Source organism: Gorilla gorilla, chromosome 20, assembly GCF_029281585.2.
Source record: "Gorilla gorilla gorilla isolate KB3781 chromosome 20, NHGRI_mGorGor1-v2.1_pri, whole genome shotgun sequence".
Taxonomy (NCBI): domain Eukaryota; kingdom Metazoa; phylum Chordata; class Mammalia; order Primates; family Hominidae; genus Gorilla; species Gorilla gorilla.
The window spans coordinates 55,697,171-55,753,701 of NC_073244.2; the positions used below are offsets into that span (position 1 = coordinate 55,697,171).

Here is a 56,531-nt window from a genome sequence, read left to right on the forward strand (position 1 = left end):
ATAACCATAACCAGTCTTTACATATTACCCAGGAGTGCTTTTATGCTAAAATGACGGTGTTGAGTAGTTAGGCCACAGAGATCATGTGATCTGCAATGCCTAAAGTATTTACTGCCCGGCTCTTTACAGAAATAACTTTCTGACCCCTGCTCTAGTCTGTAGATACAATGCTGATTGTACTTTCTAAGCAGAAAGAAGCAATTACAATAGACATTTTGGTTAGAAGATGGATAATACAAAAATTCAGGAGCTGGCCATGTTCATTAGATTCCTAGAGGACTGGCCAGGTGAGGTTGCTCATGCCTGTAATCCCAGCACTTTGGGAGGCCGAGGCAGGTGGATCACGAGGTCAGGGGTTCAAGACCAGCCTGGCCAGGATGGTGAAACCCTGTCTCTACTAAAAATACAAAAATTAGCCGGGTGTGGTGGCGGGCGCCTATAATCCCAGCTGTTCGGGAGGCTGAGACAGAGAACTGCTTGAATCCGGGAGGCGGTGGAGGTTGCAGTCAGCCGAGATTGCGCCACTGCACTCCAGCTTGGGTGACAGAGCGAGACTCCGTTTAAAAAAAAAAAGATTTCTAAAGGACCAGTGGTATCGGATATACCAAGATACCTATTCCAAAGTGAAGAGCAAATAGCTGCATATGACCCTTCTAAAACCACCAGGGAAGAGACACAATGACTAGTAGGATTCTTAGTGAGTTTTGTATGTGTGTTCTTCACTTTAAATATTTATTATGGTACAAAAACACATAACACTAAATTTACCATCTTAACCATATTTTATCTTAACATTTTTAAGTGTACAATTCATTAGTGTAAATTGTATTCATATTATGCAACAGATCTATAGAACTTTTCATCTTACAGCACTGAAAATCTATACCAATTAGATACTATTTCCTCCCCCCTCCTCCCAGCCCCTGGTAACTACCTTTCTAAATTTTGTTCCTATAATTTTGACTATTTCAGATACTTCATATGAGTAGACTCTTACAGTATTTGCCCTTTTGTGATTTGCTTATTTCACTTAGCATAATGTTCTCGAGGTTGATTAATGTGCCATGTGGCAGGATTTCTTTCTTTTTAAAGGCTGCATAATATTGCATTGTCTGTGTATAGCACATTTTCTTTATTCATTCTTCTGTCAATGGACAGTTGGATTGCTTCTACATCTTGGCTATAATGCTGTGATGAATATCTATTCCTTTGAGATCCTGCTTTGAGTTCTTTTGGATATATACCCAGAAGTGGGATTGCTGGATTATGCAGTAATTCTATTTTTAATTTTTTGAGGAGCCTCCATATTATTTTCCATAATGGCTATACCATTTTACATTTCCACCAACAGTGCACAGGTCTTCCAACGTTACATCCTTGACAACACTTGTTATTTTTCTCTTCCTTTACCAGTGACCACAATAGTGGGTGTGAGGTGATATCTCATTACAGTTTTGATTTGTATTTTCTAAAAGATTCATGATATTGAACATCTTTTCATGTACTTATTGACAATTTATATATCTTCTCTGGACATGTTTATTTAAGAACTTTGCCCATTTTTTTCATTGGATTATTTGGGGTTTTTTTTTTTTTGTTATAGAGTTGTAGAAGTTTCTTATGTAATCTGGATATTAACTCTTTATCAGATATATAACTTGCAATTTTCCTCCATTCTGCTGGCTACCTTTTCACTCTGTTGATTGTTTCTTTTGATGCACAGAAGTTTTTGAGTTTGATATAATCCCATTTGTCTATTTTTCTTTCTATTATCTGTGCTTTTGTTGTGATAGCCAAGAAATCATTGCCAAATCTAATGTTCTGAAGGTTTTCCTTTATATTTTCTTGTAGGATTTTAACAGTTTTAGGTCTTACATTTAGGCCTTTAATCCATTTTTATTTAATTTTTGTATACAATGTAAGGTAAGGGTCTAACTTTATTCTTTTGCATATGGATATCCAGTTTTCCCATTACCATTTTTTGAAGAAACTGTCCTTTCCTCATTGTGTAATCTTAGCACTCTTGTCAAAATCATTTGGTTATATATGCAGGGGTTTATTTCTGGGTTCTGTGTTATATTGGTTATATGTCTATATGCCAGTACCACGTCATGTTAATTACTGCTGCTTTGAAGTATGTTTTGAAATTAGGGAGTGTGAGGCATCTGAGATTGCATACAAATTTTAGGATTTTTTTTTCCTATTTCTGAAAAAAAGTCATTGGGATTTTGATAGTGATTGCATTGAATCTGTAAATCACTTTGTGTAGCATGGAAATTTTAACATTATTAAGTCTTCAAACTCCTGAGTACAGGATGAGTTCCCATTTATTTGTATCTTCTTAGATTTCTTCTTTTATTAATAACGTTTTGTAGTTTTCAGTGTAAAAATGTTTCAGTTATTTGATTAAGTTCTTTCCTCAGTATTTTACCCTTTTTGATGCTATAGTAAATGAAATTTTCTTTTCACGTTGGTGATTGCTAGTATATAGAGATGCAACTGATTTTTTAGTGCTAATTTTGTATCTTGCAACTTTGCTGAGTTATTAGTTGTAGCTTTTTGTGTACGTGGGATCTTTCTACATATAAGACCAAGTCATCTGCAAACAGAGAAAATTTTAATTCTTCTTTTCCAATTTGGATGTCTTTTTAAAAACTTTCTGATTGACCTGGCTAGAATATCCAGTACTATGTTAAATAGTAGTGGTAAGTTGGGCATCCTTGCCTTGTTCCTGATCTTAGAGTAAAAGCTTTCAGTATTTCTCCATTGAATATGATATTAACTGTGGGCTTTTCATATATGGCTTTCATTATATTTAGGTACTTTACTTTCATTTCTAGTTAAGTGGTTTTTTTTTAAAATCATGAAAGGCCCTTTATTTTGTTATGTGGTGTATTACATTGATTGATTTTTATATGTTGAATTATACCAGGTATAAATCTTGCCTGATCATGACCTGTAATTCTTTTAGTGTGCTGTTAAATTTAGTTTGCTAGTGTTTTGTTTAGGATTTTTGCATCAATATTTATCAGAGATATTGGTCTACAGTTTATTTTCTTGTGTGTCTTTGCTTTTGGTATCAGGTTAATGATGACTTGTAGAATGAGTTTGAGAGTGTTCCTTCCTCTTCAATTCTTTGGAAGAATTTAAGAAGAATTTGTATGTTAATTCTTCTTTAAATATTTGGTAGAATTCTGCAGTGAATCCATCAGGTCCTAGAGTTTTCTTTCTTGGGAGGCTTTTGATGACTACGTCCAACGCCTCACTAGTTATACACCTTTTCAGTTGTTTTCTTAAAATTTCTTCATGATTAAGTCTTGATAGGTTGCATATTCCTAGTTTATCCATTTCTTCTAGGTTATCCAATCTGTTGGTGTATTCTTCTTCATAGTAATCTCTTATAATTTTTTTATTTCTGTGACATCAATCATAATGTCTCCTCTTTCATTTCTAATTTTAAATATTTGAGTCTTCTCTTTTTCTTAATCTAGCTAAGAAATTAATTTTAATTATTTTTACTAATTAATTTGTCAATTGTGTTAATCTTTTCAAAACAGACTCTTAATTTTCTTTTTAAAAGTTATTTTCTTCTCTCTATTTTCTACTCTAATCTTTACTATTTTATTCCTTCCGCTGACTTTTGGTTTGCTTGTTCTTCTTTTCCTATTTCCTTAAAGTGTAAGCTTAGGTTGTTGATTTGAGATATTTCTTGTTTTTAAAGGTAAGTGTTTACCAATATAAACGTCCCTATTTGGATTGCTTTCACTTCATCTCATAAGTTTTGAAATGTTGTATCTCTGTTTTTATTTGTCTCCTGATGTTTTCTAAATTCCTTTATGATTTATTCTTTGGCCTATTGGTTGTTTAAGCATGCATTGTTTAATCTCCACATATTTGTGGAATTTCTTGTTTTCCTTCTACTATTAATTTGTAGTTTTATTCCAGTATGGTTAGAGAAGATACTTTGTATAATTTCAGTCTTCCTAAATTTATTAAGAGTTGTAATGTAGCCTAACATGGTCTATCTTGGAGAATGTTTCATGCGCACTTGAGAAGAATGTGCATTTTACTGTCGTTAGGTGAAGTGTTCTGTATATATCTGTTAGATCCAATTGGTCTTTAGTGTTGTTCAAGTCCTCCGTTTCCTCATTGATCTTCTGTCTGGTTCTATCCATAATTGAAAGTGGGATATTAAAATATACTACTATTATTGTGTTGCTGTTTATTCCCGATTCAGTTCTGTCAATGTTTTTTTAATATATTTGGGCACTCTAATGTTAGGTGCATATATATTTATGTAGCCCTCTGTATCCGCAGGTTCTGCATCCACAGATTCAACTAATCTTGGATCAAAAATATTTGAAAAGAATGAACCGTTGCATTTGTACTGAATATGTACCAACTTTTTTGGGTGATTATTCCCTAAACAATACAATATAATGACTATTTGCATGGTATTGACATAATATTAGGAATTATAAATAGCCCAGAGATGATTTAAAGTATATGAGAGGATGTGCATAGGTTATATGCAAATATTGTGCCATTTTATGTAAGGGACTTGAGTATCCATGGATTTTGGTATCCACAGAGTGTCCTGGAATTAATCCCCTGTGAATACTGAGGAACAACTGTCATTGTTGTATCTTCCTAGTGAGTTGAACTTTTAATCATTATATGATATCCTTCTTTGTCTCTTGTGACAGTTTTTGTCTTAAGTCTATTTTGTCTGATATAAATGTCAATCTAAGTAGAAGAGACAGAGTCTCTCTAAAATAAAATTACATTTATTCAGGAATGAGCATTTCAATGGGAATACAGTGGGTATATTCAGGGAGGTAAATGAAGACAAGAGTTTTATAAGGAAAAATGAAAAGGGCCACATAAGTTGTTTTGAAACAATTTTTCTTGACCACAGGGTTCAATAACAACGGTGGTATCAGTCCAAGGTTGGACAGCCAGTTGCTGGGTAGATGGAAGTAGTTTTGTTTGTGTAAGGTCATGACATTTGAGCAACAATGGAGGTTTGGAGGGAGTGGCTCTTAGGCTAGGTCTACCTGGAGTCCGTTGTTAAGTTCAATTTTGTTTGTTCTGTAGGTGTGGGCTATTATTTCAAAGCTGTAGGCCAGCATTGTTGTGTTAGGAGTTGTACTTCCACAGAAATTTGACAGGCAACAGGTACAAAGTTTAAAAAGAAAGATACGAAGTAAAATTTATACTAATATGATCATCCCAGTTTGCATAATGGTTTTGAGCCATGAACCTGGGCTTAAAGGCAAGCAACTGAATCAATCAAATGATCATTGGGAATTAGGTGAGACCTAATGTAACTGTGTGCCTGTTTTCTTATTTTGTGTATTTGGGTCTCAACTTCCCCAGAGGAATTTATCCAGGTACACATGTAGTCCTAGCAATAGCATAGACACTACCTTATTTAACCAGTAGATAATATAGAAAAATTTTGTCATCTGGTATCTCATGACTGGGTTGAATTAAAAGCATAGAGTGAGTGACAGTTGTATTAGGAATATTTTTAAAGTTGGACTAAAGGATTCTTTGGTCATGTAAAGATCTACGGTTGGCATAACAGATCTAACATTTTGTCAAGTTGTCCACATAAGCTACTAATTGTAAAATTTTAACTACACCATTATCCTGCCCAGTGAAAAAGTTAAGCGTAGGCAAGGACAAACTAAGAGGGGCAACAGTCTCATTATGATAAAGTTTGTTCTGGCAGCTTGAGAAAGCTGTCCACAGCATAAAGACATCAACTTCTCATCCTGGTTTGTAGTTTGAATGTCTCTCGTTATAGCATTGGGTGGTTTGGTGAACTTTCTGCATGACCCATAAATCAGGCATGAGGCTCTTAAAATTTACATCAAGTTTTCTAGCTTCAGCTTACAGGGCTTTAGGAAAGAGTAGTTCCCATTCTTAGTAATAACATGGGAGAAAATTAGATTAGGGAACCTAGAATAACTTAGGATCCAGTCTGGTCTACAGTAGATAATAAAAACTCAAAGACAATGCACAGAACTACAATCTAATAACAGATGTATTATAGTCCTTTTCTAGAAACATAATTTTGTCTCTATATAGTTATCCTAATTTCTACCAAAGATAATTACAGTAAGACTGATTTGTTTGTAAATAAGTTTAGTTTTATTATTATTTTAGGTTCTTGTATTATTTTATTAGTTTTATTATTTTAGTTTTTTAAAGTTTATTTATTACTTAACCTAATAATTTACATAAGAGCAGCAAGAGTAGTAAATTGAGCACAAAAGAATCTCAGATTTTATTTATTTATTTTTTTTTTGAGACGGAGTCTCGCTGTGTCGCCCAGGCTGGAGTACAGTGGCGCGATCTCGGCTCGCTGCAAGCTCCGCCTCCTGGGTTCCTGCCATTCTCCTACGTCAGCCTCCCGAGTAGCTGGGACTACAGGCACCCGCCACCACGCCTGGCTAATTTTCTTTGTATTTTTGGTAGAGACGGGGTTTCACCATGTTGGCCAGGATGGTCTTGATCTCCTGACCTCGTGATCTGCCTGCCTCGGTCTCCCAAAGTGCTGGGATTACAGGTGTGAGCCACCGTGCCTGGCCAAGAATCTCAGATTTTAAACCTCCTTGAGTCTAGAAAGCCAAGCAAAGGCAGACTTCAGACTTTGTTTGCAGTACCAATAAAAATTTAAATATGGCATTCCAGTTTTAATTGGTAATACAACCAATGTTTTTAACTGTATCATGTTACAAGGAGGTACAGATTCATACTGAATGTATGCAAATAATTATATTGTCATTTAAGAAACACTAGCAAATCATTTCCAAATTTTGAAGGGACCAAATAGAAAAAAATAAATATTTCCACCTTTGTTCACAAAAGTATATTTTACCAAATTGTTGTAAACTATAGATAGCTTAAGAGAAAATGTTTCCTTAAACTTGGAAGACAAAACATTTCAATAAAAAACCAACAATGTTTAAATTAAAAGTTATAAAAACATTATCAGTTATTCAATTTCATGTAATTAGTTTTTGTTATGCTTGATCTTGATTAGCAGTTTCACAAATTCATCAATTTCTTCATTGCAGTTGTGAAAAGTTTTATTTAGTTCTTTAATCTTGAAGTTATTAGAAACTTGTATTTAAGAGTACTTATTAGAGTCTTTTCCATGAATCTGATTGCAGATACCTTTAGAGAAAAATCAAAACTGTGGATGTCAAAGACTTAGAATAACCATCATTAAAAATCTGATGGGAGTTCAGCAATTGAGAAGGAAATTCAATTATTTCTATTGTATTTAGCATTTTAAGGTAACAACCAGAATCGTGGTTGACAGCATTACATCAGGACCATCAGACCTTCTTAAATTTCACATAATATTTAATATACATCAATAACATATCCATGTAACTTAAAGAAAATATAGCATCACTTTATTATTTGACATTGATTCCCATACAATTAATAAAATAAGCCAAATTAGTTTAACATCTCTACAAGATGATACCTCCTTTAAGGTTCTCCAGGGGCTCAACTGGAAAATCTCTCAGTTAGTTATAGGTCAAAAAGACTTAATTTAGAACTTTGATCCTGGAGAGACCTGCCAAAAATGTCAAAATGGTTGAAACATTTAATTAAAACAGAATCACAGATTATTGTGGAATAATAGTCATTCACTTAATCAGAGTGAAAAGAGATTCCAAAAGCAAATACAGAACATTACATGGATTAAAAAAAAAACCTTAATTCTTTCAAAGCTCCTAAGTAATAAAAAACCTAATAAAGACAACATGAAGCATGAGAAATTATTTTGATAAAACAAAAAATCTTTGTTTCCTAGGCCAGCTATCAAAAGATAAAAACCTTCTACATATCTAAAAACCCCTTGTGATTTCTTCTCCCTGTGGGAAACCCATTTCAATAACCTGGAAGTTGAGCCTGATGAAAAGGTACTTGAATTCAACTAAACACTGGAAGAGTGTGTATCCAAGGTTATGAGTGTACCATATTATAGAAAAGATAAACAAGAAAACAAGTACCTTGAGCAGGGGGATATGTGGCTCTTAGAAAAAGTAAAAGAATGTGGAATTTATTGGTTAAACAGAGCAATTCAGACACATCAAGAAAAGACAAAATTACAGAATCAAGTTATACTGGAAGAAAATATTATTCCCCTAGATTCTTCTAGGCCTTAAAGACAAACATTTTTAGTGTTAGGCCACAATAGCAGAGTCAGAACTGGAGAGAGAGCCAGAGAGAGAGCGAGTGAGAGAGCGAGTGAGAGAGCGAGAGAAGCAAGAGGAGTGAGAGGAGAGAGAGGAAGAGAGAGAGAGAGAGAAAGAGAGAGAGTTACAGGAGCTGACTCCAAAGTTGAGGGAGAGGGTTATCATCCCTAAGGAGACAAGGAAGAGCTGAAGGCAATGATGCATGATTTTAGTCGTTCACTTAATCAGAGTGAAAAAAGCTTCCAAAAACAAATGCAGAACTTTATGTAGATGTAAAAAAAACAAACCTTAATTCTTTCAAAGCACCTAAGTAATCAAAAACCTAATAAAGACAACATGAAGCATGTTTCTCATCAAATCATGTGCAATGAGATACAGCAAAGTCAAACTGAGATATGAATTTGAAAAGCTTCAAAAGGAAAGTTCTTTTGAGAAACTAAATTACTATTTTTAAATGAAGTAGATAGTATTTTAAAGCTGGAATAAGGGAAATTAAGTGGAAAGTGTAAAACAGGAAAAAGCTGCAGTTCAGAAGACGGTTGAAAATTTAAACGGATTTCAGAATATCAAAACCTCTTGCAGATTTTTTTTAACTAAAATCACATAAATACTTCAAGAAAACCTTGTTGCTTTAAATATAGGTGAATGGATTCTGGTTTTGTATCACTGTATTAATACTCAATTTTTGATAAAACCTGTGAATAATTCCCTTTTAACTATAGGCAACTTGATTAAACACAAATTTTTTTCCATAAGATTCATCTTATATAAAAAGAAAATTGTCTGACAAATATATCCAGGCAAAATGTATGCTTGCAATTCTGAAGACCTCACTATTTTACCAACAATTTTAAAATCAGTTTATTTACCAAAGATTTACCTAAGTCACACAAATTTTTAAAAGTTGGGTTTATTACTATTTTTAGTAAATAGTTATTTACTATTTTTTCTGATAAATTGCTTAATTTTTTTTCTTTACATCAATTTCATAGTTGTTTTATATATTTCTGTAGAAAAATATTATGTATGTATAACACAGACCCAGAAACATACAGAAACACAAAAAGATCTTATAGCTTATCACTGTAAAATTGTAGTCAAGAAACTGTAAAATATACTAATATAAAATCACTAGTGTATAAAAAAAGACAGTTGGATCCAAATTATATTTCTGAAAAAATGGGACAAGTTAAGATCAGTTTTTCATATTGCTAATCTTTTTTTTTTTCTTTTGCCTTTGATAGGTAATCTTATGAGAGAAGTGGACCAAATTTAGGGTAAAGCTGTTTTTATAGCGTTTTAGTTTTTGAAAAATCTTTTACCCTTTTTTCCTCTTCAATTTTAAGTGAGTTGTTTTAATTAACTTCTGGATATTTACATTTCAGTTAGGATTGGCTAGAAAAATAAACTTCCAAGAATCCTTGAACTTATTAACAAATTTAATACAAGCAAACAAGTCAGCAGATTCAGAGCAAGCAGAGAAAAAAAGAGAGCTAGCTTAGAAGCCCCTACATGTTAATCCTACAGTTCCAGTCTCTTAATTCAGCTCTAAGGAAACAAGCTTAGAGAGTTTAAATAATTCCCATAATGGCCGTACATTATCCTTAGTGTAATTTGCCAATTATTTTTTAAATGTGCATGAGAAAGGACCATAAATTTCAAATGTATAGCTGCCTCAAGTGCCAGAGGGCTTGGCATTCTTTAGAAGTTGAAGATCCCATTGCATTTCTTATCAATCTCTCAAGAGCAAAGAAAAGCCCATAAATTTTGTCAAAAGCGTTGACCAAGCTGTTTTGTTTTAACTAGTGTACCTGACACAGAATTCATCTTTTTATACTTGGCAGATGGCCTTTGTCCTAGTTGTCTAACCTATGACCAAGTTTACCCTGGTTGTGTAGAAATTTTCTTGAGACTGGCAGGTGCCTCAGTGGTAATATTCTTTGTCTGTGACTATTTTATCCTTACATGGGAGACGTTTTCTTTGGAGACTGGAGTCCCTCATAGATGGCAGTGACGTTCCTAGTGGCATTTATTATTATTTTGTTGTTATTGTTGTTGTTTAGATACAAGGTCTCACTCTGTTGCCCAGGCTGGAGTGCAGTGGTGCAATCACAGCTCACTACAGCGTTGAACTCCTGGGCAAAGTGATCCTGTTATCGCAGCCTCCTGAGTAGCTGGGGAGACAACGTGTGCATCACCACACCTGGCTAATTTCTAAAGAAATATTTTTAGAGACAGGGTCTTGTTAAGTTGCCCAGGCTGGTATGGAAGTCCTGGTTTCATGTATTTCTCTCATCTCAGCCTCCCAGCTGGCTGGGATTACAGGCAGAAGCCACCATGCCTGGTCCTAGTGGCTTTAATTGTCCACTAAAATCAGTTTATTTACCAAAGATTTACCTAAGTCATGTGAACCTTAAAAAATGTGAGTTAACTACTATTTTTCTGATAAATTACTTAAGTGCTTAATTTTTTTCTTTAAGTCAATTAAATAGAGCTCTTTCATATATTTTGGTAGAAAATATTACATATATAGACACAAGAACATACAGACAACACAAAAAGATATTTTCCCTTTTCCCTTTAAAATTTTAGTCATGATACATTAAAACAGTAATATACTGTGCCATTTAGAATGTTTATTTTTGCTCTTCGAAGGTGTTCATAAACAAGCAGGGAAAACAAAAGAGCCAAATTATTTACAGTTGCATGTAACCAAATTGACATGAAACCAAATGAAGCGTGCTCACAAAAATTTTAAGCCAGGCTTGCAGAGCAAACAAAGTATAAAACCGTGTTTGCAGAAAAACCAAAGCAAATTCACTAGAAAATACATGCCTCACAGAACATAATTTCTGTGGGAACCAGAGTACTCTCCAAAAGAACACTTGGCCTTATACCAGAAGAGGCTTTCCAGAAAAGACAAAAAGTCTTTTGTAGTCCCACAAGGGTTGCAAGGTCCTTAATTTAAGGTGGTCTTATAGCCAAATCCAGATCCTGAATAAAGTCAAAAGAACTTACCAAATGAAGGACATCTGAGAATCTAAGCGAAGATTCACCACAGCAGAGAAGGAAGGCCATAGAAGCAGAGGCCACAAAAGGGGTCAGTGTTGGTATCTCACTAGATTCCAGGGGATGCTGGCCTGTTTGAGGTCAGCTGACTTCAGTCTCACTTCTTGACACAAACTTTATGTCAACCTAAATGCAGACACAGAGAGAAGATGTCTAAAAGAAAATTATATTTATTCAGGAATGAGCATTGCAATGGGAATATAGTGGGTGTATTCAGGGAGGTAAAGAAAGACAAGGGCTTTTAAAGGAGAAGTGAGGAGGGTTACATGAGTTTTTTGAAACAATTATCTTTGGCTACAAGGATCACTAACAAAGGTGGTAGTAGTTCAAGGTTGGACAGCCAGTTGCTGGGCAGCTGTCTTAACCAAAGTATTTTTGTATGTGTAAGGTTGTGGTGGCCTTTGTGCAAGGTTGTTGTGATTTTTGCAGTCTTTTGTGATCGTTCCTCTTATCAGGTATATGTGCATGAGAACCTTCTTTTCATCACCTTCCCTGGCTCCATTTGTCCTGCTACGGTGACACCAGTCTTTTAGTCCATACATTTGACTTCATGAGGAGTTTGCTATAATCAGTTGAATGAAGAAGAAACATGTGGACCTGCTTTATAGGTAATTCTGCATAATGTTCTAGCATCACCTAAAACTGGATAGCTGGCACACTACAGCCTCAGGCTGTGGTGGCCCCAAAGGAGAGTGGTAAAAGAAAATATTCCCATTTGTTAGAATTTTGAGTAGTGTACTTCATAGTTTTTTTTTTTCCCAGAAGGAATGATGCCAGGGGGATGAATAGTTTTGCTGGATGGTCATGGACTTCAAAGAAGCATGATTGATAATTGGTTGACAAGGCAAATTGACAATGAGGTATGTGAGTGGACTACTTTTAATGAGCAGAATATAAAATTACTTGTGGCCTATTTAATTGTCAATAATCAGCAACCTCACCAGAAGATGAGCTTAATAATCAGGTGATCAAGATGGTACATTCTGTGAATATTCTTCAAGATTTTTCTCTAGCCAACCATGTCCATTCCCAGTGGGTGCATGAACAGTGTAGTCATGTTGGAAGAAATGGAGCTTATTAGTTCAGTACTATGAAATTCCATTTACTAAATCCGATCTGGCTACAACCACATTTATATGGCCAAGCTATCAAAAGTATGGACTAACACTGGACCTCAGATAGGCACTCTTCTTCAAAGGGGACTACCAACCTCCTGCTGGAATTTGATTACACCGGACCACTTTGATCATGGAGGAGACAGCACTTTGTTTTCAATGGAAAAGACAATTACTCTAGATATGAATTTGCCTTTCCTATTCCAATGTTTCTGATAAAAGCATCACATGTGGACTTTACAAAATGTTTTATTTTCTGCCATGGAATTCCACCCAGCATTTCTTGTGACCAGGGCAGTCATTTTTCAAATAATGAATTGGGTCCATTGGGCTCATGTTCATAGAATTCACTAAACTTACCATGATTCCTGTTAACAGTTCCATTTCAGTAGTGGGACATGCCTCAATTCTCAGAAGTCCTACCATCTCTGATTTGTCTTCCCATGTTTGTTTACCTAATTCCTACTTTAAAATGTCCTTGTCGCTAAAATCCTAGTGATTCTGCTTTTCTGATTGAACCCTGACTGATATTGAACCATTTCTGCTCCTTTTCAGACACTACCCCTCTCTCTCGACTATAATCACTTTCCTAACTTCTATCACCATTGACTACTTTTCCTTTTGTATATCTTTACATATATGAAATCATATTGTATATATTCTTTTGTGTCTCTGTTTTGCTCAACATTATGTTTGTGAGATTGAACTATGCTGCTGTTTTATAGCAATTGTTTACTTATTTTGTTACTGTAGAGCAAGTGTAGGCACACTACATCCCATGGGTGAAATCTTGTATATATTTCGGGGTGCGCATGTGTGTGTGTTTCTGCTCGCTAGAAGTGGAATTTCTGTGTCATGGAGAATACATAAATTTAACTCTAGCAGATACTGTGAAACATTTTCCAAAGTGATTGTACCAATTTACACTCTTACAAGGACCGTGGTAGAGTTCCATCTGCTCCATGTGCTTGCCAATGCTTGGTGTTGTCAGACTTAAATTATTTTAAATTATTTTTTAAATTCACCATTCTAATTTTTTAAAAGAAGTAGAGTATAATGCTGGTTACCAGGGGTTGGAGTGGAGGGGTTGGGACATATTGGTCGAAAGATATGACATGTCAGTTATACACGAGTAATTTTTTAAAAATCAGTCATTCTGGTATGGTGATAGAGTTGTCTCATTGAGGGTTTAATTTATACTGCTGTAATGACTAATGAAGTTGAGCAAACAGAGCATGTATCTGAAGCCTTGTACATTTGTATATTCTTCTTCATATAGTGCTTACTCAAGTGATTTGTTGATTTGTCTATTTGGTTGTCAGTCTTATTCTTGTATTTATAGGATTTCTTTATATTCTGCTTACAAGCCTTTTGACATATGTGTGTATTGTGATTATCTTTTCAACTGTGGCCAGCATTTTCACTTTCCTTGTGGTACATTCGATAAACAACCATTCTCATTTTAAGTTTTTTAATTTTACTTTTCAGTTGGTACTTTAAAAAATCGTTGCCAACATTAGAGAAGGTCACAAAGATATTTTAGTAGCTATTTAAAAAAATCTTTTAATTTTAAGATCTATATTCCATATCATATTGATATTTACATATGGGATGTGCTAAAGGTCAAGATTAATTATTTTTCTATATGAAGAATATACAGTATCCTCACTTCTTAAGATATTTCTCCATTTTAGTTATCTTTGTGAAATATCAAATGACTAGATATATGTAAATCTGTTTCTGAACTTTCTATTATCTTCCATTAGTCTATTCATATTTGCATATATAGCACACTTTTAATTACTGCAAATACATAAAATGTCTTGATGTCTTATCGCATAAACCCACCTCTTTCTATTTTCTTTTGATGTTTTGGTTATTCTTGACTGTTGCTTTTCTTTACAGATTTTAGACTCAGCTTGCTAGTTTTCACCAAAAAACTGCTGAGAATTTTATTAAATATATAGATTATTCAAAGGAGCACTGATAGCTTTACAACATTGAATTGTCCAGTATCTGAATAGCACCACATATTTTAAATTTTCATTGAAGTATAAATATATGTAGAAAAATGTATATGTCATATGTGTCATGATTGTTTAATTTTCAACACACTCAAAATACCAGCATCTGTATCAAGAAACTGCACATAACCAGCATGTGGTAGCCATGAAAATGTATTTCACAAATATTTTAATGAAGTAACCAAAGACCCCTATTGTTGTGTTTTAAGGTCAATCCTGTGTTTGCATCAAGGCCAGATTTTCTGAAGGCTGCTGCTCCCAGTCAATATCTGAGAGCAGTAAGGATTCTAAGGTAGACCTGTTCAGGGAGACATAGATCTTCTCTGTTGGATAGATAAGATTGTGAATACCTGACTTTAATGGCTTTTTCTTTAATATAACTTTTCTTTCTTTCTTTTTTTTGAGATTTAGTCTCACTCTGTCATACAGGCTGGAGTGCAGTGGCGCGATCTCGGCTCACTGCAACCTCCACCTCCAGGGTTCAAAGGATTCTCCTGCCTCAGTCTCCCAAATAGCTGGGATTACAGACATGCCACCACACCTAGCTAATCTTTGTATTTTTAGTAGAGATGGGGTTTCACCATGTTGGCCAGGTGGGTCTTGAACTCCTGACCTCAGGTGATCCTCCCGCCTTGGCTTCCCAAAGTGCTGGGGTTACAGGTGTAAGCCACTGCACCTGGCCTAATGTAACTTTTCTTAAGCTGTATGGAAGTCCAGAATGATTTTATCAAATCTTCCTTTGTTGTTGTTGTTGTTGTTGTTGTTGTTGAGACAGGGTCTCACTCTGTCACCCAGGCTGAAGTGCAGTGGCACAATCTTGGCTCACTGCAACCTCTGCCTCCCCGGCTCAAGTGATCCTCCAGCCTCTGCCTCCCAAGTAGCAGGGACTACAGGCACGTGCCACCACACCCAGTTAGTTTTTGTATTTTTTTGTAGAGACAGAGTCTCACTTTGTTCCCTGGGCTGCCTTTTGTTCTTTACTCAGTGTTAGATTTACATCATGGTGCAGCTTCTCTCCTGTTTTCTCTCACAATCATTTCCCCTAATAAAATTCTTACACAACTAATTCTGCCTTTGCATTTTTTTTCTTTCTTTCCTTTTTATTTTTCTTATTTATTTATTTTTTTGAGACAGAGATTTCAAGGCTTTCTATGTTTCCTTCTAATCATGTATTAAAAGCTCTCTTGTTTATCAGTGTTTTTCTCCTTATGAGTCTGTCAATCAATTTTTCTTTATAAAGTTTGCTTTACATTATGTAAGGCTGTTATAGTTGATAGAAAATTTTCATTACTATGAAGTGTTTCTTTATATATCTTAAAATGTTCTTTTCTTCAAGGACTATTGTACTTTGTCCAATATTAATATATTTTAAAATCAGAGAAAGAATATGAGGCCTAGGACAACAGTCTCTTTCTCTATTAGAATATTTTTATTTGTTTATGTCAGGTACCTGCAAACACTAACAGAAAAGGTTTACTTTAATCTATTTTCAGGTACGAATGTGATTTCAAGTTTTGCTTCAGTCCCCTAGTGAAGATGATCTATTTGCCCTTTATCTTTACTCCTGTAGTGCAGCTCTTTGGGTTTTACTAGGTACCCTTCTCCCGATCCCCAACTTCTTCCCCAAGGCCCTTGAACAACAGAATCGGTAGGTACCACCAAGACAGACACTTCCACTCTAAAATTGCAAATCTTGGCTAAGATTTGCTCTGGCTTTCTAGGATACCCGGAAGCTCAGGTTACTCGGAAGTATTTCCGCTCCAAGGAGCGGAACTATGGCCGTTTTCCCCTTGGGGCATTCTGGGAAGTGTAGTCAGGGGTCCGCGTAGTCTGGGGGCACTTCCGCTTTTGGATGGCGGAGCTAGGGAATTGTGGGAAGTGATCCGGGGTTTCTCTTTAGTTGCTGGGAAGGCTCTTTCGCTCTAGGAGGGCTCAAGGAGGCAAGTGTTTGGATCCGCTGTGACCCTCCAAGTTTTCTCAGCCTCGTCAGGGAGCAAGCGGGGCCCTGGCCCTCGTCTGGAGGAGGGCTAGAGAAGCTGTGGCCAGCTGGGAGGCTGGAGTTGGGAGCAGTTTGTGTTCTTCCCTCTCGGCTGAGCCTCACGTTTGGAGCAGTTCTTGCATCCCCGGGTTGGGAGCGTCCTGGATCGGTTGTCGCTTGGTTAGAGGGTCTCCTGGCGTTCCGCAGCCAGCCTCTCCCACCTACTTGCCAGCTCTGCCACTTACTAGTGTTATAACGTTTTGTGAGTTAATCTTAATCTTTCTCTATCCCATTCTCCTCATTCCTGATGTAGAGTCATTAGTAGGAGGTCCTTGTACTTTTATACGAATTATTCATTAAATGTCCAAAATACCGTTATGTGGTAGGTACCACTATGTTCTAACAGAGAGACGAAGATAATAGACCTCTCCACACAATGTGGAAAAGAAAGCTGTCTTATTACTGAATAAGGACAACCACTGTATAGTATTGTAGGCAATCTAAAGAAAAATATTATTAAAAAATTCCGCCCTATGTGTACAGTCAAGCAGTTTTAAACTTTTTATACAATTCTACTTTTGACCACTATGTACATCAGTTCTCAAGATTAATGATTTTTCAATAAGAGGACTTGGTCTCATCATTTACTGCAAATTCTTTTATAAATTTATTCTAAATTTACTTGAGAATCCAGTGTTAGTTAACTAACTTTATCGAAAGTAATAAAACTTCTCTTACCTCATCTGCTAGCCGATTTACAGTTTAAAGAGAGGCACCTTGGTTAAACTCTTGCAGTGATAGGGACAGTGGGTTGTTATTTTCTCAGATGTTTATATTCAAAAGGGACAAATCTCAGAACTTTCACAAATACTTCTAGGTTGTAAACCTGGCTAGAGGCTTACATAGCCTCTAATGAAATTTACATGCGTATCAAAAGGTTAGAGAAAGGATTCAGAAGCACTAGGTTTCTTATGGAAATGCTCTAAGAAAAAGAAGAGGGAAGACGAACCCTAAAACGTACAGTTAGTAAGAGGCAGAACGTCCATATGAACCCAAGAAGTTGGAGCCTCAAGTCTGTGTTCATATTCTCCACGCTGTACATTTTTCTTAGAACCATATGAAATAATCGTGTATATGGTTTGTGGAAGTCTTTTTCTATCAGGTTTGGAAGGTGATCTGGGGCTTTAGAGTCTATATTCTCCTTGTAGAAATAATGCATGACCATTATAGAGAGATTAGAAAATACAGAAATGTATAAAAGGAAATGAAAGTTACCCATATTCACTGCTGTATATTTAAACAATTAGCTGGGTGTGGTGGCACATACCGATAGTCCCAGCTACTTGGGAGGCTGAGGTGGGAGGATCGCTTGAGCTCAGGAGTTTGAAGCTGCAGTGAGCTATGACCACGGCACTGCACTCCAGCTTGGATGACAGCGAGACCCCGTTCCTTTAACCCATAATCTCAGGATTTAGCGATAACCACTGCTAACATTTTAAATGCATTTATGCATTGGTGCCATACCACCCACATGGTATTTCTCTAATTTTTCTTGTAGAAATTCCCAAACATGCACATACAGAAAATAGTGTTAATGACCTCCATCCCGCCATCATTTGTCTTTAACTCTTGTAAACATTTTGTCTATCTTATTACATCTATTACTCTTCTCCCACATGTTTTTGGTGGGAAGAGGAGGAATTTGACTATTTAAAATCAAAACCAAATCCTAGTCAGGCGGTAGAAATTAAAAGTAATTAACATAAAGTAATTATGAATGAAGAGCAAAGGAAAGCAAATAACTTCAGGGTTTTCTTTCCTGGCAACTAGGAGGAAGGTAGTTATGTGAAAAACCTAAAGGAGAGGGAATCATTGAGATTTGGAAAGGAATAGTTATGAATTTGGCTTATTTGGAATGTTTTACTCAGGGTCTTTTATTTATTTATTTATTTATTTATTTTTATTTATTTTGGAGACGGAGTCTCGCTCTGTTGCCCAGGCTGGAGTGCAGTTGCGCGATCTCGGCTCACTGCAAGCTCCACCTCCCGGGTTCACGCCGTTCTCCTGCCTCAGCCTCCTGAGTAGCTGGGACTACAGGTGCCCACCACCACGCCCGGCTAATTTTTTGTATTTTTAGTAGAGACGGGGTTTCACCGTGTTAGCCAGGATGGTTTCGATCTCCTGACCTCGTGATCTGCCCACCTCAGCCTCCCAAAGTGCTGGGATTACAGGCGTGAGCCGCAGAGTCCGGCCTACTCGGGGTCTTTTAGATCTGATCTGTTTTTCCCTTAGGCTGCATGTTACTTTGTTGCAGGGACTATGTCCCATTCTTTACCATGTGCTTAGCACCCAGCACAAGACTGGTAAGGAGGGGTTTAGTGTTTGTGGTTTGTGGAGCTGCCCAGTATCTTGAAATGGAAACCTGCAGATCATTTAGATTGTATTCAGAATTCCCAAAATGGATTTAGGAAAAAATAAAAGGAAATAATGTCAATATTAGTGACTCTTTATCTCACTTTTGGTGGGATGCATTTGCATATTCTTCTAGTTTTTTTTCCCAGTAATCAAAAGTTGATGCGTGGTTATTGATAATATTTTAGTGATCAAAGCAAATTTTTGTAGAAACCTTCCATCCATAATTTATGTGTCCTGTGTTTATCCCCTGAGGTTAACATTTGCTAACTTTTTATAGAGTAGTCATGAATCAGGCAGAATTTCCAGTGTTTTACGTGTATTTATTCATTTGTACTTGATATCAACCCTATTATAGTCTCCATTTTACAAATGAAGAAAAAGGGGACAGAAGAAATGGAAGCACTAGTATTTTAATCTAGGTAGCTTTATACTAAGGCTGTAATATTAGCTACTACACACTACTTTTATTAGTCTACAAGGCAAGAACCCACAGTAAGTCTTATTAGAGCAGGGAATATTTAAGCTATGGATGAAGACTGTCACCCAGGAGGGAAAAGAGTAGCAGGTTATGACAGAAGGAACACCAAATACAAAGAATTAGAGGCTTTTTGTAGGAGTACAAGTAATCCACTATGGCTGGACATGTAGAGTGGAAAGTGGATTCCAAGAGAGAAACAGCATCTGGAAAATTCCTGTTTGTGCGACTTGTTAAAGCATTTGAACCTTCTCTTAAGGGCACGGGATAGACATGCAGGTGAAAATAATCAAATTTCCATCTTAGGAGATATACTTAACCTCTCTCTGCCTCTGGATCCCAAAGAGTAAACTAGAGGACATTACATTATTTGTTTTGAAAAAGTTGTGAAAATGGGCTAAGTGCGGTGGCTCATGCCTGTAATCCTAGCACTTTGGGAGGCCAGGGCGGGTGGATCACCTGAGGTCAGGAATTCGAGACTAGCCTGGCCAAGATGGCAAAACCCCGTCTCTACTAAAAATACAAAAATTAGCTGGGCGTGGTGGGGAGGGGGGGTGCCTATAACCCCAGCGACTTGGGAGGCTGAGGCAGGAGACTTGCTTGAACGCTGTGTGAGGGCGGAGGTTGCAGTGAGCCGAGATCATGCCACTTCACTCCAGCCTGGGCAAAAGAGCCAAACTCCGTCTAACAACAACAAAACAAAACAAAACAAAAAAAGAAAAAAGTTGTGAAAATGTAGTGAGGGTCCCATAGTCTGAATAGTTTGAACTAGTTCCTGGCACATACTTGGTTCTTTATAAGAGATAGTTGTATATAACAGAATAAAGAGTATATATTTAGTAAATGAGAACTGCAAACATGTACTGTAGTGGATATGTGGATATTTTTAGGTATTGCTCTCTTCTTTCAACCCTTAATTCTTGGAAACATCAATTCCATTATACATTTAAGCAAATAAAGATCAAGGTTTAAACACTGAAGTAATAAATTTGTTCATCTTTCAAATTCAGAAACTCCTTGAGGAATGATTACAGAGGCCCTAGTTGCTTTGTGGAGTTGATCTACCATATGCCAAAGCTTGTGTTTTCTATGTCTAGCTATCCTCAGTAAGCAAGTTGTTCTGAATTATATGACTGTGCTATTAAGAAAAGTGGAAATCCATAATATATTCTGCCTTCGTTGCATTTTTTGATTGCTCTTTCATTCTTTTAGTATCTAAAAAGTAGTTTTTCTATTAGTCGATCCTGTTAAATGTAAAAACTTAAAGGGTTTCCTCTGCCTTTTTTTTTTTTTTTTTTTGGGAAGTGGTGGGTATAATTCTATTAGTACAGGATCACAAGATCTGTTTCTTATAATCGTTTTTTTTTTTCTTTTTTGAGACAGAGTCTCACTCTGTCGCCCAGGGTGGAGTGCAGTGGCACGATCTTGGCTCACTGCACCCTCCGGGGTTCAAGCGATTCTTCTGCCTCAGCCTCCCAAGTAGCTGGGACTACAGGCGCGCGCCACCACGCCTGGCTAATTTTTATATTTTTAGTAGAGACGGGGCTTCATCATATTGGCCAAGCTGGTCTGGAACTCCTGACCTCGTGATCCGCCCGCCTCGGCCTCCCAAAGTGCTGGGAGTCTTTTTTTATTTTAGGGCTCCAATTCTTCACATATTTGCTGTTACTTTTTGTTAATAAGAAAAACCTAAATTCCACTGACATCAGAGAACTGCTTCAGCCTGGCTAAACAGCAATAAGCCGTGAAGGGGATTCTGGATGTTGTAGTCCGGGAGCTCCGAGAATTTTGTCACACTCTCCGTAACCCTCTCTCACTCGCTCGCTCCGTTTTTTTTTTTTTTTTTTTTTTTTTTCAAGCCCGAAGAGGGCGGCACCTGGATGGTTTTTCCTTCTGGAAGTTCTGGGAAACGTATTCCAGAACTCTGTCCGGAAACAATTGGGCCGCAGGAGCGCGGGCCTTCTGGGAAGGGTAGTTCTGGAGCTCTGGGCAGGCAGAGCCACTTCCGCCCCGGAAAGCGAGGCCGCCACCATCTTTTGGGTCCGGGAGGTGAGTCAACCCTGCACCCCCACGACCCCTCTTGAACCTTTTCAGCCTGTGCTTGGGAATAAGCGCTCCCCAGCCATCAGTCTTGGGATGGAGAGGTCGCGGCCGCGGCGGAGGCCGAGAGGCCGAGGGCGGGAAGTTTGCTCTCCTCCCGCACTTGGCAAGCCGCGCCGCTACTTCTGTGGGTATAATAAACAGCGAGTTACCTATGATCCGCGCTCCTGTTTCCTCATCTTTAAAATAGCAGTAAAGATAGTCGTTACTGTGTAGGGTTGTAATTAGAATTAAACAAGATAATACGGGTCAAACCTTAGAACAGTGGTGGCACCTGATACTGGGTTGGCTCCTGCTATTGATACAGTGATTCCCTCACAAGCGCCCTTTTTACTGGAAGCTCCAGTGAAGAGAGAAGAAAGGTCAGGGCTTTATGCCATGGCCTTTCTGTCGTATCCTTCAGGAGACCGAGCTCTTCCCGAACTTTTACAGGTCTTTTTTTTTTAGGAAGGATTGAGTCATCGGGCTCCAGTGCGTGGGGATGTTTACCGCCGTTTATCCGGGATAGAGACTCCATCGTGCTAACTGACAGCATCCTTTTATTCACCGCCTCCGAATTTGCAAAGAGGAGGAAGGAGGGACTTCTTGGCTTCTCCCAGCATAGCCCCAGGTACCTGCTGTTGAACGCACTTTGTTGTTCCATTTTCTGTCCTTTCAGTTAGTCAAGTTTCCATCACTCAGTAAGTTACTACTGAAAAATGATGAAATATTTGTTGAATAAATGTGAGAGTGGGTAGGAAAACTACTTGGAAATGAGTATTACCAATAACATCTTACCACTTTGATTTTAAGGCATTCGTCTGTGGACCATAGCTATTGATGAAGTAGGTCTTGTTATTATGTTATGAGGAAATTAGGCAGAGCTTATGTTATTAAATACTTTCCCGAAGTTATTCAACTGATAGTAAGAGGTGGATTTGGGATTGAACCCAAGCATTCCTTTTCAGACTGTGTGATCTTTTTTGTTTGTTTTTGTTTCTTTGGTTTTTGTTGTTGTTTATTTTCTATTCCTTTTTCTGAGTCTGTGGTCTTAATCTCAATGATACAGTCGTCTTCAGTTATCTTAATTAGTAATCCATATGGCTACCGGTGAGTCGTTGGAAATCAGCCTTGGGAATGTAGGTATGGATTTTACTGTGGAAGACCTCAAAAACTGCGCTGATGAATTTTGAATTTTTTAGAAAAATCCTACAACATCTCACTTACTTAATTTCATTCCATGTCAAAATATGTCATATTCTGGTTATAGAAATAATGAATGCTCATTATAGAGATGCACTATCCAATCCAGTAGCTGTAAGCCATGTGTGCCCTAGGAGCACTTGAAATGTGTCTAGTCCAAATTGAGATGTGCTTTAAGTGTTAAATACACACTGGATTTCAAAAACTTTGTACAAAAAATGTAAGATGGCTCATTGTTAATTTTTTGTATTATATGTCAAAATGGTAATATTTTGGATACATTGGCTTAAATTATGTTGTTGAAATTAACTTCACCTATTTTTGTCTTTGTTTTTTTGCCTTTTTTATATGTCACTGCTAGAAAATTTAAAATTACTTATGTGTCTCAGTATATTTCTATTGGACAGTGATGTTATATTCAGAAAACTTGAATTACTTATAATAAAACTGCTAACACTTTAATGTGTTTCCCTTTAGTATATGCTATGGATGTTTCTCAAAATAGGTTTGGTATTCTGTGTAGTAGTTTTTTTCTTAATATATTATGAAAATTTTCTTTTTTTTTTTTCTTTTTTTTGTGAGACGGAGATTCACTCTTGTTGCCCAGGCTGGAGTGCAATGGCGTGATCTCAGGTCACTGCAACCGCCACCTCCCAGGTTCAAGTGATTCTCCTGCATCAACCTCCCGAGTAACTGGGATTACAGGTGTGCGCCATCACTCCCAGCTAATTTTTGTATTTTTAGTAGAGACGGGGTTTCACCATGTTACCCAGGCTAATCTTGAACTCTTGACCTCAGGTGATCCGCCCACCTCGGCCTCCCAAAGTGCTGGGATTACCGGCGTGAGGCACTGTGCCCGGCCGAAAAATTTCAAGCATATTCAACTGTCAAAAGAGTGGTGCAGTGAATTCCACGTAACCAACACTCAGGTTCAACATTTGCTGCAGACCATCTCCTCCTCCTTCCACCCCACTTTTTTTTTTTTTTTTTTAAATTAGAGTGTCTTAAAGCAGGAGTCCCAACTCCTGGGCAGCGGACCTGGTACTAGTCTGTGGCCTGTTAGGAACCTGACGGCACAGAAGGAGGTGATTGGAGGGGTACCGCCTGAGCTCTGCCTCCTGCCAGATCAGCAGGGGCATTAGATTCTCATAGGAGGGACTGCACATGCGAAGGATCTAGGTTGTGCGCTCCTTATGAGAATGTAACTAATGCCTCATGATTTGAGGTGGAACCTATCATCCCCACACCATCTCCCCCGCCCCCATCCGTGGAAAAATTATCTTCCGTGAAACTGGTCCCTGGTGCCAAAAAGGCTGCAGATGGTTGTCTTAAAGCATATGCCAGACATCAGGTCAGTTTTTTTTTTTTTTTTTTTTTGAAACGGAGTCTCGCCCTGTCGCCCAGACTGGAGTGCAGTGGCGCCATCTCGGTTCACTGCAGCCTCTGCCTCCCGGGTTCAAGCGATTCTCCTGCCTCAGCCTCCCGAGTAGCTGAGGTCAGTTTTTTTTTTATTTTCTACCATGACCTCTGAAACTGAAGCTGTAATTTGCCATTTGCTCAGTACAGTATATCTTTTTTCTTTTTCTTTCAAACTTTTTTGTCATTATGTTTTCGTAGTGTCTTTTAGAATATATATGTATAATTTTTTTTAGTGCAGTCTGGGATAATTTGCTTTTACTATCTGTGTGTATATTTTGTTCTCCTTTCTTGTCTTTTTTTGTTCAGTTTATTCCCTTTTATTTGTGCTCAACTGGTCTGGAGTTTATATGGTTTTGTGTCATTCTTCTAACTTTAAAAATATTCTCTTTCTTAGCAAATACTAAACTTAATCAGCATGTGTTCTTATTCTGAAGAATATTGAGACTAAAAAAAATCTGAAAGAAGATGGGGCCAGGCGCGGTGGCTCATGCCTGTAATCCCAGCACTTTGGGAGGCCTAGGCGGGTGGATCACCTGAAGTCAGGAGTTTGAGACCAGCCTGGCCAGCATGATGAAACCCCGTCTGTACTAAAAACACAAAAATTAGCCGGACGTGGTGGCGCGTACCTGTAATCCCAGCTACTCGGGAGGCTGAGGTGGGAGAATCGCTTGAACCTGGGAGGAAGAGGTTGCAGTGAGCTGAGATTGTGCCATTGCACTCCAGCCTGGGTGACAAGAGCGAAACTCTCTCTCTCTAAAAAAAAAAAAAAAAAAAAAAAAAAAGAAGGCTATGTTTTTATAGGTCTACTTTTTATTATAACCACACTCAAAATTTGTCATTATAGTTCTTTGGCTTTTTTTAAACAAAGATTATTATATTACCAATATAGTCACAAATGTTTTCTTACCATTGCTTTTTGCAGTCCATCTTTTAGGGTTCACATGGTTATAAATTCTCTTTTTTTTTTTTTAGCAAAAATATTATTTCTTTCTCATGTAAATAATCATCTAGTTGAACATAGAATTCAGGTTGACAGTTTCTTTATTTTGGAGGTAATATTCATTTCTTTTAAATCTACATTCTGTTACCCTATTTCTGTCAATCTAATTGTTACTTCTTTTAGGTCAACTATATTTTCTTTCTAGGAGCTTTAAGGTTATTGTTGTTTCCAGTTCTTTACGTTCGTTTAGTCTTTTGCATTTCTGAGTTTTACTGTGATTTGTTTAGGGTATGTTTATTTTTATTTATACTGTTTAGAATTTCTATATGCGAACTTGTATCTTTTATCAATTGTGTGAAATTCTCAGCAATTGCATCTTGAAATTAAAACCTCTCAGTCATTCCCTCCATCCTGCCTTCTCTTCTCCCATTCCTGTTAGACAAATACGGAAGCCTCTCAATTTATCTTTCATGTTTCTTGATTTTTCGTTTGTGTCTTTATCTTTCTCTTTGCTGTGTGTTTTTCTCTGTGCACATAAAATAAAAGAGATGTACCAATGATCGTTTCCAGGCTTCATGAAGTAAATTGACCCAGAATGGTACGTTTTAGAAAACTGATAACAGTGTCAGTAAAATATTACTAGCTGGGCAACAAATTACTAAAAAGAAACCTTAAGTCAGATTTCGGCTTTTCAGAAATTAAAGGTGACTTTCATAGGAGAGCAATATTTGCAAGGCAAGTGTATGATGCAAAGTATCATCTGCTTTTTTTTTTTTTTTTTTTGAGACAGAGTCTCACTGTGTCATCCAGGTTGGAGTTCATTGGCGTGATCTTGGCTCACTATAACCTCCACCTTCCAGGTTCTAGCAATTCTCATGCCTCAGCCTCCCAAGTAGCTGGGATTACAGACCCGCACCACCACGCCTGGCTAATTTTTTTATTTTTGGTAGAGATGAGGTTTTGCCGTGTTGGCCAGGCTGGTCTCAAACTTCTGACCTTATGTGATCCTCCCTCCTTGGCCTCCTAAAGTGCTGGGATTACAAGCATGAGCCACTGTGCCAGGCCTGGCTAAACAGCAAGAAGCCATGAAGAAGCTTTTTTGTAACTATAAGAGAAAGGGACTCTTGGCTCTTAGAACTCGCCATCTACTTATTTAATCCTTGGAAAAACCCTATGAGGGAGGTACGATTTATGATTCTTACCATATCCTCATTGTACACATAACAGAAGTGAGGCACAGAGAGGGTTTTTAATATCCCCAAGGTTACACAGCTGGTAAGTATCATTTCTAGGAATTAAACCCAGATACTTGAGAGCCCTCATATGTTGTTACATTGCCTCTTGTTTCCTGCTGTCTCTGCCATCAGAAATCCTTGTAGCAAGGATGCTGCACTTGTGCAGACTGTTCACTGCCCAATGGCACTGAACTATCATGCCATTTAGTAGCTGGAATAGTCCATGTTCTGCTTACCAAGCTGTATGTGGCTATACCTGTCTGAATGTAGGGCTATTTCTCTAATTTCCTCATATGTACACATGGGCTAACAGCAGGCTTGTGTCTCATGGCGTCTTTGGTCTCCCCCAGTTATGCCATCTCAGAACTATGACCTTCCCCAGAAGAAGCAGGAGAAAATGACCAAGTTTCAGGTAAGTAAAGGATTCCTTGCTGTCTTTTAAAATGTGATTTATTTCTCAAAGATTACAGATTTATTTTTTCTCTTTCTTGGAAAGGTTAGTGGAAAACAGATATTCAGGACATGTGGTATGCTAACATGTATGTGTTTTTTTGTTTTAGTTTATCACCTTTACTATTTTACAAAACAGTGTTTGAAAAAATAATAGAAGCTTTAATCAAAAATAATCTATGCTACTATCCTGCTTACGAACTAGCTTTTTTCATTTTCCCATGTTCCTTTTTCATACACATTTTGCAATACTTGAGTAGATGAAATTTTCAATTGTGCATTCTCCACTTAATTGCATCACCTGCATTGTAAGTGAGTACATCATATGCCATTGAATTGCAGTGCCCTTAAAAAACAACAAAAACTATTTCTTATTTAGCCTTACAGAAATTCAGAAATTTTAAGAATTTTACTACTTTAAAGTAAATCCAGTGACTTTTTTCCCTACATATAAAAACAATTCCTTCAAAAGAAATTCTGGTGGAATTCAATATTATTTGTCCTTAAAGTTTTAGGAACTCTGCATTGAAGAGGTTTATGTCTCAGTTTCATGTCACTTCCCTCAGGTGTTTTGTAAACAGAACATCTAAAGAATGACATGGTGTAATTTTATTAGATGCTCTCAGAGAAGAAGAGCTATATATTTTTCCTGTTTATGTTTTTATCACTCATTTATTTCTTGTATGAATTTATTTCATCAAAGTAACTACATGTACATAAGGTCTAGTAGTACTTAGATATCTTGCCAGCCCTTTCCATCTGTCATTGCATTTTTCAGATGTGAGGATGGAGATGATTTATTTGCATTTTAAATATGAAGAAACAGGTTATGGGAACATTTTATAGCTGCCCCAAATTTCCCAGGTAGCTGACTCATGACTCATTGGACACTGAAGCTTCCAACTATTAGGAATATCTGGCATTCTATTTTCATGTAAAGGCAGACAGAACAAAAGAGTTTTCCATTCACAGAGATGAGCACATATGATAGAAGTACCTGATGTTACCTTTTTATTCTTTTGAGACAGAGTTTCATTCTTGTCACCCAGGCCGGAGTGCAACAGCATGTTCTTAGCTCACTGCAACCTCTGCCTCCCAGGTTCAAGCGATTCTCCTGCCTCAGCCTCCCAAATAGCTGGGATTACAGGCATGTACCAGCACACCTGGCTAATTTTGTATTTTTATTAGAGATGGGGTTTCACCACATTGGCCAGGCTGGTCTTCAACTCCTGACCTCAGATGATCCACCCACTTCGGCCTCCCAAAGTGCTGGGATTATAGGCGTGAACCAGTGCACCTGGCCCTGATATTACCTTTTGGAGGATAGACCCCAACAATGCCCCTCATCCAGTTGCCGTCTCAATTACTGTCTCTTCTCTAGTTTTGTCTCTTAGTCATTCCATGAACGTAGATGCTCAAGCACAGTTTTTATGTAAGTGTTTTAAATTTCCCTACAGCAAAAGCTATCAGGTATGATGGTAAGAGACAACAGCAAACCGGTGGCATATACTTAAACATTAGGTAAAGGTCTAATAGCTTAAATTCCTGTTAAGATTAGTAATATAGAGAAAATTCCAACTGGAATATGAGCAAAAGAAATGAATAGGAGTGTCATAAAGAAAAGAAATTTATGAAAAAAATCTTCACTAATAATTTAAATATGTGAAAATGTTAATAAAATAGCTTTCCATTTATATATTGGTTTTACTTATATTGTCAATGACTTTTTTAGAAAAAGGAACTGAGTCCTATTTAGCCAGGGTCTAGAGATTCAGGAATGCTTGTACTGTTGCATGAAGAGTGAACTGGGAAAACCTTTGGAGAGGAAAATCTGCCATTACGCTTTCAAAACTTTTTTTTTTTGGATGTTGATTTTCTTTTATTTATTTATTTATTTATTTTATTATTATTATACTTTAAGTTTTAGGGTACATGTGCACAATGTGCAGGTTTGTTACATATGTATACATGTGCCATGTTGGTGTGCTGCACCCATTAACTCGTCATTTAGCATTAGGTATATCTCCTAATGCTATCCCTCCCCACTCCCCCCACCCCACAACAGTCCCCGGAGTGTGAGGTTCCCCTTCCTGTGTCCATGTGTTCTCATTGTTCAGTTCCCACCTATGAGTGAGAACATGCAGCGTTTGGTTTTTTGTCCTTGCGATAGTTTGCTGAGAATGATGGTTTCCAGTTTCATCCATGTCCCTACAAAGGATATGAACTCGTCCTTTTTTATGGCTGCATAGTATTCCATGGTGTATATGTGCCACATTTTCTTAATCCAGTCTATCGTTGTTGGACATTTGGGTTGGTTCCAAGTCTTTGCTATTGTGAATAGTGCCACAATTAACATACGTGTGCATGTGTCTTTATAGCAGCATGATTTATAATCCTTTGGGTATATACCCAGTAATGGGATGGCTGGGTCAAATGGTATTTCTAGTTCTAGATCCCTGAGGAATCGCCACACTGACTTCCACAATGGTTGAACTAGTTTACAGTCCCACCAACAGTGTAAAAGTGTTCCTATTTCTCCACATCCTCTCCAGCACCTGTTGTTTCCTTTTTTTTTTTAACTTTGAAAAAATTTTAATAGAAAAAAAATGCCCAGATAAAGATACCGATCACAGTATCCACATCTATACAATGATTGATCCAGCTGTGGCCCTCCCCTCTCACCCAGCCCCATGTGGCTTCCTTTGAAACTGCAGACTGGAGATGACAGTGGTGAATTCTAGTCCTATTCACTGGATATCAGCATTTCTTTTTTTTTTAAATTTTATTATTATTACACTTTAAGTTTTAGGGTACATGTGCACAATGTGCAGGTTGGTTACATATGTATACATGTGCCATGCTGGTGTGCTGCACCCATTAACTCGTCATTTAACATTAGGTATATCTCCTAATGCTATCCCTCCCCCCTCCCCCCACCCCACAACAGTCTCCAGAGTGTGATGTTCCCCTTCCTGTGTCCATGTGTTCTCATTGTTCAATTCCCACCTATGAGTGAGAACATGTGGTGTTTGGTTTTTTGTCCTTGCGATAGTACTGAGAATGATGATTTCCAATTTCATCCATGTCCCTACAAAGGACATGAACTCATCCTTTTTTATGGCTGCATAGTATTCCATGGTGTATATGTGCCACATTTTCTTAATCCAGTCTATCGTTGTTGGACATTTGGGTTGGTTCCAAGTCTTTGCTATTGTGAATAGTGCCACAATAAACATACCTGTGCATGTGTCTTTATGGCAGCATGATTTATAATCCATTGGGTATATACCCAGTAGCCATAAAAAATGATGAGTTCATGTCCTTTGTAGGTACATGAACATACATGTGCATGTGTCTTCATAGCAGCATGATTTATAGTCCTTTGGGTATATACCCAGTAATGGGATGGCTGGGTCAAATGGTATTTCTAGTTCTAGATCCCTGAGGAATTGCCACACTGACTTCCACAATGGTTGAACTAGTTTACAGTCCCAACAGCAGTGTAAAAGTGTTCCTATTTCTCCACATCCTCTCCAGCACCTGTTGTTTCCTGACTTTTTAATGGTTGCCATTCTAACTGGTGTGAGATGGTATCTCATTGTGGTTTTGATTTGCATTTCCCTGATGGCCAGTGAGGTGAGCATTTTTTCATGTGTTTTTTGGCTGCATAAATGTCTTCTTTTGAGAAGTGTCTATTTGTGTCCTTTGCCCACTTTTTGATGGGGTTGTTTGTTTTTTTCTTGTAAATTTGTTTGAGTTCATTGTAGATTCTGGATATTAGCCCTTTGTCAGATGAGTAGGTTGCAAAAATTTTCTCCCATTTTGCAGGTTGCCTGTTCACTCTGATGGTAGTTTCTTTTGCTGTGCAGAAGCTCTTTAGTTTAATTAGATCCCATTTGTCAATTTTGGCTTTTGTTGCCATTGCTTTTGGTGTTTTAGACATGAAGTCCTTGCCCATGCCTATGTCCTGAATGGTAATGCCTAGGTTTTCTTCTAGGGTTTTTATGGTTTTAGGTCTAACATGTAAGTCTTTCATCCATCTTGAATTAATTTTTGTATAAAGTGTAAGGAAGGGATCCAGTTTCAGCTTTCTACATATGGTTAGCCAGTTTTCCCAGCACCATTTATTAAATAGGGAATCCTTTCCCCATTGCTTGTTTTTCTCAGGTTTGTCAAAGATCAGATAGTTGTAGATATGTGGCGTTATTTCTGAGGGCTCTGTTCTGTTCCATTGATCTATATCTCTGTTTTGGTACCAGTACCATGCTGTTTTGGTTACTGTAGCCTTGTAGTATAGTTTGAAGTCAGGTAGCGTGATGCCTCCAGCTTTGTTCTTTTGGCCTAGGATTGACTTGGAGATGCGGGCTCTTTTTTGGTTCCATATGAACTTTAAAGTAGTTTTTTCCAATTCTGTGAAGAAAGTCTTTGGTAGCTTGATGGGGATGGCATTGAATCTATAAATTACCTTGGGCAGTATGGCCATTTTCATGATATTGATTCTTCCTACCTATGAGCATGGAATGTTCTTCCATTTGTTTGTATCCTCTTTTATTTAATCAAGCAGTGGTTTGTAGTTCTCCTTGAAGAGGTCCTTCACATCCCTTGTAAGTTGGATTCCTAGGTATTTTATTCTCTTTGAAGCAATTGTGAATGGGAGTTCACTCATGATTAGGCTCTCTGTTTATCTGTTATTGGTGTATAAGAATGCTTGTGATTTTTGTACATTGATTTTGTATCCTGAAACTTTGCTGAAGTTGCTTATCAGCTTAAGGAGATTTTGGGCTGAGACAGTGGGGTTTTCTAGATATACAATCATGTCATCTGCAAACAGGGACAATTTGACTTCCTCTTTTCCTAATTGAATACCCTTTATTTCTTTCTCCTGCCTAATTGCCCTGGCCAGAACTTCCAATACTATGTTGAATAGGAGTGGTGAGAGAGGGCATCCCTGTCTTGTGCCAGTTTTCAAAGGGAATGCTTCCAGTTTTTGCCCATTCAGTATGATATTGGCTGTGGGTTTGTCATAGATATCTCTTATTGTTTTGAGATATGTCCCATCAATACCTAATTTATTGAGAGTTTTTAGCATGAAGAGTTGTTGAATTTTGTCAAAGGCCTTTTCTGCATCTATTGAGATAATCATGTGGTTTTTGTCTTTGGGTCTGTTTATATGCTGGATTACATTTATTGATTTGCGTATGTTGAACCAGCCTTGCATCCCAGGGATGAAGCCCACTTGATCATGGTGGATAAGCTTTTTGATGTGCTGCTGGATTCGGTTTGCCAGTATTTTATTGAGGATTTTTACATCGATGTTCATCAAGGATATTGGTCTAAAATTCTTTTTTTTGGTTGTGTCTCTGCCTGGCTTTGGTATCAGGATGATGCTAGCCTCATAAAATGAGTTAGGGAGGATTCCCTCTTTTTCTATTGATTGGAATAGTTTCAGAAGGAATGGTACCAGCTCCTCCTTGTACCTCTGGTAGAATTCGGCTGTACCTCTGGTAGAATCCATCTGGTCCTGGACTCTTTTTGGTTGGTAAGCTATTGATTATTGCCACAATTTCAGAGCCTGTTATTGGTCTATTCAGAGATTCAACTTCTTCCTGGTTTAGTCTTGGGAGGGTGTTATGTGTCGAGGAATTTATCCATTTCTTCTAGATTTTCTAATTTATTTGCGTAGAGGTGTTTGTAGTATTCTCTGATGGTAGTTTATATTTCTGTGGGATCGGTGGTGATATCCCAGTCATCATTTTTTATTGCGTCTATTTGATTCTTCTCTCTTTTCTTCTTTATTAGTCTTGCTAGCGGTCTATCAATTTTGTTGATCCTTTCAAGAAACCAGCTCCTGGATTCATTAATTTTTTGAAGGGTTTTTTGTGTCTCTATTTCCTTCAGTTCTGCTCTGATTTTAGTTATTTCTTGCCTTCTGCTAGCTTTTGAATGTGTTTGCTCTTGCTTTTCTAGTTCTTTTAATTGTGATGTTAGGGTGTCAATTTTGGATCTTTCCTGCTTTCTATTGTGGGCATTTAGTGCTATAAATTTCCCTCTACACACTGCTTTGAATGCGTCCCAGAGATTCTGGTATGTTGTGTCTTTTTTCTCGTTGGTTTCAAAGAACATCTTTATTTCTGCCTTCATTTCGTTATGTACCCAGTAGTCATTCAGGAGCAGGTTGTTCAGTTTCCATGTAGTTGAGCAGTTTTGAGTGAGTTTCTTAATCCTGAGTTCTAGTTTGATTGCACTGTGGTCTGAGAGACAGTTTATTATAATTTCTGTTCTTTTACATTTGCTGAGGAGAGCTTTACTTCCAACTATGTGGTCAATTTTGGAATAGGTGTTGTGTGGTGCTGAAAAAAATGTATATTCTGTTGATTTGGGGTGGAGAGTTCTGTAGATGTCTATTAGGTCCACTTGGTGCAGAGCTGAGTTCAATTCCTGGGTATCCTTGTTAACTTTCTGTCTCGTTGATCTGCCTGATGTTGACAGTGGGGTGTTAAAGTCTCCCATTATTATTGTGTGGGAGTCTAAGTCTCTTTGTAGGTCACTCAGGACTTGCTTTATGAATCTGGGTGCTCCTGTATTAGGTGCATATATATTTAGGATAGTTAGCTCTTCTTGTTGAATTGATCCCTTTACCATTATGTAATGGCCTTTGTCTCTTTTGATCTTTGTTGGTTTAAAGTCTGTTTTATCAGAGACTAGGATTGCAACCCCTGCCTTTTTTTGTTTTCCATTTGCTTGGTAGATCTTCCTCCATCCTTTTATTTTGAGCTATGTGTGTCTCTGCACGTGAGATGGGTTTCCTGAATACAGCACACTGATGGGTCTTGACTCTTTATCCAGTTTGCCAGTCTGTGCCTTTTAATTGGAACATTTAGTCCATTTGCATTTAAAGTTAATATTGTTATATGTGAATTTGATCCTGTCATTATGATGTTAGCTGGCTATTTTGCTCGTTAGTTGATGCAGTTTCTTCCTACCCTTGATGGTCTTTACAGTTTGGCATGATTTTGCAGTGGCTGGTACTGGTTGTTCCTTTCCATGTTTAGTGCTTCCTTCAAGAGGTCTTTTAGGGCAGGCCTGGTGGTGACAAAATCTCTCAGCATTTGCTTGTCTGTAAAGTATTTTATTTCTCCTTCACTTATGAAGCTTAGTTTGGCTGGATATGAAATTCTGGGTTGAAAATTCTTTTCTTTAAGAATATTGAATATTGGCCCCCACTCTCTTCTGGCTTGTAGAGTTTCTGCCGAGAGATCATCTGTTAGTCTGATGAAGGCTTCCCTTTGTGGGTAACCTGACCTTTCTTCCTGGCTGCCCTTAACATTTTTTCCTTCATTTCAACTTTGGTGAATCTGACAATTATGTGTCTTGGAGTTGCTCTTCTCGAGGAGTATCTTTGCGGCGTTCTCTGTATTTCCTGAATCTGAATGTTGGCCTGCCTTGCTAGATTGGGGAAGTTCTCCTGGATAATATCCTGTAGAGTGTTTTCCAACTTGGTTCCATTCTCCCCGTCACTTTCAGGTATACCAATCAGATGTAGATTTGGCCTTTTCACATAGTCCCATATTTCTTGGAGGCTTTGTTCATTTCTTTTTATTCTTTTTTCTCTAAACTTCCCTTCTCACTTCATTTCATTCATTTCATCTTCCATCACCGATACCCTTTCTTCCAGTTGATTGCATCGGCTCCTGAGGCTTCTGCATTCTTCACGTAGTTCTCGAGCCTTGGCTTTCAGCTCCATCAGCTCCTTTAAGCACTTCTCTGTATTGGTTATTCTAGTTATACATTGGTCTGAATTTTTTTCAAAGTTTTTAACTTCTTTGCCATTGGTTTGAATTTCCTCCTGTAGCTCGGAGTAGTTTGATCGTCTGAAGCCTTCTTCTCTCAACTGGTCAAAGTCATTCTCCATCCAGCTTTGTTCTGTTGCTAGTGAGGAGCTGTGTTCCTTTGGAGGAGGAGAGGCGCTCTGCTTTTTAGAGTTTCCAGTTTTTCTGCTGTGTTTTTTCCCCATCTTTGTGGTTTTATCTAGTTTTGGTCTTTGATGATGGTGATGTACAGATGGGTTTTTGGTGTGGGTGTCCTTTCTGTTTGTTAGTGTTCCTTCTAACAGACAGGACCCTCAGCTGCAGGTCTGTTGGAGTTTGCTAGAGGTCCACTCCAGACCCTGTTTGCCTGGGTAACAGCAGCAGTGGCTGCAGAACAGCAGATTTTTGTGAACTGCGAATACTGCTGTCTGATCGTTCCTCTGGAAGTTTTGTCTCAGAGGAGTACCCGGCTGTGTGAGGTGTCAGTCTGCCCCTACTGGGGGGTGCCTCCCAGTTAGGCTGCTTGGGGGTCAGGGGTCAGGGACCCACTTGAGGAGGCACTCTGCCCGTTCTCAGATCTCCAGCTGCGTGCTGGGAGGACCACTGCCCTCTTCAAAGCTGTCAGACAGGGACATTTAAGTCTGCAGAGGTTACTGCTGTCTTTTTGTTTGTCTGTGCCCTGCCCCCTGAGGTGGAGCCTACAGAGGCAGGCAGGCCTCCTTGAGCTGTGGTGGGCTCCACCCAGTTCGAGCTTCCAGGCTGCTTTGTTTCCCTAAGCAAACCTGGGCAATCGCGGGCGCCCCTCCCCCAGCCTTCCTGCTGCCTTGCAGTTTGATCTCAGACTGCTGTGCTAGCAATCAGTGAGACTCTGTGGGTGTAGGACCCTCCAAGCCAGGTGCAGGATATAATCTCCTGGTGTGCCATTTTTTAAGCCCGTTGGAAAAGCACAGTATTAGGGTGGGAGTGACCCGATTTTCCAGGTGCCGTCTGTCACCCCTTTCTTTGACTAGCAAAGGGAACTCCCTGACTCCTTGCGCTTCCTGAGTGAGGCAATGCTGCAACCTGCTTGGGCTCGCACACGGTGCGCTGCACCCACTGTCCTGCACCCACTGTCTGGCACTCCCTAGTGAGATGAACCCGGTACCTCAGATGGAAATGCAGAAATCACCTGTCTTCTGCATTGCTCACGCTGGGAGCTGTAGACCGGAGCTGTTCCTATTCGGCCATCTTGGCTGCCCCCGTATTTTCCTGACTTTTTAATGATTGCCATTCTAACTGTTGTGAGATGGTATCTCATTGTGGTTTTGATTTGCATTTCTGTGATGGCCAGTGATGATGAGCATTTTTTCATGTGTTTTTTGGCTGCATAAATGTCTTCTTTTGAGAAGTGTCTGTTCATGTCCTTTGCCCACTTTTTGATGGGGTTGTTTGTTTTTTTCTTGTAAATTTGTTTGAGTTCATTGTAGATTCTGGATATTAGCCCTTTGTCAGATGAGTAGGTTGCGAAAATTTTCTCCCATTTTGTAGGTTGCCTGTTCACTCTGATGGTAGTTTCTTTTGCTGTGCAGAAGCTCTTTAGTTTAATTAGATCCCATTTGTCAATTTTGGTTTCTGTTGCCATTGTTTTTGGTGTTTTAGACATGAAGTCCTTGCCCATGCCTATGTCCTGAATGGTAATGCCTAGGTTTTCTTCTAGGGTTTTTATGGTTTTAGGTCTAACATGTAAGTCTTTCATCCATCTTGAATTAATTTTTATATAAGGTGCAAGGAAGGGATCCAGTTTCAGCTTTCTACATATGGCTAGCCAGTTTTCCCAGCACCATTTATTAAATAGGGAATCCTTTTCCCCATTGCTTTTTTTGTCAGGTTTGTCAAAGATCAGATGGTTGTAGATATGCAGCATTATTTCTGAGGGCTCTGTTCTGTTCCATTGATCTGTATCTCTGTTTTGGTACCAGTACCGTGCTGTTTTGGTTACTGTAGCCTTGTAGTGTAGTTTGAAGTCAGGTAGCGTGATGCCTCCAGCTTTGTTCTTTTGGCCTAGGATTGACTTGGCGATGTGGGCTCTTTTTTGGTTCCATATGAACTTTAAAGTAGTTTTTTCCAATTCTGTGAAGAAAGTCATTGGTAGCTTGATGGGGATGGCATTGAATCTATAAATTACCTTGGGCAGTATGGCCATTTTCACGATACTGATTCTTCCTACCCATGAGCATGGAATGTTCTTCCATTTGTTTGTATCCTCTTTTATTTAATCAAGCAGTGGTTTGTAGTTCTCCTTGAAGAGGTCCTTCACATCCCTTGTAAGTTGGATTCCTAGGTATTTTATTCTCTTTGAAGCAATTGTGAATGGGAGTTCACTCATGATTAGGCTCTCTGTTTATCTGTTATTGGTGTATAAGAATGCTTGTGATTTTTGTACATTGATTTTGTATCCTGAGACTTTGCTGAAGTTGCTTATCAGCTTAAGGAGATTTTGGGCTGAGACAGTGGGGTTTTCTAGATATACAATCATGTCATCTGCAAACAGGGACAATTTGACTTCCTCTTTTCCTAATTGAATACCCTTTATTTCCTTCTCCTGCCTAATTGCCCTGGCCAGAACGTGCAATACTGTGTTGAATAGGAGTGGTGAGAGAGGGCATCCCTGTCTTGTGCCAGTTTTCAAAGGGAATGCTTCCAGTTTTTGCCCATTCAGTATGATATTGGCTGTGGGTTTGTCATAGATATCTCTTATTGTTTTGAGGTATGTCCCATCAATACCTAATTTATTGAGAGTTTTTAGCATGAAGAGTTGTTGAATTTTGTCAAAGGCCTTTTCTGCATCTATTGAGATAATCATGTGGTTTTTGTCTTTGGGTCTGTTTATATGCTGGATTACATTTATTGATTTGCGTGTGTTGAACCAGCCTTGCATCCCAGGGATGAAGCCCACTTGATCATGGTGGATAAGCTTTTTGATGTGCTGCTGGATTCGGTTTGCCAGTATTTTATTGAGGATTTTTGCATCAATGTTCATCAAGGATATTGGTCTAAAATTCTCTTTTTTGGTTGTGTCTCTGCCAGGCTTTGGTATCAGGATGATGCTGGCCTCATAAAATGAGTTAGGGAGGATTCCCTCTTTTTCTATTGATTGGAATAGTTTCAGAAGGAATGGTACCAGCTCCTCCTTGTACCTCTGGTAGAATTCTGCTGTGAATCCATCTGGTCCTGGACTCTTTTTGGTTGGTAAGCTATTGATTATTGCCACAATTTCAGATCCTGTTATTGGTCTATTCAGAGATTCAACTTCTTCCTGGTTTAGTCTTGGGAGGGTGTATGTGTCGAGGAATTTATCCATTTCTTCTGGATTTTCAGTTTATTTGCGTAGAGGTGTTTATCGTATTCTCTGATGGTAGTTTGTATTTCTGTGGGATTGGTGGTGATATCCCATTCATCATTTTTTATTGCGTCTATTTGATTCTTCTCTCTTTTCTTCTTTATTAGTCTTGCTAGCGGTCTATCAATTTTGTTGATCCTTTCAAGAAACCAGCTCCTGGATTCATTAATTTTTTGAAGGGTTTTTTGTGTCTCTATTTCCTTCAGTTCTGCTCTGATTTTAGTTATTTCTTGCCTTCTGCTAGCTTCTGAATGTGTTTGCTCTTGCTTTTCTAGTTCTTTTAATTGTGATGTTAGGGTGTCAATTTTGGATCTTTCCTGCTTTCTATTGTGGGCATTTAGTGCTATAAATTTCCCTCTAGGCACCGCTTTGAATGTGTCCCAGAGATTCTGATATGTTGTGTCTTTGTTCTCGTTGGTTTCAAAGAACATCTTTATTTCTGCCTTCATTTCGTTATGTACCCAGTAGTCATTCAGGAGCAGGTTGTTCAGTTTCCTTGTAGTTGAGCAGTTTTGAGTGAGTTTCTTAATCCTGAGTTCTAGTTCGATTGCACTGTGGTCTGAGAGACAGTTTGTTATAATTTCTGTTCTTTTACATTTGCTGAGGAGAGCTTTACTTCCAACTATGTGGTCAATTTTGGAATAGGTGTTGTGTGGTGCTGAAAAAAATGTATATTCTGTTGATTTGGGGTGGAGAGTTCTGTAGATGTCTATTAGGTCCACTTGGTGCAGAGCTGAGTTCAATTCCTGGGTATCCTTGTTAACTTTCTGTCTCGTTGATCTGCCTGATGTTGACAGTGGGGTGTTAAAGTCTCCCATTATTATTTTGTGGGAGTCTGAGTCTGTTTGTAGGTCACTCAGGACTTGCTTTATGAATCTGGGTGTTCCTATATTGGGTGCATATATATTTAGGATAGTTAGTTCTTCTTGTTGAATTGATCCCTTTACCATTATGTAATGGCCTTCTTTGTCTCTTTTGATCTTTGTTGGTTTACAGTCTCTTTTATCAGAGACTAGGATTGCAACCCCTGCCTTTGTTTTCCATTTGCTTGGTAGATCTTCCTCCATCCTTTTATTTTGAGCTATGTGTGTCTCTGCACGTGAGATGGGTTTCCTGAATACAGCACACTGATGGGTCTTGACTCTTTATCCAGTTTGCCAGTCTGTGCCTTTTAATTGGAACATTTAGTCCATTTGCATTTAAAGTTAATATTGTTATGTGTGAATTTTGTCCTGTCATTATGATGTTAGCTGGTTATTTTGCTCGTTAGTTGATGCAGTTTCTTCCTACCCTTGATGGTCTTTACATTTTGGCATGTTGTTGCAGTGGCTGGTACTGGTTGTTCCTTTCCATGTTTAGTGCTTCCTTCAAGAGGTCTTTTAGGGCAGGCCTGGTGGTGACAAAATCTCTCAGCATTTGCTTGTCTGTAAAGTATTTTATTTCTCCTTCACTTATGAAGCTTAGTTTGGCTGGATATGAAATTCTGGGTTGAAAATTCTTTTTTTTAAGAATGTTGAATATTGGCCCCCACTCTCTTCTGGCTTGTAGAGTTTCTGCTGAGAGATCTGCTTTTAGTCTGATGGGCTTCCCTTTGTGGGTAACCTGACCTTTCTTCCTGGCTGCCCTTAACATTTTTTCCTTCATTTCAACTTTGGTGAATCTGACAATTATGTGTCTTGGAGTTGCTCTTCTCGAGGAGTATCTTTGCGGCGTTCTCTGTATTTCCTGAATCTGAATGTTGGCCTGCCTTGCTAGATTGGGGAAGTTCTCCTGGATAATATCCTGCAGAGTGTTTTCCAACTTGGTTCCATTCTCCCCGTCACTTTCAGGTACACCAATCAGACGTAGATTTGGTCTTTTCACATAGTCCCATATTTCTTGGAGGCTTTGTTCATTTCTTTTTATTCTGGTTTCTCTAAACTTCCCTTCTCGCTTCATTTCATTTTCCATCACTGATACCCTTTCTTCCAGTTGATTGCATCGGCTCCTGAGGCTTCTGCATTCTTCACGTAGTTCTCGAGCCTTGGCTTTCAGCTCCATCAGCTCCTTTAAGCACTTCTCTGTATTGGTTATTCTAGTTATACATTGGTCTGAATTTTTTTCAAAGTTTTTAACTTCTTTGCCATTGGTTTGAATTTCCTCCTGTAGCTCGGAGTAGTTTGATCGTTTGAAGCCTTCTCTCAACTGGTCAAAGTCATTCTCCATCCAGCTTTGTTCTGTTGCTAGTGAGGAGCTGTGTTCCTTTGGAGGAGGAGAGGTGCTCCGCTTTTTAGAGTTTCCAGTTTTTCTGCTCTGTTTTTTCCCAATCTTTATGGTTTTATCTAGTTTTGGTCTTTGATGCTGGTGACGTACAGATGGGTTTTTGGTGTGGATGGCGTTTCTGTTTGTTAGTGTTCCTTCTAACAGACAGGATCCTCAGCTGCAGGTCTGTTGGAGTTTGCTAGAGGTCCACTCCAGACCCTGTTTGCCTGGGTATCAGCAGCAGTGGCTGCAGAACAGCGGTGTCTGTAGAACAGCAGATATTGGTGATCTGCAAATGCTGCTGCCTGATCGTTCCTCTGGAAGTTTTGTCTCAGAGGAGTACCTGGCTGTGTGAGGTGTCAGTTTGCCCCTACTGAGTGGGGGGTGCCTCCCAGTTAGGCTGCTTGGAGGTCAAGGACCCACTTGAGGAGGCAGTCTGCTGGATCTCAGATCTCCAGCTGCATGCTGGGAGAACCACTACTCTTTTCAAAGCTGTCAGACAGGGACATTTAAGTCTGCAGAGGTTACTGCTGTCTTTTTGTTTGTGCCCTGCCCCTAGAGGTGGAGCCTACAGAGGCAGGCAGGCCTCCTTGAGCTGTGGTGAGCTCCACCCAGTTCGAGCTTCCAGGCTGCTCTGTTTACCTAATCAAGCCTGGGCAATGGCAGGCACCCCTCCCCCAGCCTCGCTGCTGCCTTGCAGTTTGATCTCAGACTGCTGTGCTAGCAATCAGTGAGACTCTGTGGGTGTAGGACCCTCCAAGCCAGGTGCAGGATATAATCTCCTGGTGTGCCGTTTTTTAAGTCCATTGGAAAATCGCAGTATTAGGGTGGGAGTGACCCGATTTTCCAGGTGCCGTCTGTCACCCCTTTCTTTGACTAGGAAAGGGAACACCCTGACCCCTTGTGCTTCCCAAGTGAGGCAATGCCTCGCCCTGCTTCGGCTCGCGCCCAGTGTGCTGCACCCTCTGCCCTGCGCCCACTGTCTGGCACTCCTTAGTGAGATGAACCTGGTACCTCAGATGGAAATGCAGAAATCACCTGTCTTCTGCATTGCTCACGCTGGGAGTTGTAGACCGGAGCTGTTCCTATTCAGCCATCTTGGCTCCACCCCTCAAAACTTTTAAAGTAAAAAATATTCTATGACTTTGTAGTTGCTACTTCTTGGCCATGAGCTCTGTAAAAGGATCTTTACAGTATTGGTTATAAGTAAAAATCTGTAATTAATTGTACATTATTTGGATTGGTTAGAGATAAATCATCAGTTCCAAGGAATCCTGTTGTATGTAGTCACAAAATAGGACAAAAGAGATGATAAAGATATTCGTTGTTCGAGTTTATTGAGCACGTATGTTGTGCTAGGCACTTCTAAGTGCTTGACATATATTCATTCATCTGATCCTTTCAAACACTTTATGATCTATTTATTTTAATTCTAAAAATTTATTTATTTTAAGACAGTGTCTCACCTGTCACCCAGGCTGGAGTGCAGTGGCGCCATCTTGGCTTACTGCAACCTCTGCCTCCCAGGTTCAAGTGATTCTCCTGCCTCAGCCTCCTGAGTAGCTGGGATTGCAGATGCACATCACCACGCCTGGCTAATTTTTTTGTATTTTTAGTAGAGATGGGGTTTCAGCATCTTGGCCAGGCTGGTGTCAAACTCCCGGCCTCAAGTGATTTGCCTGCCTCCGCCTCCCAAAGTGCTGGCATTACAGGTGTGAGCCACTGTGCCTAGCCTGAAAATTTATTTTTAAAAATTGAGACACGTTCTCACTCTGTTGCCCAGGCTGAAGTGCAGTGGCACAATCATGGCTCACTGCAGCCTCAAACTCCTGGGCTGAAGTGATCCTTCTGTGTCAGGCTCATATACCTTATAATTTAGATACAATGATAAAGAAGAGGAAATTCAGTTAGTGAGAGATTAAGGAATTTGCCCAAGGTCCTATAACTAGTAAAAGGCAAAACCTTGAAATTTGAACCTGGCCAGACTCCAGAGCCAGTGCTTTAAATTAAGCAGCTGTGCATCCTGTAGTAGGTGGATGTGACATGTGCCTTGAAAGCACAGGAAGAGCTGTATACCTGTCCAGGGGGTTGCTGAAGGCCTGTGAACTTTGCAAACATTAAAAACAATGATAGGGCCAGGCTCAGTGGCTCACACCTGTAATCACAGCACTTTGGGAGGCCAAGGCGGGCAGATCATTGGAGGTCAGGAGTTTGAGACCAGCCTGGCCAACATGGTGAAACCCCGTCTCTACTAAATAAATACAAAAATTAGCTGGGCATGGTAGTAGACGCCTGTAAGTCCAGCTACTTGGGAGGCTAAGGCAGGAGAATCTCTTGAACCTGGGAGGCAGAGGTTGCAGTGAGCAGAGTTTGCGCCACTGCACTCCAGCATGGGTGACAGAGTGAGACTCCATCTCAAAAAAAAAAAAAAAAAAACAGTGATAAACTACAGGCTTTATGGGGATGAGTGTAGGAGATAGTGAGACAGGGAAAACTGTAACAGCTGAAAATTGACTGAGATCTCTTGGAATCTGTAACAACTTTTTTGTGGTGCTCTTTTCCTTCTTGATGCCACCCTTCTTCTAGTGGAGGTTGGTTGTAAGATTGAGGTTACATGTGTTTGATATTGTAGGAGGCTGTGACATTCAAGGATGTGGCTGTGGTCTTCTCCAGGGAGGAACTGCGACTGCTGGATCTTACCCAGAGGAAGCTGTACCGAGATGTCATGGTGGAGAACTTCAAGAACCTGGTTGCAGTGGGTGAGGAGAGGCACTCTCTGACCCTGAACTTTAATTCCCTTGAGAATCTCTTTGCTCTCAGGTGTTTAAGGGTTTGGACTTTTTAAAATGGTTCTTTGCTCTTGAAGATGAAAGGTTTTCTAATCCCTGGGAAAACAGGATAGGTTTTTCTGGTCTTTCTGCTCAGGCAAAATTCTGTCCTTTTAAATTGCTGGTTCTCAACCATGGGTGATTTCTCTCCCAGAAGATATTTGGCAATGTCTGGAAATGGTTGTCACACCTGACAGAGGGGTGCTATTGGCATTTCGTGGGTAGTATCCAGGAATTCTGCTAAATCTCCTACAGTGCACAGGACAGTGCCCCCAACAGAGAACTGGCCAGTCCAAAATAGTAGTGCTGCAGTTGCAAAACCCTGTTTTAAATGAACCGTAAATGGACACATTAGCTTCTATGCTTTATCTTTCAAATACCTTGTTTTTCAAATGAAACCCATCAATGCATTAACTTAGTGCACTGTATTGGCTTTTTTTTCAATGAAATAAAACAGATAAGGATAGAAAATATCAGAGCTGCTTATCAGGAACTGCTCACATTGCAACAAAAACTGACAATTTTCAGTGAATGGTGTGAGATACAGCATTGCAAATGTGATGAAAACAGACATTGGCTAAGTATAACTTGAGAGAGATATATATATTTATGAACTAGGCTACAACCTAAATTTCTTATTATAGTTCATGATCTAAAAACATCTTAAAATAAATCACTCTAGAGGCTGGGCATGGTGGCTTACACCTTTAATCGCAGCAATATGGGAGGCCAGGGTGGGTGGATCACTTGAGGTCAGGAGTTCAAGACCATCCTGGGCAACATGGTGAAACCCCATCTCTACTAAAAATGCAAAAATTAGCAGGGTGTGGTGGCAGGTGCCTGTAATCCCAACTACTCGGGAGGCTGAGGCAGGAGAATTGCTTGAACCCTGGAGGCAGAGGTTGCAGTGAGCCGAGATTGTGCCGTTGCACTTCAGCCTGGGTGATAGAGCGAGACTCTGTCTCAAAATAAATAAATAAAATAATAAAATATCACTCTAGAGGTTGTGAGGCTTATAGGGGTCAGACAAAAATGTGTTTTAGTTGTGTGTTCATCTTAAATACATAAAAATCTACATTTTCATAGGGCATCTTCCCTTCCAACCAGATATGGTATCCCAATTGGAAGCAGAAGAAAAGCTTTGGATGATGGAAACAGAAACCCAAAGAAGTAGGTATTCTGGTGAGAACCCTGTGTCTGTTCTTTCAGGTACTGGTTAGTCTGCATCTTACCATGTCCATGACCTCCCTGGTCTGAGTGTGGTCATCTTTCACCTGGATTATAACAACAGCTTCCATGCTGGTCTCCCCACCTCCTCCCTTGTGCTCCTATAATCTGCTTTCTAAATGGTAGCCAGAGTGGTTCTTTTTTTAATCTTTATTTTTTTGAGACAGGGTCTCACCCTGTCACCCAGGCTGGAGTGCAGCAGCATGATTGTACCTCACTGCAGCCTCAACCTCCTGATTTCAAGTGGTCCTCCCACCTCAGCCTCCTAAGTAGCTAGGACTACAGGTATATATCACGATACCTGGCTAATTTTTTATTTTTTGTAGAGATGAGGTCTTGCTGTGTTGCCCAGGCTGGTCTCAAACTCCTGGACTCAAGCAGTCTTCCCACCTCGGCCTCCAAAAGTGCTGGGATTACAGATGTGAGTTGCCGCACCCGGCCCAGAATGGTTCTTTAAAGAACACGTTAGATTATGTTATTCCTCTGCTCAGAAGCCTTCACAACCTTCCCATTTCACTCAAAGTCCTTGTACTGAACTGCAAGACCCTACCTGGTCTCATCTCACCAAGTTTCTCTTTGATCTCCCATTCCTTTCCCTTTGCTTAGATCATCTCAGCCATGCTGGCCGCCCTCGGAGTATTTGTTAAGCATACCGAGTTCCCTTCTGTTCCATGGCTTCTAATTAGCTCTCCTCATTGCCTTGGTGGAGAGGCTCCCCAGCACCTTACTTACTGCACTCAAGTCATTCCTCAAATGTTATATCATTAGAGAGGCCTTCTATGTTTAAATTTACCATTTTAATTTAAAATACCATCTTCCTTCCATTTTCCATCCCCTTTCCTTTCCTTTCTCTCCTTCTTTGCTTTCTCTTGAATTTGCATATTCCTCAGGTCTACTGACTTAAAAATTAAAAGTAAGCTGGGTATGGTGGTGCATACCTGTAATCCTGGCTACGTGGGAGGCCGAAGTGAGAGGATCACTTGAGCTGAAGAGTTCCAGACCAACCTGGGCAACATAGTGAGACACCGTCTCTACAAAAAAAAAAAAAAAAAAAAAAAAAAAAAAAATATATATATATATATATATTAGCCAGGCATGTTAGCATACACCTATAGTCCCAGCTACTTGGGAGGCTGAGGCAGGAGCATCAAGTGAGCCCAGGAATTTGAGACCAACCTGGACAACATAGTGAGACCTTGTCTCACACACACACACAAAATTAAAAGGAAAAATTAGATATTCCTAGATGATGTGAATTTTTTTTTTTTTTTTGAGACCGAGTCTTGCTCTGTCACCTAGGCTGGAAAGCAGTGGTGCCATCTTGGCTCACTGCAACCTCTGCCTCCCGGGTTCAAGTGATTCTCCTGCCTCAGCCTCCCAAGTTGCTGGGATTACAGGTGACAACCACCATGCCCAACTAATTTTTGTATTTTTAGTAGAGATGGGGTTTCACCATGTTGGCCAGGCTGGTATTGAACTCCTGATCTTACCCACTTTGGCCTCCCAAAGTGCTGGGATTACTGGTGTGAGACACTGCAAATGTTGTAAATTTATATGCTCTCCCCACCCCAAAAACAAAACAAGGAAGCTTATCTATTAACATGATAGACTAGGCTCTGAATTCTCTGAGTAGTTGATTGATAGATGTAATTCATCTTCTTTGGTTCATCTCCCTTTTTAGGTCTACATGCTGCTCCATGTTTGAATTGTTTAGGAATGTTAGATATTTGCTTCACTTTACTGGGTCTCATTTTCATATGCAAACAACCTCGGGAATTATCCTAGGTATTGTTACTTTTCATTTTTGCATAATAAACAAAGTCTTTCTTTTAACAAATCTTGTAGCATTTTCTGCCACCCTATCTCAAAGGTTTTTCTTTGATGCCTTCAGCATGTTTCAGGATTTTGCAACCATGCTCCATGTACAAGTAATATTCTAAAACATTCTTCATAAGTCAGAGGAACACATATTAAAGGGCTTCCCTTGGCTCCTCCCCCACCTCCCCAAGATGTAGTCTCACTGTGTCACCCAGGCTGGAGTGCAGTGGCGTGATCTTGGCTCACTGCAACCTTCGCCTCCTGGGTTCAAGCAATTCTGCTTTAGCCTCCCGAGTAGCTGGGATTACAGGCACCTGCCACCACGCCCGGCTAATTTTTGTATTTTTAGTAGAGATGGGGTTTCACCATGTTGGCCAGGCTGGTCTCGAACTCCTGAGATCGTGGTCCACCTGTCTCAGCTTCCCAAAATGCTGGGATTACAGGCATGAACCACCATGCCCAGCCAAAGGGTTTGTTTTTATAAGAATTCTTAACAAAAAACTTACAGAGAATGGAGACAAGTAGACATCACATCCCTTTTACTCAGAGTTAGCTCATAGATTGAGAGCACACCAGTGTGATTAATTATTTGGGAACACTGTCTTCTAGTGAATGTCTAACATAATTAGTAATTTCTAAGACATTTTTGGACATGTAAATATTCAAACCTACTAACCTTAGAAGATAAAAGCTATTCACAGTTGTTGGAATGTAGAACTTCACTATCAAAAATCATCAGTGGCAATATGGCAGGTATTATAGTTCATCAGTTTCCCTGTATCAATTTCAAGTTGGCTTTACTCATTGGTGAAAACTGCCTTATCCATACAGCTGACTTCCCACTTTCCCATTTCCCCTTCCCCCTTCCCTCTAATACCAAAACAGTTATATAACCTACTTACAGTAGTTCTTTAGCAGTTTTGAATTGGACATTTCCAGAAGTCCAAAGGTGCTTACATACCTGTGGAGTTGAGGTGAGTCCTGATTAGGCCAAGAAAATTCCAGAATTTCTAAATTGGGTTTCCAGTGTAATTTGCATCCACATGTATTAATCTTAGCTTCTAGCACCAGCAATGTGAGAAGCACTTTACATGTTGCAGTGACTTCTGACACCAAACACCTGAAGTTAGGCTGGACTTTCAGAGTAAGGGCATAGTTTTCCACAAGACTGCTCTCTATATCAGCTCTAAGTTTAGGGATTCCCAGATAATTTTGCTCACCTCTGACCAAGTAGCTACAAATTTGGGAGTTCCCGTGATAATTTGTTAGAATGACTGACATAACTCGGGAAGGTGCTGGACTTACAGTTTTATTATAGCAAAAAAGATACATGTTGGAAGCAGCAAAAGGGAGAGATATATAGGGTGAAATCTAGGTGGCTTTCCTCTTTCTTCCCTTTTGTAAGGACTTGTGATTACTTTGGGCTCATTGGATAATCTAGGATAATCTCCTTATCTTAAGAGCTTTCATTTAGTCATATCTATAAATTGTTTTTTTTTTTTTTTTTTTTTTTTTTGTAGACGGAGTCATGCTCCATCGTCCAGGCTGAAGTGCAGTGGTGCAATCTTGGCTCACTGCAACCTCCGCCTTCTGGGATCAAGTGATTCTCATATCTCAGCTTCCCTAGTAGCTTACAGGTACCCGCCACCACGCCAGGCTAATTGTTTTTTTAGTTTTTTAGCAGAGACGGGGTTTCACCATGTTGTTGGCCAGGCTGGTCTCGAACTCCTGACCTCAAGTGATCCACCTGCCTCGGCCTCACAAAGTGCTGGGATTACAGGTGTGAGCCACTGTGCCTGGCCTGTAAATTCCTTTTTGCCATGTACATTAACTATTTACAGGTTTGAGGGTTCAGGCTGTGGACATCTCTTGGGGGTAGGGTGTCACTACTCAGCCTGCCATATCCAGAAATGTGTAGACACCTGTTGCTATTTTTTTTTTCAGTTTGTATTATTAGAATGTAACATTTCATTTAGGCAAATTATTTGATTAGGACTTGGTAAACCACCCCCTAAACATTTTAAGCCAAGGTCTTTCATACGTTTCTAACCATGACCCTCAACATAAGTATAATTTTACATCTTGACTAAGCATAAATATGTTTATGTGTATATTTACAAACTAAAACAAGTATTTCCTATAGTGGTACTCTTATTGCTTTTAATACACTAAGCATGTCTTATTCTGTTTTTTGTTTTTTTGTCACAAGTTACATACTTGGTTTCATGGTGCACTAATGCATTGCAACAATTTGAAAACCCTTGTTACAGTGGGGATAAAGCAATGAAGAAAACAAAATGCGTGTTTTTTTCATGACCGTTACATTCTACTCATTCTACTGGGTCTAAAGAGACAAAGGAAAAAAAAAAGGAAAGTATATAGTAAATCAAATAATAAGTACTGTGGGGAAAAGTCAAGCAGGGTAATCGAACTGGAAAAAGTCGAAGGTGTATGGCAGGCCGGGCGTGGTGGTTCAGCCTGTAATCCCAGCACTTTGGGAGGCCGAGGTGGGCAGATTACTTGAGGTCAGGAGTTCGAGACCAGCCTGGCCAACATGGCAAAACCCCACCTCTACTAAAAATACAAAAATTGGCTGAGTGTAGTGGCATGCGCCAGTAATCCCCGCTACCTGGGAGGCTGAGGAGGAGAATCTCTTGAACCCAGGAGGTGGAGGTTGCAGTGAGCTGAAATCACACCACTGCACTCCAGCCTGGGCGACAGAGCGAGACGCTGTTTAAAAAAAAAAAAATGGTGTATGGTGGTACCGTTGATTTATTTTTACATCGTGTGTTATGGAAGGCATCACGGATAAAGTAACATGTAACATGTGAGCAGAGACCTGAAGGGAGCGAGAGAACAAGCAAGGCTCCCTGCTTTCTGGGAGGAAGTTTCCAAGCTGAACATACCTCTCCCTCTCTTCGTCTTCTGTGTTGGCTTTGAGAGTTTGCACTATGCTCTATTTCCTCTCCGAAGTTCTCTCCTAGTTATAGAAGATTAGCTTTCCCTTTTCCACTTGTCCAGAGACCTGGATTTCTACCAGGTTTTAGAACAATCATATTATTCCAACTGCTTTCCCAAATCTGTTGGAGAATAATTTCTATCAGGATCTAAAATAGTATTTCATGCCTACAGTCTGAACTTTTCTAACCTAACTAGTTATTAGAATCCTGCTTGTCATAAGCCTACTGAGGAAGAGGTGAGTAGGCTGTTCATTGATGTTATTGTAGGTTGGAATATGGATTGTCTTTTTGTTGCCCTGCAGCTACCTGATTTTAGCTTTTAGCTCTCATATTAAACTGTTAGACTTACGGTTCTACATGGATCATGTTTATACTTAGTGAATGGGAGCCTGTTGACCCCACTCTTTGTTTACACCTGTATGAAAAACATGTCAAAAGAATACATGATGCTGTAAGGACAAGGTCACCTTTCCCCTGGTTTATCAAGGCTTTCTCCCATGGCCTAAGTGTGAAATTCTGATATTTCTGAAGAAAGCATTTACTGCCCTCATCTCTAAATATTGCCTTTTTTCTTTTTTAATAGGCAGCAAGCATCAAAATAAGATGGAAACACTCCAAAAATTTGCATTAAAATACCTTTCAAATCAAGAGCTGTCCTGCTGGCAAATCTGGAAACAGGTTGCAAGTGAATTAACCAGGTGTCTTCAGGGGAAGAGTTCCCAGTTATTACAAGGTGACTCTATTCAGGTTTCTGAAAATGAGAACAATATAATGAACCCTAAAGGAGATAGCTCTATTTATATTGAAAATCAAGAGTTTCAATTTTGGAGAACCCAGCATTCTTGCGGGAATACATATCTGAGTGAGTCACAGATTCAGAGTAGAGGTAAGCAAATTGATGTGAAAAATAACCTGCATATACATGAAGACTTCATGAAGAAATTACCATTTCATGAGCATATTAAAACTGACACAGAACCAAAACCCTGCAAAGGTAATGAATATGGCAAAATCATTAGTGATGGCTCCAATCAGAAATTACCCTTAGGAGAGAAACCCCATCCATGTGGTGAGTGTGGAAGGGGCTTCAGTTATAGCCCAAGGCTTCCCCTTCATCAGAATGTTCACACAGGAGAAAAATGCTTCAGTCAAAGCTCACATCTGCAAACTCATCAGAGAATTCACCCAGGAGAGAAACTCAATAGATGTCATGAATCTGGTGATTGCTTCAATAAGAGCTCTTTTCATACTTATCAATCTAATCATACAGGAGAGAAGTCTTACAGATGCGACAGTTGCGGCAAGGGATTCAGTAGCAGCACGGGTCTTATCATTCATTACAGAACTCATACTGGAGAGAAACCCTATAAATGCGAGGAATGTGGTAAATGCTTTAGTCAAAGTTCAAATTTTCAGTGCCATCAGAGAGTCCACACTGAAGAAAAACCATACAAATGCGAAGAGTGTGGTAAGGGCTTCGGTTGGAGTGTTAATCTCCGTGTTCACCAGAGGGTCCACAGGGGTGAGAAACCCTATAAATGTGAGGAATGTGGTAAGGGCTTCACTCAGGCTGCACATTTTCACATCCATCAGAGAGTCCACACTGGAGAGAAACCCTACAAATGTGATGTGTGTGGTAAGGGCTTCAGCCACAATTCACCATTAATATGCCATCGGAGAGTCCACACAGGAGAGAAGCCATACAAGTGTGAGGCGTGTGGGAAAGGCTTTACCCGTAATACAGATCTGCATATTCATTTCAGAGTTCACACGGGAGAGAAACCCTATAAATGTAAGGAGTGTGGTAAGGGCTTCAGTCAGGCTTCAAATCTTCAAGTCCATCAGAATGTCCACACTGGGGAGAAACGATTCAAATGTGAAACATGTGGGAAGGGCTTCAGTCAGTCCTCAAAGCTTCAAACCCATCAGCGAGTCCACACTGGAGAGAAACCATATAGATGTGATGTGTGTGGTAAGGACTTCAGTTATAGTTCAAATCTTAAACTACACCAAGTAATTCACACTGGAGAAAAACCATATAAATGTGAGGAATGCGGGAAGGGCTTCAGTTGGAGATCAAATCTTCATGCACATCAAAGAGTTCACTCAGGAGAAAAACCCTATAAATGTGAGCAGTGTGATAAGAGCTTCAGTCAGGCCATAGATTTTCGGGTACATCAGAGAGTCCATACTGGAGAGAAGCCATACAAATGTGGTGTCTGTGGTAAAGGCTTCAGTCAGTCCTCTGGTCTTCAATCCCATCAGAGAGTCCACACGGGGGAAAAGCCATACAAATGTGATGTGTGTGGAAAGGGCTTTAGATACAGTTCGCAATTTATATACCATCAGAGAGGCCACACTGGAGAAAAACCTTACAAATGTGAAGAGTGTGGGAAAGGCTTTGGTAGGAGCTTGAATCTTCGCCATCATCAGAGGGTCCACACGGGAGAGAAACCCCATATATGTGAGGAGTGTGGTAAGGCCTTCAGTCTCCCCTCAAATCTTCGAGTCCACCTGGGTGTTCACACCAGGGAAAAACTCTTCAAATGTGAAGAGTGTGGTAAAGGCTTCAGTCAGAGTGCACGTCTTGAAGCCCATCAGAGAGTCCACACTGGAGAAAAACCATACAAATGTGACATATGTGATAAGGACTTCCGTCACCGTTCACGTCTTACATATCATCAGAAAGTCCATACTGGTAAAAAGCTTTAGAAATGAGAAATGTGTTACCAACTTTTGTCTGAATGCACATCTTCAAGTTTTTGGCGAGTCCATGCTGGTGGTAAACCCTGTAAAACTACTAAGAGTGGAAGGGGGTTTGTTCACACTTGGAATCTTTCTAACAAATCCATCAAGATGATAACACAGAACCATGAACAGGAATAGAACTCGTATGTAGGGGAGAAATAGGGCTTGTGGCTCTCTTGGTAAGATCTAGTTAATATAAATGATCACCTTTCATTGTGAATATATGCCTGAAGATAATGTGTGGAAGGATATTTGCCATATGCTAACTGGTTTTTGGGCCAGGGCGAGTTTTGGGTTATTATCCCTTTTCTTTAATTTTCATTTTATACTTACAGTGATCATTATTTTCATAAAAGCTGTAAAGCTATGAAAAATGAATAAAATTACTGACTAAAAATTTTCTGTAGCTAAGGACTCATAATATGATTCTTTTATATGGTATATAGGTGTAAAATTAAGGAATATATCCCCAGAGATGAATCTTTGATCTTCAGAAGTAAATTTATATCTGCCGTAGAGGTGTATTAAAGGATAGTAGTATGGCTGGGCACGGTGGCTCACGCCTGTAATCCCAGCACTTTGGGAGGCCAAGGTGGGCGGATCACAAGGTCAGAAGATTGAGAACATCCTGGCTAATATGGTGAAACCCCATCTCTACTAAAAATACAAAAAATTGGCCAGGCGTGGTGGCACGTGCCTGTAGTCCTAGCTACTCGGGAGGCTGAGGCAGGAGAATCGCTTGAACCCAGGAGGTGGAGTTTGCAGTGAGCCAAGATTGCGCCACTGCACTCCAGCCTGGTGACAGAGCGAGACTCCGTCTCAAATAAATAAAGAAGAAAGAGAGAGAGAGCAAGAGAAAGAGAAAAGAGGATAGTCGGTGCATCATTGTTTTAGTAGCAAACATAGAATAGTTGGATTGCCAAAGTATTTTGTGCTTTACCAATCCAGTGGCACACTATGCAGACATCAAATGGGAAAAGGTAAATTTTTAGCTGTGGATATTGGAAGATGTTCAGAATATATTAACTTGAAAAACAAAATGTGAGATTTTTATGTGATCCTATTTTGTAAAAACGCATAGATGAATGGGTATTTACTTATAGTTCTCTCTAAATAATGGGATTTTACTTTATGTATATTTTTATATTTCTTTAAACTTATTTTGAAATAATTTGAAACTTTCAGAAAAATTATAGAAATTATATAAAAGCTCCCATATACTCTTTACCCAGATTCACCAGTTGTTAAGATGTTTGAATTATTCTCTCAATAAGTATGAGCGTGTATATACCGATATACATATTAAACGCATTTATATATAAAGTTTTGCCATATGAATATGTTACAGACATCCTTCTCCCTACACTAAAGTGTGCTTTCCTAAGAACAAGGATATCTACTTAGTTACAATACAACATTCCAGTGATTTATTTATTTAGAGACAGGGTCTCATTCTGTTGCCCAGGCTGAGTGCAGGGTGGTGATTATAGCTCACCGCAGCCTTGAACTCCTGGGCTCAAGCAATCCTCCCCACTCAGCCTTTCAAGTAGCTGGGACTGCAGGCGTGGACCACCATGCCCACCTAATTTTTAAGATTTTTGTAGAGATGGGCTCTCGCTAATGTTGTCTAAGCTGGTATCGAACTCGTGGGCTTAAGTGATCGTTCCACCTCAGCCTTCCAAAATGCTAGGATTACAGGCATGAGCCACTGCACCCAGAAAGAAAATTTATTATTGATACATAACACTATGTAACCTACAGACCTTATTTAAATCTTAAAATTATCCCAATAATATATTTATTGTTTTTCTGCTCGAGTCCAAATATTACACATTGCATTTAGACTCCTTTAATCTGAGTTGCTACCTCTTTGCTTTTAATGACCTTGATATTTTTGAGATTATTTTGTAGAATGTCTCTTAATTTGGATTTGCCTGAGGTTTCCTTACAATTGGATTTAAATTACACATTTTTTTTCCATGAGGACTCTGTTAAGTGGTGTGCAGCACGTGAGGAAACGAGGTATGTTTGTACCTTTATAGGTGACGTTAACTTGGAACACTTGATTGGGGAGGGCGGTGCTGGGTTTTTCCACTGCGAAATTACTATTTTTTTCTTTGTAATTAATAATTACAAAGGCAACTTCTGGGGAGACACTTTCTGACTCTAAATAGCTTGTTTTTCAGTAAATTTTCCTCCACTAGTTTAAGCATTCTCTAAGTCTGGCCTAAATCAGTAATTGCTCTGATGGTGCGAAAGTGTGATATATTCAACTTTCATCATTCCTCCAACACTTGTTAGATTGTTGTTCTACTCTAAGGAAGTTTCCCTTCTGTCCTGTTTGCCCATCATGTATTTTTAAATAAATTTGAGCACATCTTTACTCTGACACAATACAGTGTTCCAAGCTCATCTTGTACCCTTCCTGCACCATCCATGGAATTTGCTGTTTCTTTGAGAACTCAGATTCTTCTGATTGGGGGATGGTAGTTAAACATCAAGATCTGGGTAATAGCTGTAATAGATGTGCCTTTTTTTTTTCCCTCTAAGGGGATGAAGGAGGGGAAAGAGTTATATAGATAGGAAGAGAAGTACAAAGGTAGAAAGAAGTAATGATGAGTTCCTGCTTTTATCTCTAGTTCTTAAATTAATATCATAGTGTTTTTTTTCTAGCCTTACCCTCATTCTATGTTGCATCTTCATTCTTCAAGAATCAGAAATTTGTCTCCCAGTATCATTCATATATTTACTGGGGAATGTGGACATGCATCCAACTAGAACTTGGGGGTTCTATCTTTCGGAGAGAATGGGAGTATTGGATGACTGATGCCAGAGATGATTTTTGAATGGCATAGTCTCCCAAACATTATAATTTTTCCTATTCTCAGGGTATTGACCCTTTAAACCAAATAAAATGTTCCCGTAGGGCCATGAAGAAAAGTATCTGATAGAAATATCCAAAGATAGATATATCCAGATGAGAGCCTTCCAGTCAATGTTTCCTTGCAGATAATGTTAAGGAATGGTTTCTTGTGAAGTGTTGTGGAGCTCTCCTAGCTTGTGAGTGTCACTGATGCCATTGATTAGCATTGCTTTACTTTATTTACCGCTCATTCTCTTAACCTTCTCGGAGGTAGTTTGACAAAGTTCTCAAACCACATCCCTCTACTGCTTCTTGAGAGGACCAAGGCATTTTAGGAGAAACTAGTGTTAAAGAGACCAAGTCAGAATATTGGTAATAAAGTAGTATAGTATAATAGAAAGCAGACTGTCAGCCAGGCACAGTGGCTCACACCTATAGTCTCAACTACTCAGGAGGCTGAGGTGGGAGGATCACTTGAGCCCAGGAGTTTGAAGCTGCAGTGAGCTGTGATTGCACCACTGCATTCCAGCCTGGGTGACCGTGAGACCCCATCTTGAAAAAGCCAACTGAGTGCAGTGGCTCCCGCCTTTAATCCCAGCACTTTGGCTGGCCGAAGTGGGTGGATCACCTGAGGTTAGGAGTTCCAGACCAGTCTAGTCAACATGTGAAACCTTGTCTCTACTAAAAATACAAAAAGTTAGCCAGGCATAGTGGTTAGCCCCTGTAATCCTAGCTATTCGGCTGAGGCAGGAGAATCACTTGAACCCAGGAGGTGGATGTTGTAGTGAGCTGAGATCATGCCATTGCACTCCAGCCTGGGCAACAAGAGTGAAACTCCCTCTCAAAAAAAGAAAAAGCCAACCCTGGAACCCTGGAATTACACTTTCTTATTCAGTGTAACCATTTGCTAGTTGCGTAACTGCAGGCAAAATGCTTAACCTCTCTATTCCTCAATTTGCTTGTGTCTTCAATGTTTGAGGATAATATCTTTTAGTTCTGTGGTAAGGGTTAAAACTATATGCCTGGCATATAGTAAGACCTGTATAGTGTTAACTATTATTTTCAACATAGATGTCACTATTACTAGATTTCTGCTAATTTATATTTGAAATTTCTAAGTAAGGGATCGGTAAACTATAGCCTGCTGGCCAAATCTAGCCTGTGTCCTCTTTTTGTACAACACGAGAGCTGAGATTTTAAATGTTTAAAGAGTTATAAGAAAAAAAAAAATGCTACGGAGACCATCTGTGGCCCGCAAGGCTTAAAACATTACTGTCTGGCCCTTTTTAGGAAGTTTGCCATTCCCTGATCTAAGCAAATTTTAGTTTCTCGGAAGCCTTGCTTCTGAGATACATGCATACTACAGATATGTATTATCTCAATTCAGTACTTCTCAAATCTTTTAGGTTTAAAAAAAATGCTCGAATTGACATAAGAAACAAGCACATTTTTTACAGAAAATTGGGACCATATATGAAGCAATGTGCTGTGTGTCCAATGTGTAGTTAATCTGCAATTCTATGAATAAATGTTATTCTGTTTTTTTTTTGTTTTTGTAAGTAAACTTAGGTTTTACAGGTTTAAGTACCTTCCCTAAGTCAGTCAGTAGTAAATGTCACAACCACAGTTTGAACTCAGGTCTATCTTGCTGACTTCAAAGCTACTCTTAAATGCTATGTGCATAAATTACATTGCAAGGCCAGAACCCCTAAGTTTACATTCTGTAGAGCATGCATCCCATTTCACACGAATAAAGTGCAAATATAAGAATGGAATATCCTTCAAAAAGAATGAAATTTGCCTAGGAAGTCTTTTGCTCCATTTCGACTCAGGCTTTTCCTATACTAAGTCAATAATCTAGGCAAGCTTGTCCAACTTGCAGCCCAGGACAGCTTTGAAAGTGGCCCAACACAAATTCAGAAACTTTCTAAAACATGAGATTGTTTTTGCAAATTTTTAAAGCTCATCAGCTATTTTATGTGTGACCCAAGACAATTATTCTTCTAGTGTGGCCCAGGGAAGCCAAAAGATT

The 56,531-nt window shown here is 39.3% G+C and overlaps 1 protein-coding gene and 2 long non-coding RNA genes across 10 annotated transcripts; 2 read left to right on the forward strand and 1 right to left on the reverse strand.

The window, feature by feature from the left end:
- Window positions 1-1,874: 1,874 nt before the first annotated feature.
- LOC134757687 (uncharacterized) lies at window positions 1,875-15,497 on the forward strand. Its single transcript, XR_010131980.1, has 2 exons — window positions 1,875-11,902; window positions 12,057-15,497. It is a non-coding gene; the product is annotated as an uncharacterized lncRNA (long non-coding RNA).
- A 430-nt stretch (window positions 15,498-15,927) lies between these two features.
- ZNF227 (zinc finger protein 227) lies at window positions 15,928-52,042 on the forward strand. Of its 7 annotated transcripts, none has more exons than XM_063701426.1 (7): window positions 15,928-16,673; window positions 21,849-22,011; window positions 26,528-26,589; window positions 42,688-42,875; window positions 43,970-44,053; window positions 45,792-45,895; window positions 49,472-52,042. In XM_063701426.1, the coding sequence occupies exons 3-7, from the start codon at window positions 26,530-26,532 to the stop codon at window positions 51,598-51,600; spliced, it is 2,565 nt and encodes an 854-aa protein (XP_063557496.1). In that variant the 5' UTR covers window positions 15,928-16,673; window positions 21,849-22,011; window positions 26,528-26,529; the 3' UTR covers window positions 51,601-52,042. The 7 variants fall into 7 exon arrangements, with proteins under 7 accessions (XP_063557496.1, XP_055225641.1, XP_055225642.1 ...); XM_055369666.2 differs by lacking the exon at window positions 15,928-16,673 and adding an exon at window positions 21,200-21,350; XM_063701425.1 differs by lacking the exon at window positions 15,928-16,673 and adding an exon at window positions 21,313-21,350 and having other exon boundaries at window positions 21,834-22,011.
- LOC129528560 (uncharacterized) lies at window positions 42,870-49,636 on the reverse strand. Of its 2 annotated transcripts, none has more exons than XR_008673832.2 (3): window positions 49,525-49,636; window positions 45,049-45,141; window positions 42,870-43,205 (listed from the first exon to the last, which is right to left on the reverse strand). It is a non-coding gene; the product is annotated as an uncharacterized lncRNA (long non-coding RNA). The 2 variants fall into 2 exon arrangements; XR_010131981.1 differs by lacking the exons at window positions 42,870-43,205; window positions 45,049-45,141 and adding exons at window positions 45,886-46,703; window positions 46,831-46,889.
- Window positions 52,043-56,531: the final 4,489 nt, after the last annotated feature.

Bases quoted from the DNA above. Each gene is read 5' to 3' on its own strand.
- ZNF227 (XM_063701426.1), top strand. From the start codon at position 26,530: ATGCCATCTCAGAACTATGACCTTCCCCAGAAGAAGCAGGAGAAAATG. The intron at 26,590-42,687 runs GTAAGTAAAGGA...TTGATATTGTAG, and splicing joins AGAAAATGACCAAGTTTCAG to GAGGCTGTGACATTCAAGGA. The intron at 42,876-43,969 runs GTGTTTAAGGGT...ACATTTTCATAG, and splicing joins GAGAATCTCTTTGCTCTCAG to GGCATCTTCCCTTCCAACCA.